Raw genomic sequence first — 72,089 nt, 5'->3', positions numbered from 1 at the left:
ATGTGTTAGATTATGATTTCTTTAAATGGCTGAGAAAAGAATTGTGCTGAATAGAATAACTATTTCTGTCTGTGTATCTTTTTTGTAACTTAAGGTTTTGCCTAGAGGGGTTCTCTATGTTTTGAATCTAATTACCCTGTAAGGTATCTACCATCCTGATTTTACAGGGGGGATTTCTTTATCTCTATTTACTTCTATTTTTATTAAAAGTCTTTTTGTAAGAAAACTGAATGCTTTTTTCATTGTTCTCAGATCCAAGGGTTTGGGTCTGTGGTCACCTATGCAAATTGGTGAGGCTTTTTATCCAACATTTCCCTGGAAAGGGGGGTGCAAGTGTTGGGAGGATTGTTCATTGTTCTTAAGATCCAAGGGTCTGGGTCTGTAGTCACCTAGGCAAATTGGTGAGGCTTTCTTAACAAACTTTGTCCAGGAAGTGGGGTGCAAGGTTTTGGGAAGTATTTTGGGGGGAAAGACGTGTCCAAACAGCTCTTCCCCAGTAACCAGTATTTGTTTGGTGGTGGTAGCGGCCAATCCAAGGACAAAGGGTGGAATATTTTGTACCTTGGGGAAGTTTTGACCTAAGCTGGTAAAGATAAGCTTAGGAGGTTTTTCATGCAGGTCCCCACATCTGTACCCTAGAGTTCAGAGTGGGGGAGGAACCTTGACAGAGGCCTGGAGAGGTTGAGTGGCTCGCCCAAGATCACTCAGTAGGTCATCAGCAGGGCCAAGATTCGAACATAAGAGACCCAGCCTTGTATTCAGTTCATTGCTTCCAGAAGGGATGGGTTCTTGGTTCCATTAGTCTGTGAGTTTCACATCACTTTTCTCCAACTGTATTAGCTTGCATTTTCCCCAAGATGAATTTCATTTGCTTTGCCTTGGCTCTATGTCAATGAAGCAGGAAAAGCCAAGTGACTGTGATCAGTCTGGCATGACTACCTAATGGTCACAGTGACCTTGATGCCGTTTCAGACTCAAATACACCAGGTCAACTCTGACAGCATAAAACGCTTTAGACATTTTGCTTAACTAATGAAAGCATTTTTTTTTAAAATTCTTGAACATGTGATAAAGCAGGATGAAAACTGGTAGATGATCCTGATGCTGAGCCCTTGGGAAAAAGCACTGCCGTGGCAAAGGAGGATCAGAAATGGCCAAAGATCTCATTTCAAACGTAGTTCACACTCTACCTGGGCAGAAACTCTTTGCACGTTGGGAGCTTTCAGGAGCTGGAAGAAAAAAAACAACCAGCTGCTGCTTCCTCAGCCTTTGCTCTCGGGCAATGTGAAGATCTTCCAGGCAGGTGACAATGGAGTTTGGGTGGCACTCTATCCAATGAAGGGCAAAACTCAAAATGTGCCCTTTGGTTTACACAAGTAACCTCAAGTCTGGATGCTTCTCCACTAATCTGGGATCTGCCAATACACAGTTTTGTGTGGCAAAAATGATCACATTCTCCTGGGGCAGCATTTTGAATTTGGCTAACTGCCCTATTTTCTCCCCATCACCAAAATTCAAGATTTTGCTTCCCATATTTAGATTTTCCCACAAAAACATGTTTTTTGCACCACTTAGATCAATGGTGGGGTCACCTTTTCAGGAGGCTACTTGGCCATTGATGTCCGTATGCACAAGATAAGTCACCTAGACCACCACCACATCCAGAATCACGTTGGGACAGCAGTGGTTCTCACCAAAACCATTTCTGCGCATCTCCGACCTAAGTCACCACAGCTTTCCTCCACTTATATAAAATCAAAGGAATACTGGCATAAAACTGGAGTAACACAGCCAGCTGTGAATCAGGATGATTTTTTCTAGCTCAAAAGTTCTTGTTCATCTAGTCCTCTCCTCCCCACAAAATGTGTCATCCTTGTTCCTGCATAGCCATGGGTGTCAGGGGCCTCTGAGTCTTAGAATAACCAGGAATCCTTTGTGTTGTCTGCAATGATGCTTCTTTTGAAGCACAATGCAAAGGAGCTTCAGTGCATTTTGGAGGCCGAAATGAGACCAGGGGTTGGGTGGGTTGGTGAATGGGGACTAGCAGGGAACACCAGATCCCCTTTTCACTCAGAGTACCTAGGATGGGACCTACCTTTTGTCATGAACATGAAGGGAAAGAAGTATATCAAGGACATATCTTAGAATTTAATTGAGGGGTCCACTTGCTGTTTCGAGCAGAAGGGGAGGGCAGTGGAAATTATCATTGGTTTTTACCTCAAATCAATGTGTCCAAACCAACTTTCATAGCTATCTCCCCTGATAGCTTTTTCCATTTCCTCTACCTGCAACACTCCCTCTGGAATGAGTGGTGGAAACAATCCTTCTAGGTCGTGAGAAAGGATCACACCTCTAAACATGTTGTTATTCCTGTTTTCCAGCTCCAAGAGCTCAGAAAAGCAGATGATTTAATAAAGCAAGTAGCAGACAACTAATCCAGCTCTCCTGGCAGACTTTCAGAAGGTACAAAGAATTTGTTATAGAGTTCTAATGTCAGAACTGCTACAGTAGACATTTTCCCAGCTGAGAATTTCTTGTTGTTCATAATACTTAAATCACTGCAGGTGCTGCAAATAGTCATCATCAGCTCATCAAAAAAATCCTCTATTGCATTTTTGTCCAGACTGATTACTCAGCTGTATTCTGCATACATTGCCCTTAGGCAGGTTTATGGGCAATTTATAATCTCTCATACATTATATAGATAGCTCTTTGAAGCAGGGATCATGTCTACCTCTGTGTTTGCACAGAGCCAAGCACAATTGACCATGATCCCGATCAGGGCCTCTGGGCACTGATAGTAAGATAATAATAATAAAAATATACACACACTCCCTACAGTACATAGCTTACTGAGTATATGAAGTCATAGGTACTATCTTACCCTCTAAAGTCAAGGGAACAGGGTTTTTGTTCCCAAGATTACACGAGTGGAACTAGTACATTTCAGATCTTTTCTCTATAGCCCCCAAGTCTATGAAATCACAGATGTAAGAGAGACAAAAGACTTATTGAGTCATCCAGCATATGCCCTGCCAATGCAAAATTGTTCCCTTCAGTACACTTACTAGTAGTTTTTCTTCTCAAACATTTAGGGCCATTATGGCTTTATTATTTTCACAATAATGATGTATTTTGTGGAATACATTTAAAAAACAAAACCTCCATGAAAATGTGAAATTTTGACTTTCTACCATTTTTTTGCTCACAATGCATGCATTAGAGAGAAGCCTGAAATACAAATATGATGAGCAATCCATCTCACTGAGGCCTTGTCTACACTTGCAGCAGTATGTAGAGTATGTTTAGCTACATGCCATAGTGAAAGGCAGACTGTGTCCACATTGCTGTGGGCAGCTGCACGTAGCAGTGAAAGGCTGCGGCAGCTGGGAAAGGCTCCCATTGGGAGCTACTGGAACCTTTCCTCGCTGCCTTTCCATTGCCAGAGCCTTTTGCCTCTGCTGGAGTCTTTAACTGAGGCAGGGAAAGGCTCCAGCAATGCGGAGGCCATGGGACACCATACTGCTAAAAACAGCAGTGTAGACAGGCAAGGCATGGCTTGGGTTTGTGGAGAGCCCCATGAGGTAAATACCCTAAGGTTCTGGTGTCACTTTATTCTATTTGCCTAAGCAGTCCCTCACCGTCTATACTGCTGTTTAGACATGTGCTAGTTGGACATGCAGTGTCTATACTGTACATGCTGCCGTAAGTGTTGACCTACCTTGCGACAAGAGTGGAGTGGGTGGAGAGGAGGCAGATGAAAGAAGGGTCTTGATTGAAGCCTGCTGTGCCTTCCCTTGGATTATTTCATGCTGAGCCTTACAGGCCACATTATTGAGTGTAATGTGGGAAGAAGGGAAAAGAAAACACAAGAATGTAGGAGAAAGGGGACCTGCCTTTCCTAAAGCAATAGCACTCTTTGCTTGGAGGAGGGATGGCTCCTTTCTTCTACACGTCTGTATTTTCTTTAACTTCCTCCTCTTTCTGCGCTAGGTGTTCTAGTCTGCAGGGCAGATCCCTTGTTTCAGTTGTTTGCTGAAGATTAAACCACTTATAAGGCAGGAAATTGTATAGTTAAAAAACTCAAGGACTTCCGAGAAAGGGAACCTCCTCTGGTTTCTCTGGATGGCTGGGAGGATAAGAAAGGAGTATTTGGTCCTCTCCCCACACTTCTGAATAAGTTCTCCTCAGGTCAGGTAGGTTCTGGATACCCTTCTTGACAGAGACAAACCTCTGGAGACAAACCTGACAGACTTTAAAGTAAGAGTATTTCAGAATAAAGAATTGTCCAGCTAAAGAGTGAATGAAAACTCTTGGGGCCAGATTTACCATTGCCCTAGAGATGCTTTGTATTCAGGTAGGCTGGCGTTAGAGCAGACATAATCCTCCCTCCTCCACCCCCCTGCCCTTGGGAATTTTCCCAAATGAAAAGGCCCATCCACATGTCAGGTGCAGAGGCAGTTCTGGGCCATCTCCACAGCAACCTGAGGCACAGGGGTTATTCTGAGATGCAGGCAGAGCAGAGAACGGTGCAGGTGGATCAGAGTGGAAGAGCATGTGTTTCAGGGGCAGACTTATGCCCCACTGATTCTGCACCCTGGCAATGTCCCATCAGGGGCAATGAAGCAATGGCACAAGTTACAACAGCCCTCAGAGCTGCACTCATCTGTGGCAGGTACTGCACCTGCCTCCATTAGTCTCCAAACAGAGAATGCACAGTCTGTTTCCCTTCTATCTCTCTGCCACTGCATCAATGCAAGGACTATACCACCTCTGCTTTCTTTCCGCCATTCTGTAAGGAAGCATTTCTAGTTTGGTTGATACTGGCCATGAAAATAAGTGATTATGACTGCAGTGGTGCCCCATTACATTTAGTATTTTGCTCTATGAGTACTGGCACTATTTTCTGTGGGAAGAAAATAATCTTAGGCCCTGGTCCTACAATCTGAGCTGCTGGCACAGAACCCCTGTGCCCTTAAGGTTCTGCATAAGGACAGGGTTGGCACTATCAGATAAAATAGCAGGGGCAGGGCTCAGATCACTAACGTGGGGATTGAGAAGAGACCAGAATACCAGTAACAAAACTACCAGCACTCGTGCCCATGCAAATGAGTGGGAATCGTGCTGGATATTATTACAAAGGATGAGTTTTTACAACATTTTTCTTGCTGTTGATTTTCCTGTGGTGATGAGGTACAAAGAGCCAAGTTATACATTGGATAAACAATAAAAAAATATATTTTAAAATAATTGACTGGACCTATGACATGTGACAAGAGTCCATCTTGATTAATCAAGGTCTAGAAATAAAGGTTAACCTTGCCGCATTGGTGCTGTGAGATTGTGGCTAATTCCCTAGTGAGAGTTATATACGATATCACAAGGCTACCTGAAAATCCTTCACTGGAGTCTGCCAAATTATTCAGAAACAATTCAGGGAGTTGAGCCAACCCAAGTATCTGCTGGTTTATGAGACTTATGGACCCTAAGGCATGTGCTTTGCTGCTATACACTGCAATGGATTGAGACTGGCTCTCTGCTATCTATATTTGTCATTATCCCCTTAGGAAGTGCTTTGGCAGGATTTTGTAATGAAAACTCTGCCCAGAGCACTCTTTGGCATGCAGTGAGCAGCCTTTAAATAGCACAGTGACATACTGCAATAATTACTGATATTAGCATTTTTCTTTGTATTGTATTCTATGTCACATTGTCTGCGTCACCTAATTTAGTCCATTGCACTGTGCATGTCATGAGTTCAAGAAAGAAGTGGTCCTACTCAAAAGCCAAAGTTCAGATCTGGATTCAGATTCAAACTCTTCTGGAGTTCAGGGGATTTTGGATCCAGGTTTTTGTTTCATCCATTATCAAAATACAGGCCAGTGCCAGGGTTAAGATCCCTTTCAGATCTGAACTTTACCAAAGTTTGGGGGTGTTTGAATATGACATTTTGTTTCGGACCCATCTCTAGTTCAAGGGTATTGATTGAGGTGCAAAAGAAATCAAATATAAAAAAGCCCAAACATAGAATAATTGCATCAAGACTCTGGATGTGATATGCTTTAAGGCTACATAAGAGTTTCCATTCAAACCCACTGTTTTCAGTTGTTCATAGCTTTCTGAAACGTTCACCAATTGGTCTAAAACTTTCTGGTGTCTGACAAAGGTATCTTTTTTTTTATTTTATTTTTTTTTATTTTAAAGTATAAGCTCATCTATTTTTCCGTGACAAGAACCTGGGGAGGAAATACAGCTCTCCAGCTAAAACTGCTGGGAGTTGAAAGGCTAAGATTGGGCTGGAAATAGGTCTAACTGTGGAGCAGTGTTCTTCCTTGTTCTAAGAGAAATTGGTTTTGATTTGGCTGCATACTTAGCCTTTGAAAACGACATACTGGGCATATGCTGTAGACTTTTCCCATTAACCCTTTAAATTATATGCCTAAACAAGAACTCTCTGCTCATTCCTGCATATCTATCATAGCTATAAGTAAGGACTTGATCCAAAGACCGTTGACATCAAAAGAAAGATTCCCATTGACTTCAATGGACTTTGAATCAAGTCCTAATCCTTCTGCCCCTTGAGTTGCTCCAAACTGACCAGTATCATGGTGCAAACATTTCAGGGAAACACAGTCATACAAGAGTCATGCAGTTGTGAAAGTCAGGACCCCAAACAGATATTAGTAACCACTTAACTACTGCTTTACAGGGGAAAGATAACACTATATGCATATTGTGAGAGACAGACAAGTTACAGCATGACGGCAATTGCTCATTTAGACTCATATTTCTTACCAGTGATTGTACTATCCTTAAAAAGGTAATTAAGGCCTACTAATATGCAATCTTTAATTTTCCAGTGTGTAGTCTGATTATTACATAACAATGTCTGATATACAATTTTTGCTTTTGCTAGTAATTTACAGTTCCGTAGTGTCATCCATCTGAGGTGCTCAAAGCACTTTCCCATCATTCATTTAGGCTCCAAATGCTCTGGTGAATTAGTTAGTATCACTCAAATTTCGCCTCTTTTGTAGAGATAAGGAAACTAAGACAGAAACTAATAGGGAGATAATTGTCCATCATCATACAGGAAGACCATGGCAGGGGCCTGGAACAGAATGCAAATGTGTGTCTTCATCACAAGACTTTCCCTTCCTTCTTTGCCACCCTTCTATTCTTTATAATAGGACAGAATTGGAAAAAAAAAAACAATCAAATCTAAAATAGTGAGACTAGAAGAAGAAATCTTACTGTGTAAGGTATGCTTAAAATGACTCAATCCCACACAAACGTGGTGCATTCTATCATATTTAGACCTGATTCAATTTTTGCTTCAGTGTGTGCTATTCAGTGAACTTTGGGTTCATCATTGGTTCATGAATCATTCTCATCATTGCAGTCATATTAACTGCAGACATATTCCGTATATGGCCATATTCGCTAAATAGTATGGACAAATAATATTCAGGCTATGGGTTGTTGGGAAAACATTCACTTAAATTATTAAAGGTCATATGATATTGTTCTTCTCCCTATTAGGATAAATAACTTTATTTATATTTGGAGCGAGGGGACTATCCAAGGGTCACTAGTTAGCAAAGAATAGTGAATAAGGAATAAGTCGTGGGCTGGTTTGTTTGCAAACATTTTCAATGACATCCTTCTGAATATTCACAAAGAACAAAGAGTATGACCCCATAAACAGCAGCAACCCACATTTGAGCAGTTTAATCGTAAATCTATTTGATGATTTTTTTTTCCATTGTACAGCTAGTTTGGATCATGTGCATTAGTGAACGTGCTCAGGAACACTTTAACATGTTATGATTCTATGGAAAAATGCTGTTCCAAGAAAGCGCCTGATGAAATATGGCAGACCTCCATTAAGTTGATCCTACACTTTTGTAGAGCCACAAAACATCTGTTAGCATATACCGATGCACATTTTCCAAGCATCATTCTCTAGCTTGTCATTAAAGCCACCCTGAGAGTACTACTTTGCCACAGAGCAATGCACTTACAGAGCAGTATCTGAATTCGTAACAGGACAGGAATCTGCCAAATATATCATCACCAGCAAAAAATGAAGTGGATATGTAGATTTTTTTTTTCCCACTCACCCTCTTTTAAACTAATTCCATGGCTTCCCTGACACTGGGCCAAGGCTATTTATGTTTGAAAGAGCTGCTCACTGGGCAATGAACACTAACTTCTCGGGAGATTTTTTTTTTTGTAAGCAATAATTAACCATGATCTTCCATTAACTGCCTGTACATACGTGGTGCATTAGCAATAACCATTTTTGATATAAATACCCAAATGCAATCAAGTGAGGCAAGACTTAAATATTAGAACCACAGGAGATGTTTTGCATGGCGACCTGTGTGACCCTGCTTGGCATTGTCAGTAACCTTGGGGATAATATTTTCAGTGGGCCAAATCATGAAGTCCTTACTCAGGAGGACTGTATCTTGACTCCAGTACTTGGTGTTGATGCCCGTTGACCTAATGTGAATGCTGCCTCAGTGAGAAGTCAGTAAAGTTGTGCCCTTATTATGGTTCTATGGTATACTGAAGTCTTCTGGTTGAAAACTCACTGCCAAATGTTTATGTTCTAGGCAAAGAGGACAGGTGAGTCACAACATCTTTCTCTCCTTTGATTTGCAAGACTCCTTCATTTGTCTGCTGGTCAAGGTAACTGCTGCTGTAAGTGAGTGCAACCCTACTGAAGTCAATGAGACCTGCTCACACCAGAGATGAATGTGGTCCAGTTTTAATATTTTGTAATGGTTGTTACTCAGGATCAAACCCGTCTGGCAGCTGTATTGACTGAATGTACTGAAGTGGTTGCAGGACAAACTGAGGATCAAAGTATGACACTGTCAACTGTCTAGCAAGGACTTTTCCTAGCATAACCTCAAGGCATGCATGTAGGGAGGCGGGATTTGGTGGCATAGTTCCTAAGTTGGTCACCTAAGTTTAAATATCATCTTAGGAAACCTCATTTGTTGAACTCATCCTAGTCCTTATTTGACAAAAAACTTTCATAATTCAGCATGACTGGTGGACTCTGCTGAAAACAGGGGATGTGATTGATCAAGACTCGAGGTATTAGCAAAGCTGAATGGAAATCCTGGAGGGATCTGTATCCAGCAGCAAGCCTCAGTCCTGACCTGCTAATTGACACAGCTATGCATAGAAGTTTGCAGAGCACCTGTCTGCATGGTACCAGGCCTTTTCCAGAGTGACTAGTCCTCCATTCTCCTGGGCATGTCATTTACTTATGAAAAAACAGACTGTGGAGTGGGCAAGATTATAGGCATCTAATTTCCATTTCACCTATCCGACCACTTCTTCAATGGTTAGGACTGGACTATGGGGCAGCCTTCTTGTGTCTCATACACAAGGACTGGATCTTTAAGCAGCTAGTACGTTGTTGTTCCTCATGGAGTGGACGGAAGCAGCAAATGACAGTTAGATGGAAGAGACTAGTTTCCGCCCTGTGAGCCAACATTGGCGTGAGAAAAATGTAATACTACTACTAATAATAATGGTTTTCACCAAGCATTCAGAGAGGTAACCCCCAGTCCTCCTCAGGAAAAGCAGTGCTAGGGGCTGAGATTTCATTGGCAGTGGCAATACACTACAGGGCCTTTATGAACAGTAGCTTCCCCTTTTCTGGTCAGTCCTGTTTATGAGCCTCTCTCTCTCTTTCTTTGTTTGGGACAGTGGCATGTAAAGTATGCGATCACACTGAGTTTCTGCATCTCAACTCCCTCAGCTGCTGCAAGAGTCATTCCATGTCAGGTTCACCATGTACACTGGTAGGGGAGGGTGATCAGATCAGAATCATGGAGAGGCACTAAGCTGATCTATAGACATAGCAACCTAACCTGCTTGCGTTTTTGTGTTGGTTAGATGAACAGGGTTTTCTAGATATGCTACATTTCATATTACATTGTTTTTCCACTACTGGGTTCAAGTTATACTGCTGTTCCCTACAAGCTCATAAAGCTCCCTTTAAAAGCTCATAAAATTTCACCTATATATGTTTATTGCCCTCAGTGTTTGACCTAAACTCATTTGGTTTTGCTATATTTACCGTTGGTGAACTTTACTCTCTCTCTCACTGTACAACCTTTTAAAAAAAATAAATAAAACAGTAAATTCTCCTTTCACTTGCCTTATTGAACTCTGCTTTCTTATGGAAACCAGAAAAATAACCAGAACCTTCTCCTGTCACTGGAAGCCTGGCCCCGATGGTAGAAATCTGGCTCATAAGCAGCGATGAGACAGCCTCAAAAGGTTCTGAGATTGGTTTTGGTGTCAGACGGGCATCCGAAAATGGAAGCTCCTCTGAAACTCCTGGTTCTGAAAAATAGGACTGGACTTCCTTTGGCCTTGTCTAGATTAGGAAAAGAAGTCTGACACAATGTTAGCCAACAAGCGGTCAGACATGATTTTGCCTCTAGTGCAGACAGAAGTTAACACCTGCTGATGGGAACGCTTGTTAGAATGTCATAAATTCCGTCTCCATTAAGGGCATTCTTTTTTCCCAATCTAGACAAGACTGGCAAAAATGCTTTTGATCTCTAGCATTTTGATTTCCTTTTGTGGCTGAAACATGAAGTGAAGAAACAATTTAGAAGCTCCAAAAATGTTTGGATTCATGTTTGGTTATAGAGATGACTGGATTTTTTTTTTTTATTTTTATATTTTTGCTGGAGGGAGATGGAATTTCGTTTAAGGTGGTGCTTACTTTTCCCTCTTCAACACTAGAGCACATATCTAGTGCAGTGATTCCCAACCGTTGCTATATCAACCAGTGCTGGCACTTCTGTTTTTGTGATTAATTTCCCCAGCTGTTTTAATGGTGAGTCTTTGTGCTGGGCTGTGATGAGCTAATACCGTGTGATAGCTTTTATTTAATTGGGAGTCATTGAATTGGCCAAGGATGCTCTTGTGAGTTTGAAAAAAACTCACTATGGGTTAGAGTACAAATGATTGAATGGGAAAAGGCAAGTCCTGACTGACATTAAAATAGTGCAATTTGTTGGAAACAGTATGTTGGAAACAAGAGGTGGGCTTCAACCAAACCCCCAGATCTGAACATCTCTGAAGCTCAGAGGTGGGTGTGGATTGAAATCTGAACTCAGCTCAGATTCTAATTTTGCAGGATTTATATGGGACCAAAGGAAAACCCCAAATTCCAACCACTCCTAAAACATGGGAAGTCTTAAATCCAGAGTCAGATCTGCATTTTGCAGCCTGGTTCTCTCTCCACTGGAAGCCATGGTCTTTCAAATTCCACCTTGAAATGTGCTGCTTCTTCAAAGCTCCTAAGCACTAACCTACCTCACATATTTTAAAGCAGGAGGGGGATAAAACATTCCTGTGGAACCTTCCTTTTATTTCCTCCTGTGTCTTATGTAGCAGACCATGCTTGAGGTAGCTTGTTAACTGAAGTCCCTTCTGCTCATTGACTGTTCCAAACATCCCATGATCCGCTTAGTAATTAGTTGAATTAACCCTGGTGCCTGGGCCAACAGCCCTGTATTCCCAGAAGTCTTTGTGCAGCTCCAGTATGAACACAGCAGCGCAAGCATTGTTTCACAGTAGTACCAGCGCTCACTCAAGATAGGCTCACTCAAGAGAAGTAATCTGAGTGCAGATAACTTGAATTAACTCTGCAAAGAAGACATACCGTAAGACCTGTACTACTTGAGCTTAAGGAGATCTCCTAGTAGTACTGCTAGGTCCCTCATCTCTTTAGACTGCAGAGAGAGCGAAAGAGAGAGAGAGAGAGAGCGTGCGCACCTGTGCTCTACAGTTGCATTACTGGTATCTTTGCCTTGTAAAGCACAGTAGTATTCCTTGAGTTGGAAAGACATTTTAGAAAATCTGATTCTAGTCTCTCCATTCACTTTGTTGTTCCATTCCTCCTCTCTTTATTCTCAGCTATTTTCCACTGGGGAATCATGTGAACGTGTAACAGTGGTGAAGCAGTTGCTTGGATAACCAGAGTTGCTTAGATACAAAAAGAAAAGAAGTACTTGTGGCACCTTAGAGACTAACAAATTTATTTGAGCATAAGCTTTCGTGAGCTACAGCCCACTTCATCGGACGCATTCAGTGGAAATGCATTCAGATACAAAAGTGCTCTTCCTTTCACTGTCTGAAATCACCTTTAGAGAACAAAAACCTTCTCTCCGCTCCTCTCAGTGGAAACTTCTTTGACAAGTTTAGGTTAATAAAATCTATGTGATAGATCACTTATCTGCCACATTCCTATTTCCTATGTACTTCCCTGTCTTCACAGCTTCCCTGGCTTAAGACTGATGATAGCCTCTAATGCTGCAGCAGCTCAAGAGTACTGCTTGGAGCATGTGCATATTGTTGCCAGTAATTAGGGCTGGGATCCTGTGATTTTCCTGAGGGGAAGGTCAGTGGCCATATGCTTACATGCAGGCAGCTTACTCACTTTGCAATATAGAAACAGAATTTAGGACCATAACATCAGAGAAATGTAGGGATCTCAAAACCTCACCTAGTCCTCCCAGCTGCACTGAGAAAGGATTAAATATACCTGTTCTAGACCACCCCCTAGAGATGTCTGTCATTCATTCCTGTTCCTTAGAACTCAGGTAGCGGCAGGAGCAAGAAAGGCCTTTAAAATACAGCTTACCCCTGGAACTGAATGGGGGACAGTTTCAAACTAATAATAGTCTTTTATCTGTAGAACACTTTGCAGCCTGAAGGGCCTCAAAGCACTTCACAGGCTCTATTCAAACAGTGAAACTAAAATACAGTCACCTCTGGGTTCGAGGATAGCACAGAGCCCCTGCACTGCACAATAGTGTGGACCAGGCCCGACGACAGGGGGAGAAAGGGAGCAATTGCCCAGGTGCCTGGGCAATTTAAAAGGGCCCCAGGGGCACCCGGCTGCCAGTGCCGCAGTAGTGGAGGCGGGAGCCCCAGGCCCTTTTAAATTGCCAGGGCGCGCTGCAGGGCTCCTAGGTGCGTGCAGGGTGTTACCGGCGGCAGCGAAGGCAGCCGGGCGGGCATGTGGAAGCCCTGGCTGTGCCCATTAACTGTTCTGCCCTGGGGCCCGGAATTGCTGTCAGTGGGCCTGGTGTGGGCTGTAGCAGAAAGAACGCCTATCATTATAAAACAGGTTTCAGAGTAGCAGCCGTGTTAGTCTGTATTCGCAAAAAGAAAAGGAGTACTTGTGGCACCTTAGAGACTAATAAATTTATTTGAGCATAAGCATATGCTCAAATAAATTTGTTAGTCTCCAAGGTGCCACATTATAAAACAGAGAGCGCTCTGAAGGGCTAAGTTCCCACGGTCTCTTTGGATGCTACTGGTGTAAACTTTGCTGGAGAGATGCAAGCAGTGTTATGTGAGAAGGGGCTGTGGCTAGAGCATGTCAGAAAGCTTTGGGAAAAAACTGTCCCTGATTTTTGTAGCAATTGTTCAAAATGCAGAGTGAAATCCTCTGGGGTAGTGACACACATGATTTCTATCTCCACAGGGCCCCTGTTCGAAAGAAAGGAGACTGGTATCGAGAAGAAACTGAATGTTGTGAGACTTGTGAGATGGCTGGTTTGAAGTTGCCCCGCTGTGGAAGCTGCAAAAAAGAAGGAAGTGCAGAGATGCCATTGCTCACCTCTGCTGGGAGTATCAGATCCACATGAACAGCAGCCACACGGACAAAAACAACGAGGAGTCAGGTGGCACCTTACAGACTAACAGATTTATTTGGGCATAAGCTTTCATGGGTAAAAACCCACTTCTTCAGGTGCCACCAGAATCCTCGTTGTTTTTGTGGATACAGACTAACACGGCTACCCCTCTGATACTTAGCCACATGGACATTAACTCAGCACCCCAGGAAGTGATGTGCCACAGAACAAAGTCACAGCAGATCGCTGCTCGTAGGGACAGGAGCGGGAACGGAGCTATGAGGAACATCAGCCTTTACCCAGGAGACAAAATTACTTCAAATTAATCCAGTAACACTTCCACATCTCCTCCCAGCACTTCTCACTGTGACACCCAGCCCAACTCCCCTCCCCCTCCGTGACACCCAGCCCCATCCCTGCCCCTTCCCATCCCTCTCATTGTGTTACTGACCCCCCACCCCCATCTCTCATCACCCTCACTATAACAGTGATGCCCCACCCCACCATTAGCCTTCCCTTCACTCGAACTAGTTTGTACCTTTCCTGCTTTTACACCTCATCTCCCCTTTTATTCCCTCACTATTTCTGCTCTGTGTCTTTCCCTTCTGTGGTCAGAAGGCTCCATAGCACTGAGCTCCGCTGAGCCCTTCTCTCTTGAATGCTGTCTACAGACAAACTGTATTGCATTATAGCTTAACAGGGTAGAGCTGCTGGAGACCTATTTGAATTCTGCACGTGTCCAATACCCACAGCATGGTGTTTCTTGCACTGCTCACTTTGCTTGTGACAGAGGCTTTTCATTTCAAGCAACTGATCGTTTAACACGTCATTAAATCCATCCCTGTATGAAAGGGGGACCGTTAAAACGCCGGGTCCTGAAAGCTGTGGTTAGTGACTGCTTCACAATGACATCTGATTTGGCTTCTTTTATTTTTCTTTCCCTTCCACTCCTTTCGTTTTCTGTCCCAAAGGGGGAAATGGGAGAAATGACCAAGAATGAATTCTAAGCAACAGGAAGTCATTTTCCAACTGGTGCTGTCACTGTAACACATGTTAAACTTTATAATAAACAGGCCAGCAGGAGAAAACAGGTTTCAGAGTAACAGCCGTGTTACTCTGTATTCACAAAAAGAAAAGGAGTAATTGTGGCACCTTAGAGACTAACCAATTTATTTGAGCATAAGCTTTCGTGAGCCACAGCTCACTTCATCGGATGCATACTGTGGAAAATACAGAAGATGTTTGTTTTTATACACACAAATCATGAAAAAATGGGTGTTTATCACTACAAAAGGTTTTCTCTCCCCCCACCCCACTCTCCTGCTGGTAGTAGCTTATGTAAAGTGATCACTCTCCTTACAATGTGTATGATAATCAAGGTGGGCCATTTCCAGCACAAATCCAGGTTTTCTCCCCTCCCCCCCCCCAAACAAACCCACTCTCCTGTTGGTAATAGCTTATCTAAAATGATCACTCTCCTTACAATGTGTATGATAATCAAGGTGGGCCATTTCCAGCACAAAGCCAGGGTTTAACAAGAACGTCTGAGGAAGGGGGCGGGGGTTAGGAAAACAAGGGGTTACCTTGCATAATGACTTAGCCACTCCCAGTCTCTATTCAAGCCTAAGTTAATTGTATCCAATTTGCAAATGAATTCCAATATGGACACAAATCAGATGTCAAGAATTATAACATTCATAAACCAGACGGAGAACACTTCAATCTCTCTGGTCACACGATTACAGACATGAAAGTTGCGATATTACAACAGAAAAACTTCAAATCCAGACTCCAGCAAGAGACTGCTGAATTGGAATTCATTTGCAAAAAAATACCCATTTTTTCATGATTTGTGTGTATAAAAACAAACATCTTCTGTATTTTCCACAGTATGCATCCGATGAAGTGAGCTGTAGCTCACGAAAGCTTATGCTCAAATAAATTGGTTAGTCTCTAAGGTGCCACAAGTACTCCTTTTCTTTTTTCAGGAGAAAACAGGCACCTTTCCCGAGCATGTTTCTAAAGCAGAGATGGGCCTAAACCAAAACCCCAGATCTCAGCATGCTAGAATGCTTGAAAGTGCTTGAAATCCAAACCCAGATCTGGATTTTTCTAATGTCCTCTATTGTTCCAAGGGGACTGAACCAAAACTCCAGGCCTAAACAGCCCCAAACTTTGGAGTGTTCGAAATCTAGATCTAAATACTGTGGCTTAGGGCCATCTCTGTTTAAAGTAAAAGATAAAGCCCTTCTCATTTGGTTCTGTTTTTTCTTGGTATCACACTATCCAACACTTGCAGACATAGATCAAGATAAAGAATAGCAGCTCATGCAGAAATCTCTCATGTTACCTTACGTGGTCTAGTTAGTTTGAAACTGGGTTAGCAGTTTTAGATTGCTAAGATAATAGGGTCAGCCACATCTTAACAGAAATTTTCTTTGTCAATCTCCTCCACTCACATTCGCGATCACATGGACCTACCCCCACCTATTTGCAATCATGGGAACACATGTTCCATTTCATTTTAATAAACCACTTTCCTTGCCATTTGTAATTGCATAACACATCTGTGGACAACTTCAACAATTGCATACGTGGAAAAGTAACAATGGAAAAGTGTTCATGTATTTTTATGGGTTTAGTGAATTGTGGGGGGGGTCATTTTTGGACACCCAACTAGAGAGATCTGAAAGGGGGCTGATTTTCAATGGATTCACTTTCTGGACATTGTCCCTTTAGGAGTGTGTTTGAATATAAACTCCAAAAAACTGAGGAAATCAAAATTTCTAGTCCCTTTTGTTTGTTTCATAAAGCAAACAGTGTTTGAAATACCTCAAAAAGAAAAGGAGTACTTGTGGCACCTTAGAGACTAACCAATTTATTTGAGCATAAGCTTTCGTGAGCTACAGGTATGCATCCGATGAAGTGAGCTATAGCTCACAAGAGCTTATGCTCAAATAAATTGGTTAGTCTCTAAGGTGCCACAAGTACTCCTTTTCTTTTTGCGAATACAGACTAACACGGCTGTTACTCTAAAATCTGAAATACCTCAGTTTTTGCCTCTTGTAAGAATAGAGTGGAAAAGAGTGATACTTCCACAACCACTATATGGTAATTCTTGTCAAATCTTAACTTTTTAAAGGTGACCCACAAAGGGGGGAAATATATTAGGCTTGTGCTACCCATTCCCTTTAAAAATTATTTACAATGAAGTCCTGCAAGTTTAATTTCGATTTTTTTCCGACTTTTTTTAAACTATCAAAAATTCAGATCTTGTCTATCAGCTCAGAAAGATTCTATGACAATTGCAGAACTAACAGAATGATGACATAAAAGAGCTAAACTAAGAAATTGGGAGGGGAAGTGATTTTTGTCACTTTTGTTTAAAACACTTTGGATTTTGTTTGGCGTAGTTAGGAACTTTTTGACTCAAATGCCTAATGAACATTTTTGGGGAAAGGACATCTTCGGCAAAGATTCAACTTACCTGTCCCTTCTATTGAAGTGCACGAATTCATAATAAACTTATAATAAGTCCAAAAGTGTTCCAGCAAAATCATGGAATGACGCACTTGATATTCCTAATATTTCTCAGGCTAAAAACAAGAAGGAAAGAAAAACACAAAAACATTTAGACCTTCTTTATAAATAATAAAGAAACACAAAAGGCCGCAAGTCCAGTCTTTAAAAAATAATCCTTTGCATGTCATCTTTAATGGCAGCCCCTAGATTTTGGCTATTTTTTTTCTCCCTTGGTTGCAAATGCAACAATGTTTTTTCTTATTTTTTTTCCAAGCTAACCAACTGTAGAAGTCTCTTCCTTTTTAGCAGACAGGTATTAATGACTGCGGATTTGGGGAGGAGAAGGGAAATCAAATATGTGGCTTACCGGAATGACAGTCAGTTCTGTTGCTGTGCACTCTGATGGGGTTATCATGCACTCACTCACTCACTCACTGAACATTGCCATGCCGCTGACATCCTACTGCCTCTATTAGTAATGGTTGTTGCCATGGCCACTGAATGATGAATCACTTTTTGAGTCTGTCGTATGAATCTCTCCCAACAAAGTTGGGCTCAGACCTGTAATGCTGGCTATTTTTAGCCACATGCTGCATAATGTAGGAGCTGATGAACATTCATGGGTCTTCATTAGTCAGCCATTTCCAGCTGAAAGGAGGTGGCGTTAATCCGGACCATGGTTAAATGAGAACAAAATGGGAGAGCTGGAGCTCTCAATAAGGCTGGGGACAGGAGCTCAATGAAGGTATCTGCTTGACGCACCTTCAATTCAATTCCACTGAATGCATCCGATGAAGTGAGCTGTAGCTCACAAAAGCTTATGCTCAAATAAATTGGTTAGTCTCTAAGGTGCCACAAGTACTCCTTTTCTTTTTGCGAATACAGACTAACACGGCTGTTACTCTGAAACCTTCAATTGAAGGGCTCAAGCTTGGTTCTGCTGAAATCAATGAGAGTTTCGCCACTGGCTTCAAGTAGACCAGGATTTAGCCCAATACAAAGGAAAGGAATCAGCTCCTTCAAACCATAGCGTCAAACCCCGTTAGGGCTGGGTCAACCCTACTCTTTGGAGATAGATAAACTGAGCCCCATGTAGTTTGGAGGTGGGTGTCTGTCTGTTTCCTGAGCCCTTACAAAACAAAGATATTTAAACCACCCAGGACACAACTTTTAAGAGTAGGGGGTTCTCTCCAACAGTTCCCCTCTCCACCTTTCCCTGTACCTTAGAGGTGGCTGCATTTCAACACCATTGTACGGTTGGGAAAGTGCTTTGGGTTCTGCTCTTGTCCACAAAGTTAGATGAATTTGAAGAATCTCTCCCCGCACTTCCCCCTTCTCCTGCCCAGTTTCCTGCCGATTTGGTCCCAGAGTGCAGGCTGTTTGCAGCTGTTCTTTTCCTTGTATGGCATTACATATGTGCATCATGACACAGCCTGATATCACAAAGCCAGACATGAACGTGAGGTGCTGGGAGTTGGTTGAGCCGGCTCCACTGTGACTGCTTTGGGCTGGGGGAAGGGGCGTAGGATTTCCCTGCTTCCACACGTCCTTCTCCTTGTTTTATGCTCGTGTTGTGCCTGATGTGCAAAATTCTGATCCAGACAGGGAGGCAGATCTTCAACGGGTGTAAATGATCATAGATTCATTTCAGTCAATGGAGCGCTAGACAGTTTACACAAGCTTAAGATCTGAGATCAAAAACACCTCACAGTTCAGGGGTTGGTATCGCCCGTAGACAACCAGCTACAAAATTCAGATCCAGATCTAGGTTCAGATTCTGAACATGCCCCAAAGGTCAGGCTTGTCTGGCTCTGAGGATAGCTCAGGGATATTTCCAGTTTATTTGTTGACACCTCTGGGAAATTTTCACAAATGGAAGATGGGAGCTGGGTTTCTGGTCTCACCCATGAAGCTGTCTCCTCCACCTACCAGAAGGGTGAGGTTCTGGCTCAGAAAACTCAGAAACATCAAATGTAATTTAAAAAACCCCAACAACTTTGTGTCTTGTAAATTTCAGTTTACACATGCTGAAAAATTTCTGCATCTAGGCAACTAAGCCGGACTGAGGACAGCTGTCTTTCTCTCTCACTTCAGCAGAGAGTGTAAAGGCAACACAATACAGGAGCGTGACTGTTTGGAGTGACAGTTCAGATCTGGATGCTCTGACCCAGCAAGGCAACATTTGCCATTTATGTAACTACTATACTCAGTCTAGAAATGTGGTTCCTGAAAACGATGCTGGTTATAGGTCACTCAGTACATACACGATGGCTCATCCTAAACCAGAGGAATGGGAGAATGTAATTATTTTGCTGATTTTCATAGTGAGGCACAGTTTGTGGGATATATATTCATGGCCCCTTCCCTGGCACCACAGGAAAAGAACCAGCCCCACCGCTCATTTTGGCTTTATGTTCCTGCCTGGCAAGGTGATGCCTCTGAAAGAGCATAAAGACAGTGGCCATTTAAGCAACTCACTCCCCCTCCGTGCCTCCTGGCCATCGTGCAGCATAGATACAGCAAAATGACATTTGTGTGGCCCCGAGACAGATGTGATATGTCCTGCTTTCCTCCTGCTGTACCACTACGGAAAGCAAGATCAGTAAGGAGTGGGGGGGGCCCCGTAGGGCACCTGTGGGGTTAAATAGCTACTGCGAGGTCTTTTCACAGGCTCTGCGTTTAAGAGCCCACATGGCTGGATTTTCTTCTGACCCATTGGAGGCCTGATCTTCAGCCGGTGTACATGAATGTAGCTCCATTGAAGCCAAAGGCCCCACACCAATTTACGCCAGCTGCAGAATTGGCCCTAGAAGTGATGTTGTCACAGGCACTTTGTCTTATTCAGTTTTTGCCAGTGGCTAAATCAAACCCAGGGGAGGCTTTAAATTAAGACATTCTCATTTAGATTGAAGGGAATTTGTGTGTAGGAATAAAGGAACCAGCATGTCGGATTACACCAGGGGTCCATGTCATCCAGTGTCCCAACTCTAGCAGTGGCCAGCCAGCATCAAATGTTTTAAAAGAGGGTGAAAGAACCCCTAAAGCAGGCAATTATGGAACAACCTGCCCGTAGGAGAAGTTTCCTCCTAATCCTAGCCCTGAGTGGTTGCTTTATGTGCTGAAGGATAAGTGTTTATAACCCCTTTCATGTTTTTGCTCTAAATAATGTAGCTGAAGCTGTATTCCTTCCTTACACTCCAACTCAGTGAGCCAGATTCAGAGGTAAGGTGTAAAGGGGGGGGTGTAAATTACATATTGAGGAGTTAAGTGTGAATCCCAAGCGAGTAAGGCAGTCAATCTAGTCTAAAGGAGTCTAAGGGCTTGTCTGTACGTGAAATGCTACAACAGCACGGGTGCAGCACTTCAGCATAGATACAATTTACACCGATGGGAGCGTTCTCCTGTTGGTTTAGTTAATCCATCTCCCCCAGAGGCAATAGCTAGTGAGATGGTAGAATTCTTCCATTGACCTACCAATGTCTACATGGGGTATTAGGTCAGTTTAACTATGTCGCTCAGGGGTGTGCATTTTGCACAGCTCCGAGTTGTACCAACCTAATTTTCTAGTGTAGACCAGGCCTAAGTCTAACAGGCATCTACATCAGAGTAACATACACATTCAGAGGGCTAGAAGAAAATGTAAGCCACACACCATCACAACTCTCTCTAGCTCCACTTAAGGTATTGCTGTCCCCACACCAAGCTCAGTCCTTGGCCTCTCTACTGAGGCTATCATGAATGGTGGCAATTAAATGGTCATTTCTGTGTTCTAGTAGGAACCCCACCGACAGCATCAAGATTATTTCATATGAGCCACTAACCAGCCACTATCAGGTGGTCCTGACTTCCAGCCATTAGCAGCAGGGCCAGATTCAAAACAATGACCTCCATGAGAAATGAGACTTTCTAGAGGTAATAATGTCCAGCTTCTACTGACACAGGCCAGGTGTAAATCAGTGGCCTACTAGTCAATAATGTTACAATATGTTATGTTCCCACTCCTGATGATCTGCAGTTGAACCAGTGATCTACAGGTGAAAGGCATTACAGCCCATAGCAATCCCTTGAGCCGTCTACTGTACTCCCCTTCAGCACTATATGTATGTGTGTGTGTCTACGTGCAGAAACCCAGCTCTGACTTGCATTTAACTGCACTGCAACTCAATTCCTGGGACCTCCTGGGCTCTGGCTAGGAATGTACACACAGCAAATGAGGGTCTAATAGCTGTATTCAGGGGGTTGACAAATTTGGAATGGAGCCTTCACTATTGCATGTTGGAAATGTTTGTTTATCTTCCTGCTTCCTCTCCCAAACAATTCTTCCCAGCTGGGGCATAAATAAAGGAACAATAGCTACATATTTTTATGATCTATCTGTGAATCACTGGTAACTAGTTTTTCCATTTTGTCACCCACATGCTTTCTTGTAAAGAGTGGGGTTTTTGTGTGTGGTTTTTTTAGAAAGAGACCTGTGATGGGGCAGAGTGGCCCCGCGCTGGTACTGCAGGGGTTAACCCTTCCTTCCTAGCAGAGGAAGCCATGCCCTGGAAGCTCTGCTGGACATGCTCCAGCTGGAGAACAGGTATAAAAGCCTGCGGAGCTGCTCAGTCTGGGCTGAATGCTGGAGGGGAAGGAGGCATGCTGCTAGCTCTTGAGGTGGAAGAGCCAGCCAGCGCACCAGGATACAGAGGCCAGCTAAGCTGGGATGCACCCTGATACCCAGACAGAGGACTGCCTGAAGTGGAGAGCCCAGTGTTTATGGTAGGATGTGACCCAGGGGAACTTCAGAGGCAAACAGTATCAGATGCTTGGCATGTTGTGGGTGGCTCCCCTGCTGAGCTGGTAGCAAGGGGAACTTGCCACTACCTGGGTTGGGACCTGGTGGAGAGGGTGGGCCTGGGCCCCCCTGCTGCACTGTGGGAATCCTATGGACTGTGGCTGCTAGGCTGCACTACTGCACTTGTGAGGGGATTGTATGTACTCTAGCCATTATGCTGCATTGCTCCCACATGGGGTGTGATTTGTATGGACCTTGGCCATTGGGCCACACTGCCCTAATGCTAGGGGGTGAGTTACCTGGACTCTGACCACTAGGCTGCACTGCCCTGCTTGCAAGGGGATCATATGGACTCTGGACATTAGGCTGCACTGTTCCCACATGGGGAGGGATTTATATGGACCCTTGCCATTGGGCCACATTGCCATGTTGCTTGGGGGTGAATTACCTGGACTCAGCCTGCTAGGCTGCACTACCCTGACCACGGGGTGATTGTGTGGCGTGAGGCCATTAGACTGCAACCGGCTGCCCACAGAGGCGGGCCTGTGAACTTGTGAGTGATAAGGTGTGGATGCCCCATCCAACCCCACCACAATAGGGTGGTGTGGAACCAGGCCTGCCACAAGACCCTATAAAGGAGTTTAAGCTGAAATAGACATTGCTTAAAAAGGTGTCTTAGTGATTAAGCAACAAAATGAGCCTGTTTTTCAGAAGTTGGGAGTGCCTAACAACTTCAATTGCAGTTGATGGGATGTCTGTGTGTTCAGTACCTCTGAAAAATCCACTTCAACAGGAATTTTTTAAATTACGTTCTAGCCATGGTATGCACACCTGGATTTTAAACCTCTCACAGTGCAGGGGCAGTTGGCCCTTGAGAGTGGGGGAGGGAGTGCTGCCTGTTATAAAGATTTGGGGGCACCTGTGCAATTCAGATCCAGGTTCTGATTTCTAGTACCCAAAGCCTGTGCGGTGATTGGATTTGGGATCCTATCCAACTCCAACTGAAGTCCATTGACTCAAGTGCAAGCTGGAATGTGCCCCATTCTGGTTCCAGCTCTGTGACTCCATTTTTTTCATAACTTCCTTTTTTAAATGTCAAATGGATTTTTGACAGCTGTTTTTTTCTCTTCCAGCACAGCATCCTCCAGCACATTACACACAGAAATTCAAGGGCTGTCAGAACCATATGTTTGGTGCAACAAGTGAGCTTTATGCTCACTAAGACCCACAAACTGATGATGCAAATCTGTAACCTAAATATAGTGTGCAGCAAAAAGTCCCTGTTCGAGCACACAATAAGAGACCTCAGGGGATGTCAGATGCAGTTACAGCACAACCACAGCACAGATGCACAGGAGCACAACCAAAGGCAAATAGAGAGCATGCAATGAGCTTTTTGGCCCAAATCTGTCTCACTCCCCCATCCTGAGAGATCTGAGCACCTTCATTAAAACCAAAAAGTCTCTAGCAAAGGCTGACAAGAATAAACATGTAGTAACTAGATCAGATCTTTTGTCCCTTACCTACGGGGAGGTCCAGAACAGAAGATGTAGCCCAGGGGAGTGGGCAAAGGGAGTTTTAAGCCACTTTTGTGCTTCCCAGGGTATGCCTACACTGAAATCAAAGGTGTGACTATCGCACGTATAGACATTCTCAAGCTAGCTTTGATCTAGCCAGCTCAAATAACAAGAGCAGTGACGCTACGGCAGCACAGGCTAGCTGCTGGAGTACATACCCAGGGTCCTGAGTGGGATTGTACAGCCCATGCTGCCACAGTTTCACTGATATTTTTATTTGAGCAAGCGAGTGCGGGTTATGTCTACATGTGCTGCAGTCACACCTCTGATTGCAGCGCGGACATACCCTCAGATTCCAGGCTGCTATTCGGTCCAAAACAATCCTGGACATAACCTAAAGCAGTCCCAGGGGTTGGTTTAGCTTAGAATAACCACCTCAGGGCTGCCTATGGGCTGCATTGTGGATCATAGTCCCCCACAGAACTGCATGCTATGGCCACTGCCCCTCTTGCCCCCAACAGATCCTGTAAACTGGGGCTTGCAAGGGAGAGGGTAGCATAAGGCCAGCGTTCCTGCACTGGAGGCTTTCCTCCCTGTCCCCTTGCAGATCATTTACAGACCTTACAAAGCAGGGTCTAGTGGCCAGAACCAGGAGCAGAATTGGCGCCCATAGGTTCCCTAGACATGAAAAGTAACTACACAGAAGCTAACTTAAGTAAGGTGGCCCTTGGGCTAGGGCTAGGTGGTCAGGGCTTCCCTTTGCAGATTTGAATCTACTGAGTTTGAGCCTCCAGGAAAACCGGCCAGGATGCTTTGCTGCCAAATCTTTGGAAACAAAACCAGTTCGGGTCCTGAACCACTTGAGAACTGAACCCATTAAGGGTATGTCTACACTGCAAATAAAAACCTGTGGGAGGACCGTGCCAGCTGATGTGGGCCAAGGGCCTCAGGCTAAGGGGCTGTTTGCAGTGTAAAGATTTGGGCTTGGGTGGGAGCCCAGGCTCTAGGACCCTGCAAGGTGGGAGGGTCCCAGAACCTGGGCTCCAGCCTGTGCCCAAAATCTAAACAGCAATTAATCAGCCCCTTAGCCCAAGTCCCACAAGCTGGCACAGGCCAGCAATGAGTTTTTTTTATTGCAGTGTAGACATAACCTAAGGTTCCAGATGCTTTAGCTGTGCCCCCTGGCAACACCTGACACAATCAATCCACTTTTATGCCTTTAAAATACTTGTAGAGACTAAAGGGTGGGATTGTCAAGAGCCACTAAGTGAGGGAGGTGTCTCAAGCGTACATTAAATATATGCGTATACATTTTATTTCATGAGACGAAAGCTTTGTGTACCCTGAACTGTTGACCTTCAATAGGAATCTGTAGGACAGCCTAAAGAGATGAGCTTTGGAGTCTTGCCACTTTCGACTATGTAGATGTCTTATACTCTAGTAATTGTTCGTTCTGCAGCTTACATTAACCATAAACATTTTCTTCTTTTAGTTTAATTTTAAAAAGTCTAATGTTTTAGTGTCTTAGATCAGAGGCTCAGTCATCTTGTCCTGACTTTTCATAGGCTTTGTCTAAACTTTAAAGTTTTGCTAGTTTAACTGCACAGTATAGTTAAAGCAGCAAAATCCCACTCGTGCTGATGCAGCTATTCCAGTATAGAAGTACAGGTTACACTGATTCAAGAAACCAGCATAATCCATACTCATGTAAACACTTTTATACTGATAGAACTGTATCTGTACTAGGGTTTTTACCTTTATAGTTATGTCAGCAAAAATCTGCTCCCTCTCCGCAACCAACACAGTGATGACCATAAAACTTTTAAGTGGAGACTAAGTCTTACACTTCCTAAGCGTGATCCTAAACATCCTTGTGGCTGCTGCAGCATTTGCTCACAGGGAAAAGTAACATCAGGGAAGGATTTAGGGTGGGATTGTCAAAAGTCTCAGTGAGTTGGGAGCACAAGTCCCATCAGCCTCATGACATATTTGCTGTGTTTAATGTGAGAAGGGTTTTGTCCTCTTTTTTTTTTTAAAAAGTCAGATTGTCCACTTTTCCCACCTCACTCCATCTTCCATGCCTTTGTATGTGCTTCTGTACTATCCCTCTTCCTATGCTACCTTGCTGCCAGGCTGGGCTTTCCTCTCCCACTGGTGGCTGACCACTCAGCTCTCCTCCTAAGTGGCAGCTACTGGCCAACATTAATGTATTAAGCCTCACACCAATCCTCGCAGGAAAGTCTTAGTGTCATTTTATACATAGGGAAAGCTGAGACGGGGGGGTTAAAACTTGTCCCACCTTGCACAGGAAGTCAGCAGAAGAGCTAGGAGTGGAACCCAGCTTTTGTGGCTGCTAGCCCTTGATCTTAACCCTCACAAACCTTGTTTGCTGCCAAGCTGACACTTTCAAGCACTCCTTATTCTCTAGTTTGTGTTCTTCCGCAATGTATTACTCACTCTTTAGTACTTTTGATGATTGTATATGGCTGTTGAAAGATTCATGCTTTATCATTTCCTCTCTTACAGGCAGGGACTGCTGGGCTCAGATTTGCGTGTCTCCCCCACATTCTACCCTCCTCCCCCAGTTCTCTGGCACATTCATATTTAATATGAATCATTCCTCTTTCAGGCTCCCACAGATAGAAATGTTTCCACAAAAATACTATTGGCTCTCAAAAAGTTCTGTTACTCATGTCTTTCTCATATTATCTAGCACGTTTCTCTAAGGAAGTCATTCGGCACTGCTTCCTAGGAATACATTTGTATGATCTTCAGAATGCAGTGCAGGGATGGGGGGAAGAATACAAGGGAAATGATTTGGGCAGAAACTATAGTAGACTTGATGCACTCATTTCCCAGCAGGTCAGACTTGGGAATTGACATTTTTGAAGACAAATATGTGGAGATGACCATGGGTGTGTAAAGTGGGGGAAGGTTATGAGTCTGTCTATATGCAGATGGGTTTAGCAATGTATGTAGGTGCATGTGTTTATATGTAATGTGTATGTACATGTCACATCTCTAGATTTGGCCACTCTCCCTATCTCTCAAGGTTTCTTTTCCCCCGACATACCACCCAATGCTGGGTAAGTGCATCTCCCTCACAAGAGACTGGTTACCCTTAAGGTGGGAGTGGGAAAAACATGACTGGATCAGCTATCCACGGCTTGGCTCAGACTTGTGCCTTTGTGAGCAATCCTATGTTGTTGTAGCACCTACTAGTTAATGGGAAAGGAGTGAACCCTCATAAATCCATTTTCACAGGTTCATGGCTTTCTGAAACATTCACCCTTAAGGCTGAAATTTTCCATTTTTGGTCTTTGCCTGGAGGTTGGTTTGTTGTTTTGGAAAGTTTGAGCGAACTCCCTTCGGCTGTTTGAGTAATTGGGGCTGGGGAATTACATTTTTACCATTACCAAAAATATAAAATTCCATCCTTAGGTATATTTTAAAAAACAAAATCCAAAGCAGGGCTACAGGGAAAAAAATGAGTGACATGTGAAACCTGGCCTGGAACTCATCCTCATTAAGGATGTTTGCTTTGCATACCCCTAATAGGAAAACTTTATTACAAAAAACCCCACCTAATTTAATTGGGCACCTAATTTAATTGGGGGGGGGGGGGGAATCATTCTGAGCAGAATTGGGTGAAATTTTCCAACAAACTTTTTTGGGGAGGGAAATGTTTTTTCTCCAAATTGTTTCAGTAAACTAAAAAGTTGACATTTTCAAAACATTTCCTTTAGAAATCTCCTGTAATTGAGCATTTTTTTTAAAAAAAATGCTCAATCTAAACCATGTGTTGTTGGACCTGAAACAATTTTTTTGATTCAGCAAAAAAATTTTTTAAATGAAATCATTTTCAGAATTGCCAGCAAACCAAAAAACTTCTTGTTTGCTCAGCTCTATTTCTGAGCATAATTCACTGGCCTAATTCAGGTGTATGGACAGTAATTATAACCACCTCCTACTTGCTCTCACCTAAGGATCTATTTTAATTCAGATGGTAGATCCTGAACACAGGTGCCAACTTTCCAAAGTGCAGGGGGAGGGGGATGCTCAGCCCCCACTCCACCCCTTACCCCATGGCCCCAGCCCTGCCCCACCTTTTCCTGCCCAGTTCTGCCTCCCTCCCCCTGAGCACTCCACTTCCTTGCTCCTCCCACCCAGAGCCTCCTGAATGCTACAAAACTGCTGATAGTGGTGGGCAGGAAGGGGAGGAGCTGATCTATGGGGCTTGCTGGTGGGCAGGATGTGCTATGGAGGGAGCCAATTGAGGGCTGCTGGTGGAGGCTCAGCACCCACCATTTTTCCCCTGTGGGTACTCTAGCCCTGGGGCACCCAGAGAGTATGGGCCTATGGTGCTGAAAATCCCTAGTTCAGCTCTTCCTGATGAGTGTAAGGCCTGGTCTACATGTGGGGGTGGGGGAGCGATCTAAGTTGCGCAGCTTCAGCTATGTGAATAATGTAGTTGAAGTCAACGCACTTAGATCTACTTACCACGGTGTCTTTGCTGCCGTAAGTCAACAGCTGATGCTCTCCTGTGACCTCCTCCTGTGCCTCTCACCCTGGTGGAGTACTGGAGTTGACAGAGCGCTCAGCGGTCGATTTATCGTGTCTAGACTCGATGCGATAAATCACCCCCCCCTCCCCTCCCCGGGATCAATCGCTGCCTGTTAATCCAGTGGGTAATGTAGACAAGCCCGTAGTGTTCATGAACAAGGTTTGTTACACAAGCATGCTCAGTGGACATCTGCTAAAGTTTCTTCAACAGAATAAAGCCTGCCCCTTTGGAACATCACTGCATATGCTTCCTGCCAGACCTGATTAAAGGGCAGAGACAGACAGAAGCTGCTGCTGGGACAATTTGCACAGAGATTATAAAAGTGTCTCCTGGCAACACAGCCAAATCCTCAATGGGGGAGATACCTTTATGTCAGGAACAGGTAGAAATTGGGGCATGGGGAAAAATTGCAGATCCCAGGATTTTAGTCTCTCTCTCCACACTTTCTGCATTTTATAGTAATCTGCAACATCTAAGCTTCCAATTTTAAAGGCCCCACGATCCTTTCAATTTATGCACACAGAAGAGGGAGTTCTACCTCTGCAGCATGGTCCCCTTGGCCCTGTGGAGCTGAAAGCCAGGAAATTTGATCCATATTCCCAATCCTCCCAAAGCTTTGGGAGTACAGCTGAGCAGGAAATAGTCCATTTGACACTGGACAAAACTGAGACCTTTTGAGATTATTTTATTTAAAAAAAAATAAAATAAAACCCACACCAGAGACACACTCCAGCATAGCTAATACCCAAGTGATTAGGGTACTCATCCAGGATCCACAATGTCCCACTCCAACTCAGATGTGACTATACTGGGATGGATATGGATCTCTCTCTCTTTCTCACCTGGATTAGAGAACCTCTCCAGGAAGAAGTTTCATTGTAACTGGTACATTCCCATAAAAAGTTTGAGCTGAATCAATGAATCACTATTTTCCTTTGAAAAACAGGGTTGGAAAATTCCTGTCCTTTTCAATTCAGGAGTATTCAGCTCTGGGCTTTGTCTAGGGCCCCCTCTAATATGAGAACATGCACAAACACAACCTCCACATACCCAGCCCTCACAGAGCCACGTCATACTTCTGTTAGCACGTCTCTGAAAGGGCTTCTGGCTAGGCAGCAGGTTTTGCAGCTGAGTGATGCAAATCCCACCCTCCTCTCATGCCCCAGGAGCGGAGAGCATTCTGCCTCCTCTGCCAAGCTCTCAGACCTGCTGGCTAGGAAAGCAAGAGCCTGAGTCTGGTCCCTCCTTGATATCCCACGAGTCATCCTTCCCTCCTTCTGCTGCTGCAGCAGCCCCTGAGCCAGCCTTGTAGAATGATGATTTACAGCCTCCTCCTCTGGCAAAACTCACCTTAGGAAACCTCATTCTGCTTAAAGAAAAGGAGTACTTGTGGCACCTTAGAGACTACCAATTTATTTGAGCATAAGCTTTCGTGAGCTACAGCTCACTTCATCGGATGCATACTGTGGAAAGTGTAGAAGATCTTATTATATACACACAAAGCATGAAAAAATACCTCCTCCCACCCCACTCTCCTGCTGGTAATAGCTTATCTAAAGTGACCACTCTCCTTACAATGTGTATGATGGAAATGGCCCAGCTTGATTATCATACACATTGTAAGGAGAGTGGTCACTTTAGATAAGCTATTACCAGCAGGAGAGTGGGGTGGGAGGAGGTATTTTTTCATGCTTTGTGTGTATATAATAAGATCTTCTACACTTTCCACAGTATGCATCCGATGAAGTGAGCTGTAGCTCACGAAAGCTTATGCTCAAATAAATTGGTAGTCTCTAAGGTGCCACAAGTACTCCTTTTCTTTTTGCGAATACAGACTAACACAGCTGTTACTCTGAAACCTCTCGTTCTGTTTGTTTCATTTAGACTTGCTGCTGCCTCTTTTATACCTTTTCCCCCCCCCCTTTAGCTTCTTGTTGAAGTCATAAAATAGTGGGTTCGCGGGTGCTATTATTTGAAGGAAGTTTTTTTTTTTTTAAAGACCTCACACACCTCTCATATTTTAAGTGCAGCTTCTTAGTGCGTGTCTGGGCCCCTACATGCCATCTTACCTGTTCGATCTACAGGACTGGGCCTTCTGGAGCCTGGGAGTTACATAGACAGAAGGGATCCTCGGGATATGGCTCTGCGGTCTCAATTTTGGGGAAGCATTTCATTCATTTCTGACTTTAAAAGGAAATCAGAGTTTGCCCCTTTTAAATTGCATCTAACCTTCCCCCATGTTCATTTTAGAAAGCACAGCACGTTTGATGTGATTTTAGATTTTGGGGGCCCAATTTTCAAAGCCAGGCATGCAAACACAAATGCACAATTGTGCACCTCTGCTGTGTGTGTGCAAATTACTGAGATAGCATGCACCTACTGGCTGTTGGTATGTGCAAATAGACAGCTATGGGCCTGGTCTTGTTCACTGTTACACCAGGGAAAATCCAGTCATTTCACTGATGGGAGTTTGGACTCTAGAATGATGTGACTGGATTAATACTGGTGTAGTATAAAAAAACCCTTGGGCCTATGGACCAGAGTCTCAGCTGCATGGCTTGAGTTAGTTATAGCACCTCAGGATCTGGTTCTGTGTGGTTTGTGCATGCAAATACCTGATTTGCTTTTCCTTAATCTTCAGGAACTTTCTGAAGCAGCCCATCAAATAGTACTAAAGAACAAAGAGTAAATAGCGTGGGACACAATTACCTTGTCTCTTGTGTTAATGTCAGTGATCTTTTGCTTGCGTCATGCCCTTTTTTATGCTGACAGTAGTTGGAGTGATTTTTAGTTTGTGGGTACAGTGGGTGTAATTACAGCTGCAAATCAAGAGCTCATTTTTACACGCTCAATGACTCTCACACATTTGTGAAAAATGAGGCCTGATGCATGCAGAGAGAGGTGGAAAAAACCTAGTGGCAAGAGAGCACCTAATTTGGAGGTACAATTGCCACCACTGTGTACACAAACAACAAATCACTCAACATAGCAGCAGGATAAAAAGCAGCATGACAGAAGCATGCGATTAATGGCAGTAAAACAATACGTAAGGTGATCATGAACAATCATTGTGTTCATTGTTGCTATTTGGTGGGTTACTGAACTGAGTACCTGAAGGTGAAGGTAAAGCAAAGCAAATATTTACATGCTGAGAAGGCCAGTTAGACACTTAGGGCCAAATTCCACTCTCAATACCATTCACAGTACCATTCCAATGAATATCGTGAAGTCACTCTGGCTTTATGCCAGTATTACTGAGAGCAGAACTTGTTTGTTTCTACTGTGTTTTCTGTAAGGTGCCTAAAACATTTAACAACCAACCTAAGACAAAGTGGTCATCATGATGTACCACTAAATACTTGTTGAGATTTTCTCCGAGTTTATCTCAAGATCCATTGTCTGCAATTATGTGAACAAGAAGACCATTTGTGGTTATGCTGCTAAAGTGAGGGTAACTAAATTCCATGCTTCAGGGTGTAAACTAGTTGTCTGCAGGGGTCAGGAAGGAAATTCCTCCCAACTCCTTTTCCCCATGTACAGTATGACATATATAATAAGATGCATGATGGGGTTTTGTTTTTTGTTGCCTTCCTTTGTAATATCAGATTAGATGAACTAATGTTTTGATCCTGTATGATAAATATGCTGTAATATATTTCTCCCCTGCTTTCTTAAAAGTGCTGACATTATTGATAACGAGACTGAGGCTGGCAGAGGACAAAGCTCTGTTTCCTAGTTAGGCCCCCAATATCTTTGCCTCAGGAGGTCTCTGTCCCAGCTTCCTAGGTTCCCTGTCCTATTCATTCTCTCTCTAGTAAGTCTGATTAAATACAAACAAAGGTGCAAATCCTCAAAGATTTTTAGGCTCCTAACTTCCCATAGCCCCAGAAGTTGCCTGGCATTCTTATTAGATAGGGATCATTCTACTTAGATCTTAGGCATTAGAGACCAAACCTTTAAGTCCTCATTTAGGTCAAACCCTCCTGGAGACAGCTTTCTAACATGCAACCTTAATGGGTCTCACTTAAGGTTAACTAGGCCAGCTGTCCTGTCTAACTGAGGGCTTGTCTACATTACCCGCTGGATCGATGGGCAGCGATCGATCCAGCGGGGGTCGATTTATCGTGTCTAGACTAGACACGATAAAATCGACCACCAAGCGCTCTCCCGTCGACTCTGGTACTCCACCGGAGCAAGAGGCGCAGGCGGATTTGATGGGGGAGTGTCAGCTGTCGACTCACCTCAGTGAAGACACCGCAGTGAGTAGATCTAAGTACATCGACTTCAGCTATGTTATTCACGTAGCTGAAGTTACGTAACTTAGATCGATCACCCCCCTCAGTGTAGACCAGGCCTGAGTCAGCAAAGCAGCTCAGCTTTTCTCCATCCTCATCTCCAGACAAAAAGGAAGCAACTCCCATCTACTCCGAGGGATTCACAAGACTTGACTAGGCTCCAGATTAAATATAAATCCCACCAATCAGACAGGAACAGCAGTGGGGTAATTGTGCATCTCCTACAGCAGCCACCTGTAAACCACCTCAGCACTTGTTTAAGGCTCATGGTGGTTTGCCACAGCATGGAAACTGGGTGAGCTGCTTCTGCTGACCCCCAAAAGAACTTGTACAGTCCCCTCCATATGTACATATGGATCCTCTTCAGCAAATAAAAGGGGGGGGCTTCTAATCCTGTAAGGCAATTCCAAGATCCCATTATCAGCATTTCTTGAACGGTCATGACTGAGTCTAAGACTGAGATGGTCAAAGATGCCTGAAATTCTTTCCTAAGCCTCGCCATTTCTGACCCTTCACAGATTTCTCCTGTGAACTCTTGAAAATGCAATTAAAATAAAATTAAAAAAAACCCACACAGCTCATGTCTGAAATCTCTGATTCAGCCAGTCTCTCTGTCTATAAAACATTCATTAATAAAGCCAGCCTTCTAGGACACTGATTCAATAGAGGCAACTGTCTGCCTCTATCCCAGTTCATCAAAAGTTCATTAGGTTTCTGCTCTGGGAGTGCAGTGTTTAATTCTGAGCTGAGCTCTTTTAGAAGTCAAGGGGACATCTCATTTAATGGTTTAATGCCCTTGACATTGCCATTTGCTAAGTTGACAGTGCAGTTCAGCAGCCCTCCACGCTCATTATGCTCCTCTATAGAGAGACTTATGCCAGACTCCCTACTGCTGCAAACTGGTATGACCTTATGAGAGTCCATGGAGCTCCTGCCAGCTGAGGATCTGGTCCTTTAGCTAACAGAAATAAAGCAATCAATCAAAGCCTCCTTTTGCATTGCTGCAGTGTTGTGGATTCCAGTGAGTACCTTGACCAGACATTTCAGCTTGGCTATCTGAGTGCATGTGTACATACACACACCCGCACCTGAAATTTGTACTCACTACCCCCATACCTAAAATATATCCATAATGAGCCATGCGAGATCTAACAGTTTCCGTGGGGATGATATTCTTCTTCACAATATGGCCTGAATTACTGCACGATACTGTACTCTTAGGGCTTTATCTAAAGCAAACTGAAGTCAAAGGGACTCTTTCCATTGACAGTGAGGGCTTTGGATGAGCCTTAAATCACTGCTGCATTCCACCTCAGAAGTTGCTAAACTTTACAATACTTTGGGATCATTTCAGCCCTCACTGAAACAGTATGAAGCCATGTTGGAAATTTATGATTATCACTAGAAATATTCAAACTTCGGCATTGGCTACATGTCACATGGAACCTAAGTCTTGTGGCAATGCAAAGATCATCTGCATAACTGAATCTTCACACATCAAGGAATTCTGGTTGGTCATTTGTGCGTACATTAAACAGCAAGGGTGATAGCACTGAGTCTTGGGGCAATCCATTCCACTTTTTCCATCAATTTTTTCCCACCATCCATCTCAACACAGAAATGTTGATTCTCAAACAGGAAGGAGGAGTCCTGGATTATCTTGCTATTTCTCTGAATTCTTGCCAGTTTCAGTAGAAGTGCACAATGGTTCACCATGTCATAAGCAGCTGACAGATCAAAAAAACACAGCCCCTGCAACTTTGTAGGTTTTGAAACCATCTTTGATGTACTGAGTTAGGTTTACAACTTAGTCACAGCATAAACATCTTGGAGGGAAACCAGCTCAGTCATCAGTCAGCTGCCTGTCTGCTAATGGCGCTGTTCTACCCATTATCATGTATGCACATTGCTTGTAAGCAGAGTAGAGTAAAGATATTGGTCAGAAACTCTTTGCAGAGTTAGGGCTTTATGTGGTTTGAGTAGTGCAACCACTTGGGCCTGTCTCAACAGCCTCGGTATCAACTCTTGCATGGATGCAGTGTGAAGTCAAGCAGCCACTTTTGTGCTCTTGTCCTGAAGTGTAATAATAGTTCATTAGATATACCATCAAGTCTGACTGCCTTTCCACAAAGCCCATTGCCAAATCTGCCCACATATCTATTCAAGGGACACCATCATAGGATCTAATCACATCAGCCACACCATCAGAGGCTTGTTCACCTGCACATCTACCAATGTGATATATGCCATCATGTGCCAGCAATGCCCCTCTGCCACGTACATTGGCTAAACCGGACAGTCTCTACACAAAAGAATAAATGGACACAGATCAGAAGTCAAGAATTATAATGTTCAAAAACCAGTCGGAGAACACTTCAACCTCCCTGGTCACTCAATTACAGACCTGAAAGTCGCAATACTCCAACAAAAAAACTTCAGAAACAGACTCCAATGAGAGAGCGCAGAATTGGAATTAATTTGCAAACTGGACACCATTAAATTAAGCTTGAATAAAGACTGGGAATGGATGGGGTCATTACACAAAGTAAAAACTATTTCCCTGTGCTAATTTTTCCTCTACTGTTACTCACACCTTCTTGTCAACTGTTGGAAATGGGCCATCCTGATTATCACTACAAAAGTTTTTTTTTTTCTCCTGCTGAAGTTGCGTAACTTAGATCGATCCCACCGTAATTGATTAGTCTAGTTATAGTTGGCATGGCAACACCCATTTTTTCATGTTCTCTGTGTGTGTATATATATATATCTTCCTACTGTATTTTCCATTGCATGCATCTGATGAGGTGGGTTTTAGCTCACAAAAGCTTATGCCCAAATAAATTTGTTAGTCTCTAAGAAAAGGAGTACTTGTGGCACCTTAGAGACTAACAAATTTATTTGAGCATAAGCTTTCATGAGCTACAGCTCACTTCATTGGATGCATCTAACAAATATATTTGAGCAAAAGCTTTCATGATGAAGTGAGCTGTAGCTCATGAAAGCTTATGCTCAAATAAATTTGTTAGTCTCTAAGGTGCCACAAGTACTCCTTTTTTTCTTGCGGATACAGACTAACACGGCTGCTACTCTGAAATTAGTCTCTAAGGTGCCACAAGTACTCCTCATTCTTTAGATAAGTGAGATGTTTTCAAGTTGGCAGGGTTGATGAAATATCTCCAAAATACTTAAGGAACTGGCTGAAGAGATATCTGAGCCATTAGCAATTATCTTTGAGAACTCGTGGAGGATGGGAGAGATCCCAGAGGACTGGAAAAGGGTGAATATAGTAACTCTATAAAAAGAGGAATAAGGACAACCCAGGGAATTGCAGACCAGTCAGCTTAACTTCTCCACCTGGAAAGATAATGGAGCAAATAATCAAACAATCAATTTGTAAGCACCTAGAAGATAAGGCGATAAGTACAGTCAACATGGATTAGTCAAATCATGTCAAACCAACCTAATATTCTTCTTTAACAGCATAACAAGCCTTATGGATGGGGGAAAGCAGTAGATGTCATATCTTGACTTTAGTTAGACTTTTGATACTGTCTTATATAACCTTCTCATAAACAAACTAGAGAAATACAGCCTGCGTGAACCTACTATAATGTGGGTGCAGAACTGGCTGGAAAAGTGTACTCAGAGTCATCATTGATTGCTCACAATCAAGCTGGAAGGGTATATTGAGTGGGGTTCTGCAGAGATCTGTCCTGGTTCCGCTTCTGTTCAATATCTTCATAAATGGTTGGAATAACGGCATAGAGAATACATAAAGTTTGCATACGATACCATGCTGGAAGGAGTTGCAAGTGCTTTGGAGGATAAGATTAAAATTAAAAATGATCTGAACAAACTGGCAAAATGATCTGAAGTACATAGGATGAAATTCAATAGGACAAATGCAAAGTACTCCACTTAAAAAAGAATAATCAATTGCACATATACAAAATGGGAAAGGACTGCCTAGGACAGAATAGGCAGAAAAGGATCTGGGCATTATAGTTGATCACAAACTAAATATGAGTCAGCAATGTAACACTGTTGTGAAAAAAGCAATCATCATTCTGGGATGTATTAGCAGGAGTGTTGTAAGCAAGATGCAAGAAGTAATTCTTCCAATTCACTCAGCACTGATAAGGCTTCAGCTGGAATATTCGCAAAAAGAAAAGGAGTACTTGGGGCACCTTAGAGACTAACCAATTTATTTGAGCATGAGCTTTCGTGAGCTACAGCTCACTTCGTCGGATGCATACTGTGGAAATTGCAGAAGACATTATTATATACACAGACACCATGAAACAATACCTCCTCCCACCCCACTCTCCTGCTGGTAATAGCTTATCTAAAGTGATCATCAAGATGGGCCATTTCCAGCACAAATCCAGGTTTTCTCACCCTCCGCCCCCCCACAGACAAACTCACTCTCTTGCTGGTAATAGCCCATCCAAAGTGACCACTCTCTTCACAATGTGTATGATAATCAAGGTGGGCCATTTCCTGCAGGAATCCAGGTTCTCTCACCCCCTCACCCCCCTCCAAAAACCACACACACACAAACTCACTCTCCTGCTGGTAGTAGCCTATCCAAAGTGACCACTCTCCTTACAACGTGCATGAAAATCAAGGTGGGCCATTTCCAGCACAAATCCAGGTTTTTTAACCCCCCTCCCCCACAAACACACTCTCCTGCTGGCAATAGCTCATCCAAACTAACCACTCTCCCCACAATGTGCATGACAATCAAGGTGGGCCACTTCCAAGTTTAACCAGAAGGCGGGGGGGGGGTAAGAAAAAACAAGGGGAAATAGGCTACCTTGCATAATGACTTGGCCACTCCCAGTCTCTATTTAAGCCTAAATTAATAGTATCCAATTTGCAAATGAATTCCAATTCAGCAGTTTCTCGCTGGACTCTGGATTTGAAGTTTTTTTTGTTGTAAGATAGCGACCTTCATGTCTCTGATTGCGTGACCAGAGAGATTGAAGTGTTCTCCGACAGGCTTATGAATGTTATAATTCTTGACATCTGATTTGTGTCCATTTATTCTTTTACATAGAGACTGTCCAGTTTGACCAATGTACATGGCAGAGGGGCATTGCTGGCACATGACGGCATATATCACATTGGTGGATGTGCAGGTGAACGAGCCTCTGATAGTGTGGCTGATGTTATTAGGTCCTGTGATGGTGTCCCCTGTATGGGGGTGGGGGGGTGAGAAAACCTGTATTTGTGCTGGAAATGGCCCACCTTGATTTTCATGCACGTTGTAAGGAGAGTGATCACTTTGGATAGGCTACTACCAGCAGGAGAGTGAGTTTGTGTGTGTGGTTTTTGGAGGGGGGTGAGGGGGTGAGAGAACCTGGATTCCTGCAGGAAATGGCCCACCTTGATTATCATACACATTGTGAAGAGAGTGGTCACTTTGGATGGGCTATTACCAGCAAGAGAGTGAGTTTGTCTGTGGGGGGGCGGAGGGTGAGAACCTGGAATTGTGCTGGAAATGGCCCGTCTTGATGATCACTTTAGATAAGCTATTACCAGCAGGAGAGTGGGGTGGGAGGAGGTATTGTTTCATGGTGTCTGTGTATATAATAATGTCTTCTGCAATTTCCACAGTATGCATCCGATGAAGTGAGCTGTAGCTCACGAATGATCATGCTCAAATAAATTGGTTAGTCTCTTAGGTGCCACAAGTACTCCTTTTCTTTTCGCGAATACAGACTAACATGGCTGTTACTCTGAAAGCTGGAATATTGTATCCAGTTCTGGGCACCAGACTTCAGGAAGGATGTGGACAAATTGGAAAAAGTCCAGAGGAGAGTAACAAAAATGATTAAAGGTCTAGGAAACATGACCTATGAGGAAGGATTGGAAAAAATGGGTGTTTTTAGTCTGGAGAAGAGAAAACTAAGGGGTGACATGAGGACAACCTTCAAGTATGTAAAAGGTTGTTATAAAGAGGAGGGTAATTAATTGTTTTTCGTATCTACTAAGGAAAGGACAAGAAGCAATGGTCTTAAACTGCGGCAAGGGTGGTTTCAGTTGGACATTAGGAAAGACTTTTTCTGTCAGGGTAGTTAAGCACTGGAACAAATTGCCTAGGGAGGTTGTGGAATATCCATAATTGGAGGTTTTTAAGAGCAGGTTAGACAAACACCTGTCAGGGATGGTCCAGATAATAGATAGTCCTGCCTCAGTGCAGGGAACTGGACTAGATGACCTATCGAAGTCCCTTCTACTCCTATATGTCTGTAAGTGACAACATCAGGTCTTGGTTGCAGTTTTGAAGTGATAAGCTAGAGGATGATGACCTAAGTCTTGTGATGCCGTTTCTGTTACATGCAGGGGCAGGAGCTGGGGAGGGAAGGAAGGAGGGACAGGAGTAGAAGAGTTTTTAATCACTAGAGAGTACTCCCCTACAGAATCTGGAACTGAACCAAGGATTCCTGAGCCTCAATTATCCTTGTTGTCAGCAAACATGTATATGAAACCCACTAGCAAAGTGCCCCCATGCTCCTCTAGGGGCAGGTTCACATAGATAACAGCCTTCTACTGCTACCAAAAACTCTGTTATTTCAAATAGTAGAGGACTGTGCTGTGTATCTGAAGATCCCAACTTGCTGATGACCCAAATGGAAGACCGATGTGGTTCCATGTAATGGAATTTTTGTTTTTTTAGATATGTACATTTTCAGAAAACCTGGGAAATTAAATGATAAAAAAGCAAAGTTAAAAGAACATTAAAGTTGCAAAATCAAGCACTCAAAAGATAGGAAATGCTGGAATAAAAGTTGTCTATGTAGCCTCCTAAAACTGTAGCTTACAAGCCTGTTGCACCCCAAGTCACACAGAAAATATGCATGAATTATACTATATATAGTGTGTGTGTGTGTGTGTGTGTATATATATATATATATATATATATATATATATATACACATACATACACATTCCCATTCCCAAAAGGGCTAAAAGTCAGCCTTGCTGGCTTCTTTACCCAGTTACTTCTTGAATCAAAAGCATCATGGCTCCATAGTTCGTCTCCCCACTCCCCTATGCACAAGTTGGTACCTAGTGTTTTATTCAGCCAGTATTAATCAAGGTATCTCCTAGCGTACCGTAGCTTGTAGGTGCTCACCATGGCAGTGCAGCATCCTTGTAGTGAACACAGGCACTTACCTGGTCTTTTTTACTCTTGTGTGAAGAAGCAACATGAGCCAAATATTGAATGAGCTTCTTGGTGTTCTCTGTCTTACCAGCTCCCGATTCACTTCTGCAAAGACAGAGCCTGGGATTCATTCATTCTAATTTCACATAAATAATGCTTCTTATGAACCTTGGGACCTTCATAATAACTCTAGCCCATTATGGATTATAGAAGGGGGATCAGTAAGAGGAAGTGTATAGCAACCAGCCTGGTTTTTCTGCTTTTTCACTAAAGCCTTTCCTATCTTTGAGTGGGTTTGCATGCTTTGGACTGGGTGCCAAAGCTGGAATGGGATCAGTTCACGCTTGAAAGATCAGAAAGGTGAACTTTTGTTTTCTCTAGTGCAAAAAAAAAAAGGGCTTAGGCTGAAACAGGAGGAAGGTGGGTTAAAGTCTGATAGGAAGCTGTGAATAGATGGTTTTTATTTTAAATGTTCCATCCATCCCTTCTCTGTTCTTAACTTTCCTCCCTTGTAAATGTCTCCCATACCAGACAAGTCCATACATCATCATCCACCTTGAAATGCCACGTGAGGCCTGGCTGTGAGGGGCTCCTGCTGCTCAGGTCACCAAGTACAAAGCCTACAACTTGATCCCTAAGGTAACATTATCCTCTTCTGTTTAATACCATTAAGCAAAACCACTTGTGTTTGTCCACTTAAGTAACCAGAGAATGTATTCTGGCAAAGTTACAGGATATCCAGTTCCAGCGAGGCTCTGTTTAGACAGTAGGGTAACTGGTCCCCATGAAAAAATCCATGTGCCAAAAAAAAAAGAAAAGAAAAAGTGCTGCTGTACCCATTTGGGTTGGGATTTTCTCCGCTTGTTAAGCAGGGTTGGTCTCGATCAGCACTTGGAAGAGAGACCATAGAGGGCCTGTAAGAAGTGTCAGGAGTGACTCAGCAACCAGAATCAGTACTCGCTGAACCAACATAGTGCATGTGTGGGCCACACTTTGCTACTGCAGGTGCAGCCTTTGGAAGGGGGTATAAAACCAAACGACACTTCAGATTCTGCCCCACGCATCTGAATTTCCACCGCAACGCTGACCCTTCAAAGTGATGTGCCCGGTAGGCAGGGCAGCACTTGAATGTGGTTGCCTTCTGACACAAAGCCTGCAGTGGAGGGCAGCAGCTGGAGGGACAAAGCAATGCAACAAATGGTGGATTTTGGCTTGGGGGATGTTTTGGACATTTCAGATTTTAATGGGTTTTTTTATATACTTTTTACCAAAAGGGGGGACTAAGCACCAAGCTGAATACATTGCTCTTTCCCCCAGCGTACCTGGAGTGTGGGGGGAGGGAGTGCAGAGAGAAGCTCTTTACAACAAAAGGGCCACTTTTTGCCCTCAGATTGGGACGGGGCGGGGGGTGGAATCAACTTTTTGATAGACTATATTTAGTAGCAGCACTTGCAGGGTGAGACTGAATTTGAAACTTTATGGTGCCGAATATAGTACAGACATGTGGTAGGTGACAGCCCTGCCTTATAGACCTTGTAATCTAAATAGACAAGATAGAAGAGGTGAGAATGGAATCATTAGTATCCCCCTTTTACAGATGGAGAACGGAGACATGGAGAGATTAAGAACCTTTGAGGAACTGGGCCTCAAATGACTTGCCCAAGTTCACTCAGTAAATCTGTGTTAAAGCTGGGAATGCAGCCAAGATCTCATGAGTACCAAGCTTGTGCCTCAACCACAAGATTGTTCTTCCAAAGGAGAGTTTCCTTGTTAAAATGACTCTTTTCCCGAGGATACTAGGATCCCAGGTAAAAATCTTCAAAAGTCCTGAAGTAACTTAGGGCCTAACTCCCGTTTTCGAAAATGACATAGGTGTGCAGGAGCCTAGGTCTTGTTGAAAGTCAGCGGGAAAGCCTACACACGGTGGGGTTGTTTGGTTTTTTTGCTTAACATGTAGTTTTTTTAAGAGTCCAACAAAGGGAACTTTTCCTCACAGCTCGGGTAATGCTACCTCAAACTGAGAGACTATTTGGCAATTGCTCTAAAATGGGGAGAAAACTGATGAATCACAGAAAGGTAAGGCTGGAAGGGACCTTGAGAAGAAGTCATCCAGTTCATCCCCCCTGCGCTGTGGCAGGACCGAGTAAACCTAGACCCTCCCTGACAGGTGTTTGTTCAACTTGTTTTTAACAGCTTCTAATGATGGGGACTCCACGACGTTCCTCAGAAGCCTATTCCAGAGCTTAACTACCTGTACAGCTAGCAAGTTTTTCCTAATATCTAACCTAAATGGTAGGGCCAGATTTCTAAAAGGCATTTAGGCTCCTAAAGATGCAGTTAGGTGCCTAGTAGGATTTTCTGAAGTGCCTACAGTTAGGCGCCTAGGTAGTTTTCACAATCCCGCTAGGCACTTAACTGCATCTTTAGGAGCCTAAATACCTTTCAATGTCTGCCCCTTAATGACTTAATAGGAACAGCAACACATTTAAAAAACAATTCATCAACAGACAAATGGTTGGCTTGGCAGCAGTGACTTGAGCGCAGACTGAAGCCCCTCAAGGCTGCAAGTTGTCAGCACCAGGAATTCTAGTTCTAATTAGTTGACCCAATGGCAGTTTGAAGTAGAAAGTTACTTCTGAAGAAACTCATACTCAGTCTTTTAATTCTGTCACTTACCAGCGTCATATTTCAAAAATTCCCTTGAACCCAGAGAGTCAGTATTATATCAAGTTAGCTTTTACCAGTAAAGCATTAGACTGGCTTAAAATGATCTTACAGCAGTGAAGGGGATGGTGGGGAAAAGCATCCACAAGTGCCTCTGCTGTTTGTTCATACGCTTTCTTGCTCTCTTTTCCCCAGACATTCACACAGGTGTATTGTGCTTTCATGGACTTCTGGAGAGTGGCTTCAGAGATGGATCCTGAGCTGGTAAGTCAACAAAACTTCATTGAAGTCAATGACGCTACTTGATTTACATCAGCTGAGGATCTGTCCCTCTGTTCATAAGAACATGGGTGCCTGCTCACAAATGAGAATATTCATGCTAGACATGTTTACTTTAGGCCATTCAACTTGGGAACAGAAACCATGCCATGTGACTTAGTTAGCCAATCACCGAGCTCCAATACTGGACATCGAATACTGCATGTATCACTTGCTATGACTACTTCTTGAAAAATCCAATAGGATGAAACCTGTTTGTAAAAATTATAGGAACAATGAAATTGTGATCAGCTTGTGGAGAGTTGAAATACAAAAGAGGGCTGAATCCAAGGTATACAGGGCTGATCCAACCAGCTGTCATTATGACAATGTACTTACCAGTCCAAACATGCATCTTCAATCTAGACAAGCTTCATTTGTGATTAAAAAAATACCAGCAAAGAAAAAAGTATTAAGGACCTGATTGTGATCTCATTTACACAAGCTTTGGGGGGGGCACCACTATTGGGGTCAGAGGAATTACATTAGTGTAAGAGCAGAGTCAGAAATAAGTTCCCCATGAGAGAGAGAGAGCACCATGTACAACTCACTCTAAAATACACTTTTATCTTGAGTTGCCTCCAAGGCACTGTCCCTGCAGGCGACTAGAGAACTCCTCTACATTTCAGAGTGCAGTATATAGAAATAAAATCACAACATAGCTGCATTATACTTACATAACTACTGAGTTGCAACAACCTTTTGTGGGGTACTTTGGCATTTCTGTTTGCAAGCCTGGCAACAACTTGAAAGTGCAGAGGAGAATGAAAATGTAAGAAAACAACCTTTAGAAAGGAGTTGTTTGAACCTCAACTAAGAGCACTAAATATATTCTCATTCTGGGTGATGATTCAGGTTGGCTCAGATTTTGGCCCAATCTGTGGCAAAAATCCTATTGATTTCAATGGGAGCCTTGCCTGTGAAAGGACTGCAGAATCAGGCCCTTTATTGTGCATCCCTCATTCCAGCATTATAGTCAATAACTGATGCCTGCTAAATGTTGCAGAAGGTTAACAGAGAATCTATTTCCTGCCACTGATAGAGTTGCTTGTGCATCCCAATAGCCACCTCCAGCACATAGTGTGTCTGAAACTTATGGTGTATCACAGTCAAGTTAACAATAAATATATAGTACAAAAACCTGGGGAGATCTTCCAAAGGGTACCCAGGTGCATCAGGGAAAGCTTTTTGAAAAAGACACAGAAATAGGAAGGCAACAATGATCAATTCAAGAAGTCGCCACATGTATAATATTCCCTTGATAAGGTGAGAGATTAGTGATGGATGAACCTCAAGAAGTTTGAAACTTTGAATCAGCAGCCAACAGTTGAATACTTATTCCAATCTTTTGAATCTTGACAACTGGCCTGGAGGTTGTACAAGAAGGGGCTTTTCTTGGGAGATTGCTGCTCCTTCTTCCTTCCACTTGGGCTGGAAATACCACAGGGACAGCATCTCTCTCCCAATCTATTAGAACTACCACTTCAGGCCCCCCGCACAATTGGCATTATCTAATGCATTCCCTTATTGATTCAAGGGACGTGGACAATGACCTCTGGTGCAGGTCTAAGGCACCATTGTGGGGTGGTGAATGTGGAAAGTTCCACTGTCATGGCATATTCTGTACCTGACTCACAAACAGAGGATTTCAGTCTTCAGCAAGGACAATCTAGCACCTCTCATTTAATAAAGAAAGCTGATAATCTAACGGAGGCTACAGGCTCAGACCCCAGCAACTACTGAAAACAGGTTTGAAATTCCAGTCTCTGAAACAATACTTGTAAGTTTGCCATGGCAAACTTGGTATAACATATGTAAAATTAGGTACACTGAACATATCAAAAACACTCAGGTTAAAAAATAGTCAATTGTATTGCATCTCATGGAGCTGGGCCCTTGTGCATTTCTCTTCTTCAGAGCCAATAGCACTATTTAACATGCAACCTGGTCACTTAACATTTGCAAAAATGTTCTCTCTCCCTTTCCTCTTAACTAAATGAGTCAGATTTGTTGTTTGCTCAACCTCTAAATCCTCTTGTGCAAAGATCAGAAACACGCAGGCAGCATATCAATCACAGCAGCCACAACTGGAAAGCACAGTGCTGTCTTTTTCTCTTCGAACAACTGATGTATCAATTCAACATCATGTTGGACAGCTCTTGTGTGTGGATGGTAATGGAAGTTATGCTAACCTTAATCTTCAATACCGGGCTATTACAAGACTCAGTCACCATGTGAATTCAGGAAGACAGGAGTCTTATTTCACTCGTTTTCAGATTGATAGTGAATTTAGGGGCTAGGGAAAGGTGCCAGACTGACAGCCCAGCCTCTGACCACTGAATAGGGAGAGGGCCTGTGATGGGTTGGACCCCTTGGGAAGCCACCTGAGGTGCTGAGATACCATTGAGTCTTCCTATTCTGCCAGTATGGGCCCACTTTAACCTGTCTTGCTGAGCCAGGCTCTTAAAAGCTCCTCTAACACACGGACAGGCAGGGCAACACCCAGCTGCAGATCAGCTCTGGGAGGACTCAGCTTAAGGGCTTTGCTCCAGCACTCAGATGTCCACCTCCCTTGGAGTGCAGACCTAAAGATATACTATGAAATTCACTCCCTCCCTCAAAGTGGAGAGAGGTATGCACACTTCTTGTCCGCTCCCACTCCCCCTGTTAGAAATTACAGAAACTGGGTTTAATAACAAACAAAACAAATTTTATTAACTAAAAAAGGCAGATTGTAAGTGGTAAAAGGGGTAACAAACAGAACAAAGCAGATTACTAAACAAATGAAATCAAACATGCAAACTAAGATAGTTTCATTAAAAAAATTGGTTACAAATAGTATTTCTCTCCCTAGATATCGTTGCAGGCAGTTTGCAAAGTTTCTGTGGTTCAGAATTCCAGTTATATTCCTTTTCAGACTGGACCCCGTCTCAGTCTTGACTCCCCCCTTGCCTTCCATTTTGCAGTCTTTCTTCTTGGGCAGACAGGCCATGGAGAGGAAAAGTCTTGTTTGCCTTCCTCACCACCCTTAAATAGGGATTTACATAAGGTGGGAATCCTTTGTTTCCCAAACTTGACTCCCCCTTCCCTTACAGTGGAAAGTTACAAGAAGTTCCAGGTAATGTTTTAGTATCAGGTGACAGGACCACCTGACCCTGTAGTATCACAGCGTCCATGAGTCAGTGGCAGTATGGAGCGTCCACAGGAAGGCCAAGCTTTTCACAGCTCAGTGTCCTCACTGATGGGCCATCCGCTCTGTCTGGCTTTTCCACTGTTGTACCTGAAGTGTTAGCAGTGGGCGCCTCCCAAAGTAGCATAGTTGAAATACAGATACATAGTCAATATTCCTAACTTCAGATACAGAAATGATACAGGCATACAAATTGGATAATCACATTCAGTAAATCATAACCTTGCCAATGATATTTCACACGAGCCATCTTGCATACAGTACATCTCAGTTATGTCATATTGATATCATAAGCATATTTTCATAAAGAATATGGAATGACATGTCAGAGGCCAATGTAAGTTTACTCCACGCTGCCGCAGTGTTCTTCTGTAGCAACTAGTTCTGGGGTTGAAAGAGGAATTTAGTCTCCATATATACAATACTGTCCTTGAATTCTCTGCTATCCTTGAATTCCTTCCAACAAGGTCACTGACTGGTGCCAACAACTTAGATGCTTGTCCAGAAGAAAGTGGACTATAAAGATCAACTCACTTTCCTGTCAGTTAATGAGGACTCTTGGTCATATTCCAGCCTCATTGGTTTTGAGCCAGCAACTTCAAGAGGCAATGATCCTTAGCTTTTCTTTGGATCTGTGTAGGTTTAATATTATTGATATTAAGTCAATCTTGCAATTTTTTACATTACAATAATGGAAGGCATGATTTCTTAGAGTAGTTTTACTACTTTTTCACTTCTATAGTCCATTTTCATTCAAGTCTGGAAGAATTTCATAAACCATTAATGATGCCCTTGGAAGGAGGTAGTTTCTCCATTGTACAAAAGGAGAAACTGAGGCACAGAATGTGTGACCCACATGGGAATAGAACTCAGGAGTCCCAATTCCCAGTGTTCTTAAGATGCAGTGACAGTGAGAGCTTACAGAGCTGCTTTTTTGAGGTTTGCCTGTTTCACCCATTATTGCTTTGTTACACATGCCAGGCGATGGGTATAATCAATAGTAAGCAGGCAGCATATTAATTATCCTTTACAAAATGCAAATGTGACTGTATTAATAATCTGTGCAAATCAGGCAACCGTATCGTGTAACCTTTAATTACTCACACAGCTCATCCCATTCCTTTCTGTTCGAGTTTGCTTTACTTTTTATTATCTCGCTGGGTTGTCATTCCCTGGAACCTTGCAAAGTAAAATGCTTAGTGCAGCTTTGAATGAGCCACGTCTGCCTGAAAGCCCTGCACCTATTCAAAAGCTATTATATTTATCTCTCCCCATTGTGCCATCCAGTCGAGAAAGCAAGTGCACATCTCAAAAGCACATGGAAGGATGTAAGCATCAATGTATGCGTGTGTGGAGTGGCTTCTCAGAAAACACATTGCATTCAAAGAGCCATTTGTATGGAACCATCTATATTATAATGATGACAGAAGAGACTAACAGCTGCTATTCACATTGCATGAGGCCAGAATCTGCAAAGCAGTTAAGTACGTGCATACAGCACTTCGGAAGAGCTGGTTGAAAAAAGTTTCAATAGGAACGATTTTCCAGTGAAAAAATGGCCATTTGGCAAAAGCAAATTTTCTTTGAAAAAAATTCAGTTTTGAAAATAAAACACACTTGATTTTCTCCTGGGAATATCAAAATGACAGCTCTCGGCTGCCTGCCTTTCCGTCAGTATAATTGACAAATGCTTGCCTGGAAGGCCCTTCAGATTGCGCACCCCGACTCTGGGTCTCTCAGCCCCCCACCAGTTGCAAGGTTGGAGAATCCCTGCCTCCCCACCAGCTTCAGGGACAGAGAGGAAAAGGTGTGGGGGCAGGCAGGGAGACTCGGTACCTGGGCTCAGTGCCTCTCCACCCTGGCTAGAGCTGGAGGGGAGGTGAAGTGACCTGGTGTGTTCCCTTGTGAAACTGACAACTGCCTTCTAGCAGGAAAGCTGAAAAAAGTCCGTTTGGGTTTTCCTGAAGAGGGATTTTGCTTGAAAACCCATCCCATGAAAAATGTCATGTTTTTGACTTTTCATCCTGGATCAGGACAAACTTTTTTTTTTTTTTAAGTGAGAATCATCACAGGAAGGGATTTCAGTTTTCCAGCAAGCTCCACATGTAAGCACAATTTTCTTTTGATTTGAGTTAAGCATTCACTTAAAATAAAGCATGTGCTTAATGGCTTTGCTGAAATGGGGCCATAGGCCCTGATCCAACACCAATGAAATCAATCAAAGTTTTGCCATTGACTTCAATAGGAGCAGGATGAAGACCTTAGGCCAGGTTTTTAAAGCTATTTAGGCATTGACAGGCAATGGGATTTAGGCTCATAAGTGCCTAAATCACTTTAGAGAATGAGACTTAGGCATTGCAATGCTGAGAGCAGCAATGCCTCAATACTTTTAAAAATGTGGGCCTTAGTATTTTGCTGGAAGGTGCTCTGTTACACAGTGATAGATGTTATGTAAGAACCTGAATAGACAAAGTTAAGGGGAAAGAGTTGTGTGTTTCTTTCCACCTGCATATTGTCTACAACACTGTCAATAACACACACCAGTGCTCCATAAGGTATCTCCAACAGATACCAAAAAGCATTGTGTACCTGACCTTCATCAAATGTGTGCTCAATGCAACACCTTAACAGTGATCGCATACTCACTTCTATCAATTGTACCAACAGATCAACACACCTGGCACACATTCCATGCGTTCAGGATGTTAGGGCATGTCTACACTACAATCTTAAGTCGACCTATGTTAGGTTGATTTATAGCCACCGCATCCTCACGAGGAGCACTTCTGCGGACTGAAGAGAGGCAGTGTGTGTGTGGGTGAGGAGGAGGGAGGGCTGAGAGCCAGGGCTCTCAGCTCTGCCCAGCTCCTGCCCCCCTCAGGGTTTCTCGCCTCCCCACTCACTCCAGCAGGAACAGTGGGGCAGCTGCCCAGGGCTTCTCGCCTCCTGGAAGCTGCAAGATGCTGCAAGCAGGACCGGCTCTAAGCACCAGCAAAGCAAGCATATGCTTGGGGTGGCACAGTTCCAGGGGTGACATTCCGGCCATCTTTTTTTTTTTTTGGCTTGGGCAACTGCGCTCTCGGAGCTTGGGGTGGCAAAAAACCTAGAGCTGGCCCTGGCTGCAAGTGGAGAGCCCAAGTGGCAGCCCAACTTGGAGCAGAGACCAGGAAGCAGCCCGGCTGGGGAGCTGGGAGCCAGCTTTCTTGTCAATTTATGTCAACAGCCATAAGGAACGCAGTGTCTACAGAGACACTGCATCACCCTAACTACACTGACATAAGCCCTAGGCCTCTTGTGGAGGTGGAGTTATTATATCAGTGTAGCAGGGCACTTACATCGGCGTGAGCAAGGCTATGGACACTGAGGCTATGCCTACACTTGCGGAGTTTGTGCGCTGTCAGTTTCACAGGTGATAGGGAACCGGTGAAAGAAAAGCACCGGTTTGTGTACTCACTTACTTCCACAGGCGTCAGAGACTGTTTACATTTGCAGCACTTCCACCGCTGATGAGCGCAGCGCACGGAGGGCAGCTATCCCACAGTGCAGCTCTCTCCATTGTGACGACAGGTCTTGTGGGAAGGGGGGGTGTCCAAGCGGGGGATCATTTGCTCCATGGAGCAGCCATGGTCACTTGGCCAGATGAGTACTTGCAAACAAAACAGGAAAGGGAGTTTCAAAGTTCCCAGAGCTTTACGGGGGGAGCGTGGACGTCTGTTTACCTGGCATCAGAGCAGCAGAGCTGCTGGCCAGAGTGGTCACCTTAGGCACTGTGGGATATCCTCCGGAGGCTAAAAGCTGTTTACACAGGAAGAATGTGGCTCCCCTTGCACATCACCGCAAAAGGATCTTCGGTTAAGAGCTGTACGCCTCTCGTGGAGGTGGTTTTCTGTTGGTGGTGAAACTTCTGAGTTTCACCGCAAAAAGTCATTGGCAAGTGTAGACGCTCCCACGGTTTTTGCGCAAAAAAGAGACTTTTTGCCCTTTAAATGACAAGTGTAGATGTGCCCTGACATAGGTTGACATAAGTTCCCTTATGTCAACCTCACGCTGTAGCGTAGACCAAGCTTTATTTTGCCTTAATGCTGCTGATGTGACTGTCAAGGTTTTGCCTTTTATTTTCTCTGTCTCAATGCATTTTTGTAAATCAAATCACCACGAAAAACTCAAATAGTGCTCACAGTTGGTGTTCTCTATTTAGGTTTTTGCCATCTCAGTGAGATTTCCACAAAATAAAGGTTTAAAGCTCCTGTTAAAGACAGAACTCTGTAATGCAACTTTAACGACAGTGCAGCCACCTAATAGAATAAAATAGCTCCATGGAGAAATTTTAAAATATCAGATTATGCCTGGCTCTAGCCTGGGTCCATGGGGGGAGGAGGGGAAACGGACAAGGATTCTTCCTTCTCCACAATATTCGCACCGCCTTAATCAAGGCTCCGACATAATTCCATAGCATCTTTCTTGAATTTCTGCCCCCATTCCAGTCACTTTTTGGGTATTTCTTTAGTACATATGCCATAGATTATACAGAAAAATAAAAGCTGGTTAAATAGTTATAGGGCATTTTAAAAATGCCGTATCAGTGGCTGTCAGTTTATTGATTATATGCCAGTGTAACTCCAGTGATTTCAACAGAATTACTCCTGGTTTACACCTCTGCAAGATCAGAATCAGGCCTATTACTTTGTTTTCTTAAGCATTTGTGAGGCTACCTGCAGGTTTTTTTCCAGAACTTTTTAAATGCAATTAGTTCTTCTAAAGTCCCTCCTGGGGATTGTTTGGTTAAATAACAACTTACTGTTACTTTGCTTTACAAGATTAGAGATTCATTTCTGTATGTTAAATTAATGCTTCAAAGTAAATGAAGTCAGTTGTGGAATAAAGATTTCTACTTCCTAAAAGGTCAGAGATATTAGGGTTTATGGGGACAGATTATCAAACCTGGAAATGTAAGAATTGCCACACTGGCTCAGATGAGCGGTCCACCTATTTCAGTACCTGTCTCTGACACTGGCCAATTCCAGATGCTTCAGAGGAAGAAACCTTGTTGAAGGCAGTTCTGGCTAACTTTCCCCCAAATTGCCAGTAATTAAGGTTTGCTTATGCCCCACAGTTTAAGGATTTATACCCCTTTGAAAGCTCTTAAAATATTTACTGCTATAACTCTGGTTGTTCTTATTACTCATAAATATTTAATCCTTTTTGGAATCCTGCTTGGCTCACTCTTGCGGCAATGAGTTCCACATACTAACCATGCATGGGGTGAAAAGATATTTCCTTTTATTAGTTTGAATTGACCACCTTTCAATTTCCTTGTAAGTCACCTTGTTCTTGAGACAGGGAGAACAAATGCTCCCAATGTGCCTTCTCTCTATTTTGCATGCTTTTATCAAGACCCCTCTTATTTATCTCCACTCTAAGGTAAACAGTACCAATCTTTCCATCTCTGTTCATATGAGTTTTATCATATCCCTCATCATTCTTGTCAGCCATGTCTGAACGCCTCTATTTCTATTATTATTATTTTTTTTTTTTTTGAAGAACACACCTAGTAGTGTGGCCAAGGCCAGAGGCAAGGAAAGGGGAGTGTGGAAAGTGTGTACTTCCCCTGAGGAGAGCATCACGTTGCTTAATGCACTCCTGGAAGGTGCTCGCATACTACGGTGATGAGGGTGTATAAGGATCTAAATAGAATAATGCTAAGTTTTGACGAATACAGGCACCATGGGGGTATAACTAAGGGCAATGGGATGAAACTGAGCAAAGAGATTTTTGGCTCAATGTATAAAATCATGGAGGAGTTCAGAACCCTAGCTCAGAGAAAGAGGGGTGGTAACCAGTAAATGGAGTCACTTAAACTAGCCTGGACAGACTGAGAATACAGCCTAGAGAACCAATCTGCATGGGTTCCTGGGGACTGACTGCTTGATTTAAGGGGACAGTGTCAGATTAACCATGTTTAGTACAATACAAAATAAGGAAACAATTTTTGCTGACTATATTACAAACACCACCTTGGGTAGTTACAGCTGAAGATCTTTAAAATATATTATTCCACGACTTAAAATGAACATAGGGGAAACTGGTTGTGTTTGCTGTTGAGGGAAAGAGACTTGCTCTGAATGACTGCTCTGTCCTCCTAATCATCATTTTCCACTGCACCAATCTTTGTGTCATCTGCAGATTTTATCAGCAGTGATTTTATATTTACTTCCAGATCCCTGATGAAAATGCTGACCCGTGTTGGGCCTAGTACTGATCCCTGCAGAACTCCACAGGCAACCTCCCAATTAATGATAATTCCCCCTTTTTTCTTTCTTTCTTTTTTTTTTTGGGGGGGGGGGGAAGACTGTCAGGTAGTCAGCTCTTAATCCATTAACATGTGCCCTGCTGATAATGTATACAGTTAATATTCAATCATAATTACAGGAATCAAATTGTTACATACAAATCATAGACACTAAAGATGGAAAGGGTCTGTTAAAAGGAGATGTTAATTTGTGGCAAAATATAAGTTTTGTAAAAATAAACTTTTCCTGAACTTACTACAACAGAAAGGTTTCCAGGGTGTCCTTTTAAAGTTTCAACTGGCTTTTTTAGTAATTAGTCTCTTACTCTACTTTTTCATGCTCTCTGTATGTATATATATATATATATATATCTTCTTACTAGATGTTCCATTCTATGCATCCAATGAAGTGGGCTGTAGCCCACGAAAGCTTATGCTCAAATAAATTTGTTAGTCTCTAAGGTGCCACAAGTCCTCCTATCCCTTCAAGGGTTAGCATCCCCAACAGGGGGACATTCTGCCAAGGTCTCATCCTGCTCCCATTTAAGCCCGGGGGAGAGTCCCATTCACTTCAGTGGGAGCGGGATCAAGTCTCTAGGGTACAGGAGCTGGAATGCAATTATGGAAAAATAGTGGTGGAGTCTCCCTCTTTTAATGTCTTCAAATCGCGACTGGATGCTTTTCTGGAAGTTACACTTAGTAAAATATAAATTATTGGGCTCAATACAAGAATGACTGGATGAAAAGTAATGGGTTTAGATATACAGGGGAGACTGAATGACCTAATGGCCCCTTCTGGCCATAAACTATGAAACCATGAATAATTCTAGTTACTTACAAAATTAAAATGACTCATCTAAGCTTATATTATCAGTCAACCCCCCCCCACCCCCCCAAAACCCAACTTTTTTTAAAGACAAACCATTTCTTCAGATCTGCAGTGCTAGAAACTACTGACTTGAAACTAAAGGAGATCAGTCTTTAAAAGGAAAGATATTTATAATGTTTCAGAAACTAAGAAATGTTACTTCTATTCACTAAAATATGGGAGGAACCCTGTGTGTGATTTCTTCTCATTACTCTGAGCCCTGGTGTGTAAAGATGGCCCCCAAACAAAAGTCAGGATCTGAACATGTCTGAACGGTGGGGGTAGGGGTTGAAGTTTGCAGCATGGGTCCGTCTCTGACCCTTAAGTTTGACCCCTAGAAATGTCCAGTGATATTCACAGTGCATAGACATAATAATCAAACTGCAGGGAGCCTGCTAGTTACTCACTCAAAGCCAATCGCCATACGCACCCCAGGAAAACAAAAGGTGTAGGAGTATAGGCCCACGTTAGACATGAGTGAACTATCGGAGATTAGCATGAGCAATAGGTCAAAAGAAGTGACCAAAAAATGAATTCCTGAGGGGAAAAAAAGGATGGTTTATGTGAAACTTGTAGAGACCCTTTGGTATAGCAGTGTTGTCATATTTGGGAAATAAAGAAAACATGGTTACTTGGGCCCCAGGTTCAGTAAATAATTGGTTAGAAATGCTTAGTCCAGTCTTTGGGAAAAAATATGGCTAAGAGAGCAGAGTGTAGCTCTAAATGGCTTCAGCTGGCTTTAGCTAAGGTCCAAGAATCAGCAATGACACCACTTGCTTGTTATAGCCTATAAAAAAAGCGAGGGTTTCTCGGGGTTCTTTATCAGAGCTTTTCCTTACCTCTCTGGAGTCATGCCGCGATGGGGAGGCATCTCCCAGGCCTGAACCTGTTGAGAGAATTCAGCCAATGCTTATAACTGCATTGTTGCTAGGCTACAGAATAAAAAGGTGTTTATGCTTACATTGACATTTTGGGTGTGACCAACACCACATGGAATTTTGCAGTAATAAAAGAATGCTTGTGTGGAAACAAAGAGTCATCATAGTAAATCTGAATCAACTTCTTGAGAATTACTTCCAACAAAAGGTCTGTTTAAAGAGGGTTTTCTTTACAAAAAGTGCAGTTGTCTAGTGTTTACAGCCAGGGATGGAGGGTCGAGGTTTGTAGGTTCAACCACTGGCTGGCTCTGCATCCCTGGACAGCTCATTTAAACTTTCTATGCTTCAAATTTACCCATCTGTAGTATCATAACACTGTTTGCCTACTTCACAGGATCCTGAAAGGTTTAATTAAGGTGTTATTAAAGTTCTTGGAGAACACTTCAATCTCTTTGGTCACTCGATTACAGACCTAAAAGTGGCAATTTTTCAACAAAAAAAACTTCAGAAAGAGACTCCAACGAGAGACTGCTGAATTGGAATTAATTTGCAAACTGGACACAATTAATTTAGGCTTGAATAAAGACTGGGAGTGGATGTGTCATTACACAAAGTAAAACTATTTCCCCATGTTTATTCCCCACTCCCGCCCTCCTGTTCCTCACATGTTCTTGTCAACTGCTGGAAATGGCCCACCTTGATTATCACTACAAAAGGCTCCCCCCCCTTGCTGGTAATAGCTCACCTTACCTGATCACTCTTGTTACAGCGTGTATGGTAACACCCATTGTTTCATATTCTCTGTGTATATACAATCTCCCCACTGTATTTTCTACTGCATGCATCCGAGGAAGTGGGCTGTAGCTCACGAAAGCTTATGCTCAAATAAATTTGTTAGCCTCTAATGTGCCACAAGTACTCCTTTTCTTTTTGCGGCTTTAACACAGCTGCTACTCTGAAACAGATTAATACAGTGATTAGTTAGATTTGTGGGCTGTATCATCATAATTAATTCCATAAACTAGCTGATAACTCACCATTGTGATCATAGGCCTGCATGTACGTGAGCTTTGAAAGATGAAATCTCATGCATCCTCTTGCCCTTTATTCACTTAGCAAGAGGAATCTAATGCTCAGAATAGCAGTGGCACCTTTCATTTTGCATGTAATTAAGTGAATTATTAACTTCTGGCACTGTAAATATGGTATTAAGTATTCTGTAGTGTTGCTCTGTGCTGTTAAACAGCTCCTGGGTTTGAACCCAGAGGTGGCTGCATTTCAGCAGCAAGCAAAGTGATCTCTCCCTCCTGTTTGTATATTAGTCCAAACGGCCCATATGAATGTAAAATACTTATTCTTATTTTTTTCCCATTACAGTAAGTGCAGGAAGCAGGATAGAAAATTCACACCACAGCTCTTGCTGCTGTAGGGAAGAGCAAAGCACAGTTCCAAACCAGAGCAGATGAACTTCTTCTCCTTCTTTTAGTTTTAGGGCATTAAAATCCTTCCTTGCTTTTTATCAGTTTCTGATATAGTATTTATTGCAGCTTCCCTCAGAAGAAATACCAGTCCAGTGGCAAAGCTACTGCCTAGAGAGAGCTGAGCTTCCAAGGTAGTGCTAATTAGTCCCCGTCTGAGAAATCTGGTTAAAGCAAGTGAGCAGGTGTCGCTGAAAATTGGAAATAATCTGTACAAACATGTTCTTTTCCTATGTGACGGCTACACTAATTACACCTCACTGGGTCACCATTCCTTTCTACATAATCGCTCTCTGCTGAGCATGCACACTGCCTCGCATAAACATCACCAGTGGAAACACTGTCACACTTGGGGGCAGCAATGGATTAACTCATTTCTATTGCCATGGGCTGAGACCTAACCCACTCCACCTAAGGGCCGCAAGTAAAGTTAGCCTCCACCCCTTTAGTCAGCATAGGATACTGGCAGCAAATAGATAAATGGAGTACATTCAAGAAGGCCTGGATATTGAAGTCAAAACTAGGGAGCAGCTCTAAAATACATGACCGAGACACACAGAAAATTTTTTTCTATTAAACTCTATATAGCCCTTTTCTCTCTTTTGACCAATGTTGTCCTGATCCTTGGCCAGGACAGAACATAGTTGAATACATCACTGCTTGGAGGCCAGTCCCATAGTCCCTAAGCAATGCAAGAAAGGTTACAACAATGTGAAAAACGCACCCGGGGAGCTTCCACCCAGAGGGGAGGGGATAGCTCAGTGGTTTGAGCATTGGCCTGCTAAACCCAGGGTTGTGAGTTCAATCCTTGAGGGGACCATTTAGGGATCTGGGGCAAAAAAAAAAAAAATTGGGGACTGGTCCTGCTTTGAGCAGGGGGTTGGACTAGATGATCTCCTGAGGTCCCTTCCAACTCTGATATTCTATGATTCACTACCACATTATAACCTCTCTACCCTCATTTAGGTTCAGCCCTATGTCAATGTAGGAATGGTTTATTCATGCGATATTCTATATTCCATGTACATCGCCTCTAATCAAAGCATTATAACCTCTCAGAAAACAAAGGATCCCCTAGAGTGAATTTGTAATTAACATATTAAAAGGGATTGATTCCACCAAAGGTTTTAGAGGTAATCATGGGGGCTTATTACCTTTTATGCAAGGTGTTTGTGTTCAGAGCTTGACAGGCACAATGGACTCATGCCTTTGACTTGATCAAAGGATTAATTTTAAGGATGAATACAGAGGAATACAATTTGGGCAAGTGGAAAGACATCATTCAGCATAAACTGGTAACAGAAGCAGGAAATCAGGTGTGCATTTATTTGGATGTGAGTAACAGACAGAAGTGAGGGGGTTGACTTGCCTCACCCCATACACCAGTTTTATACAAGCATAACTCCTGATTTACATCCACAGAAGTGTGAGAAGAAGCAGGCCCAACACTTCTAACAGGAAGATGTGACGGTAGATCTGGACAGAGAGATGAAGTGGTCACCCAGGCTATATTCTGCACTAGGATTACACCTGTAGATCCGAAGCCCAGGATCATCTCAAAGGGAAGAGGTTTCTATATGTTGAAGAAGATTTATATTCACGCAGATTGTGCCAGATTTAGAGATGATGCAAGAGGACATGAGTCTGGGGCTAGGAGAGTCTAAGTTGTTGTAACATGCCCACATAGTGGCCCAAAAAGAGCTCCACCAGATTAGACAACTCTAAATTTGGATCATCCTCTCAGGAGCTACTCGCTTTGCCATAACTCTGCTGGGGGTCAGAATCAGTAGGTTTGGATAAACATGAAAACCTTTGGGTGGTTAGCTGAACTGAATCTGTGCTCTTTTCACAGTCAGCCCATTGCTATCTGCTACATGCCCTGCTACTTTAAACTCAACTCCATCAGACCACAAAGTGCTTGTAAATTTCAGCCACAAGCCAGTGGGTGTCTGTAAATGCAACAAAAACATACAAGTATAAAAGTAAAGGGAGGAAATCCAACATCAGTTCAAAGATGCATGAAGAGTGATGTCCTCCCCCATCCAAAAGTCCTAGGATGGCAGTCCCATAGCAACCCTTTAGGATACGGCATCACACATAAGGTTTGGATGGGGTCTCAAATCTCTTTTTCGGTGACTTCCTGGGAAGGTTCTAGCTGCGTTTTAGCCCAGAACTATAGAACAGCTTATGAATCCAAACAACCCATCTATGTAGAATAGCATTCATGAACCCAGCCCCTGATTGGCATGACCCTCCAGTCTTGAACCTGTGTCTCCAGGCACAGCAAGGCTTTAGCCCTCTACTTGGCAGCCTGCTGACGTTCACCTACCTGGGAACCTACGAAGCCCAGTCCCAGTTTGAGGCTCCACCCCTACAGTCCTATTGGCGGAGTCCCAGAGCAGCTGACTAGATGGCTGACCCTACTTAAGCCAGGAGCAGAACCAGGAAGCTATCTGAATGACTGGGCTCCACCCTGTTCTGGACTGCATGCCCTATGCACCCTGCTCCTTGATTTCCTGGCATTCTGACTTGGCGTGACTCCCAGCATCTGTTTTGTTGTTCTGACCTCCAGGCTGTCTCCAGACTCTGCCCTCCTGGTATCCTGACCCAGCGGACTCCTAAACTCTTGTCTTGTGACCATGGACACTCAGTCTGGCCGCCTACAACCCAGCTGTGACACTGATGAGGCTAACACAACTATTTCTTGCTTATTCCCAACCCTACTCTTTACAAAATGCTTTTTGGGTTATTGTTAGCATTACATTAGCCCTTAGAGGCTTCAACTGAGATCATTCTGCCAGACCCTGAACACATACAGAGCAAAAGGGTACCTGCCCTGCAGAACTAACAATCTAAATAGACAAGACAAGGGGAGGGAGAGAAAACAGATGCACTAAGAGGTGAAGTGAACCTAGCTGTCCTGGTCACCAGTCCAGTGTCCTAACCACTGGCCCATACTTCCTCCCTTTTGGAGAGTTTTACCTTGCTAATCATAACAATTCATTAGTAGTTTTCACCTCAGCCTCCTTCACAACCTCATCAGCAGCATGTGCCACCTTGGTGCGATTACTAGCAACACCACGTTTAAGGGGGATTTACATTACCAAGGATTTATACCATCATAGATGGGAAGCACACGCAGGTTCCTTTCTTCATATTTTAGCCATGTGCCAAGAGACAGGATTCCTCGCTTCTAGGCTCACCTCTATCTCTGACTCACTGTGTGATCTGGAGCAAATGAAAATTTTTGTGCCTCAGGTTACCCATTTTAAGATGGGGATAATAGTCTCCCTGGAGTGTTTGAGTCTTTTATAAAGCACTGAGGAAGCTCTTCAAAAACCTTTGGATGAAGGGTGCTATAAGAATTCGAAGTGCTGTTGTTATATCTGGCGGGGGCGGGGGTGGAATTTACAAGTATAAGTTTCTAAAGTGTCCAGCATTGTCTTTTCCAGGTCCAAACAGCAAAGGTTCAGTTTCCTGCTATCTATGATTCTCCTGATTCGATCCAGGCAGTGAACCACTAGGTATACTCTTCTCAATGTCAAAAGTATGCCAGCATGTTTTGAAAGAGTTTCAATGTTCTGCTTTTCAAATTGACACTTGCTTCTAACCTTTTTTTTAATCAGGATGAAGAGGCACCTGTGCCCTAGAATGCATTCTTGCCATGGAGACAGTCTGGTAGTTCCATCTGGTTATATATAGGATAATAAATGGGGACAGATGCAATGGCTGAAGTTATGATAAATCAATTGAGGGATCTAAATAATCTAGTGACAGCCAGAGCAGTAAAGTTGGACCTGGCATATTTCAGCCCAAAGGTGAAACACAGATTGAGGCAGCCTGGGGCTCTAGCAGGTTTGGGAAACCCAGAAAAGTTCCTTAATATACGGATGATGGAATTCAAGAAGATTTGTCCTGATGGCAGCATCAGTAACAATGGCACCTGGACAGGTTTTATACAGCTATAAATAGGACGTCATATGCCTCATTTGCTTTCTGGGGGTGAACAGAGGACAATGCAGCTCAAGGCGTCACCCTTAAGGACAGGGCTTTTGCTAGTGACACTACCCTCTAAATTTACAGCAATGGCTATAGTGCATATGAGCCTACGCACTAGCGAGGGACTTGAACCTACAGCTGTCTAGCCCCAAAATGGAAGATTTGTCCTGTGAGCCATAGACCCTGTACACAAAGCAGTCACTGTATTTGCATGTTACTAATGAAAGTGTACACTGGTGTTTTAATGGAGATTTAAGATCGTAGGAAGCCTCAGAAAGCCCTCACCCTTAATTATCAAAATGCCTGCTCTCTGTTGCTGTTTGCCTTTCTACAGTTGCCCTTAAATGCCCATCTGAAAGCAGTAGACAAGTGTGCGTGCTCCATGATGCAGCTGTGCCCTTGCAGTTGGTCAGTGCTTTCGTTGTCCCAGCAGCTGCTGGGAGTCACGCTGGAGCGTGGGCTGCAAATATGGAGAAGAAAGAAAATCCTTCAGCAAACAGAAGTCCTTTGTAAAGCTGAGTTCACACATACTGTCCTGCAAACGCATCTAGCGAAAAAGCCAGTTACAGCTCATATGGCTAGAGCTATTACGAGGTGAGAATCAAACTGTTGATTTAGTGGCAGACGCATAACTTGGGCTGGTATTTAAGCTACTGCCATGAATTATATCCCTGTATGAAGCTTGTATCAAATCATATTTTCCTACTCTGTGAGCTAGTCACCTGTTGACCAATTGCTCCGGCAGTTGTTCATTGTTGTCTCCAGAGGGAAATAACTAAAGCTGACACACCATTTCTCTCCCTAGCTAACACAGGAAAGAGCCCACACTGTGCCTGACTCCTAACGTGATCGCTAAGCCCGGACCCTGAGTCCATTGGAGTCTATCTAGATAGATCTTTTAGGTGTTTAGCTGCTGCCCATTACTATAGTACCTGACCTGAGCACCTCACAATCTTTAGTGTATCTGAGGCAGGGCAGTGCTATTAGCCCCATTTTACAGGCAGGGAACTGAGGCACAGAGGGTCGAAGTCCCAGTTTTAGGCTCCACTACGATCCACAGAACTCCTGCCTAACACTGTAGGTGCCCAAACTCCCTCGGCACCTACGTTTCTGCCTCTGAGTATGCATATTGCTGCGACCCTCTAAGCATCCAGCTGCCTATCTCCCACCTAAGCCCCAGTAATATCCACGTCTGGGAAGACAGGCGTTCATCTGCCTAAATTGCATGCAGGGCCCCTGTGCGCACCTACCAGATTGGGTCCCATCTCTAATCCGGCTGGAGGGTGGCCAGCTCCAGGAGTTGAGTCTTTAAGAAACACACCAATTATGGCAGGACTCACAATCAAATCATGTGAGTTGGCAGCACTGTGAAGGCCAGTCCAAGGCCTAGGCACCACGTAAGTCCTGCTTAAGCCCTGAGGGTTTAGATGGGGCCTACGTCTCGTGCCACAGGGAAATTTCACCCCGGGGGATTAAAAAGAACCCACTGCCTCCACAGGCAGCGACTGTGACACCATCACATAGCATGCTTCTCCAGAGGCATTTTCCCTTGTAAAATGGGATACTGCTCTTAACTGTGAGGCTTAATTAGCTCATCTTCACGCTTGGGACTGCGTAAGCGAAGTGTCCAGTTCAGAGTCAGCAAGTCTTAAGTGAACAGTTGGGTTCGGCTTGGGAAAAGCTCAAGGGTCTAACTCTGTTTTTGCTGCTGCTGCAGCAGGAGAAAAAGTGTAATTGCGCATATACTTTCTGGTCTAACCTCTGCCTAGCCGTTTAATTCTGCAACTGCTTAGGTTTGCCGCATATCGATGGGGTACACTGAAGCCTAAAGGAGAGAACTCTGAAAAGTGGGTAAGACCCTGTGCTGGATTTGTGCTAGGTCCACTTGGATTAAGCCCCAGCAGTTTAAGAAGCTCCCTTACTTCCTTTCATAACAGGTCCAAATAAAATAAAAGCAAGCCACACACACCCACTCCTGTTCTGCCACGTTCCAGCTGTGAAGAAATGTGCTTTTCTCTGATGCTGTTTCAGCTTGCAGAGAAGTGTTGCTAACATATTCACCCGCTGACAGAACAGACTTGCTGGATAGTTTATGGCACCTTCTGTACTCTCATCTCAGAGTTATAAAACAATCTCTGCTGTAGCTACTGTGAAATGTTTGGCTAGTACAACCACATCCAAAAGTATCCAGCAGGGGAAAAAAAAAACAAACCCCACAATGCTATTGAAAGACACACACAGATCAGGAAGTATATTATAGATCTTGGTTTGAGGAAGGGAAATTAAATACCCAGACCCCTACTCATTATATGCCCCCATATATATTTGTCTGATCCATTTATTATCTGAGTCCAGTGTAATTCACAGTGGGACATGCTCTGGTCTTCACCATGAAAAAGTCACACAAGACTCCATTGCTAGTTTACTGCTAGGTTTCTCTGATTTGGCAGTAGTACAATTTTCTTTTTAAATCAGACTGGAAGCTGTGGGGCACAGTAAGCATAGCCTTTTGCTATATTTATAGCATCCTGCTGTCAGAAGGGAGGCAATTCATTCACAGGCTGGTCTTCAAGATGATGGTATAGAGAATGCATTGTTTTGAATGGGTTGCCTTTACTAAAGGTATATTTCACGTGTGCATTTCCAAGGCACTCGGTTTTATTCCTCAAAGAATTTAAAAGCAGCTGTGGGAAGGACACGCCATACATGGAAAGATAGATATGAAAGGGAAAACGTTACAACATTCCAGTACTGATCAGGGACATCTCTTCGGGAAGCCCACATTCCGAGAGGGGCCAGATTCTCAGCCTATCATACAGATGCAGGGACATTGGAACAGTTTTTATAGTGGGGGTGCTGAGAGACATTGAACTAAACTGTAAACCCTGTATATAAGGGAAACCATTTCAAGCCAGGGGGTGCTGCAGTACCCCCCACACCCCTAGTTCCAGCGCCTATGTACAGCTGCTTTGTGCTGCTTAGCACAGGTGCTGGAACTAGGGATGCTGGAGATGCTGCCGCAGCCCCTTTCTTGATGTGGTTTCCATTATATACAGGTATCAGAGGGGTAGCTGTGTTAGTCTGGATCTGTAAAAGCGGCAAAGAGTCCTGTGGCACCTTATAGACTAACAGACGTATTGGAGCATAGTTTTTCTTGGGTGATTACCCACTTCATCAGATGCATGTAGTGGAAATTTCCAGAGGCAGGTATAAATATGCAAGCAAGAATCAGGCTAGGGATAACGAGGTTAGTTCAATCAGGGAGGATGAGGCCCTCTTCTAGCAGTTGAGGTGTGAACACCAAGGGAGGAGAAACTGTTTTTGTAGTTGGCTAGCCATTCACAGTCTTTGTTAAATCCTGAGCTGATGGTGTCAAATTTGCAAATGAACAGAAGCTCAGCAGTTTCTCTTTGAAGTCTGGTCCTGAAGTTTTTTTGCTGCAGGACGGCTACTTTTAAATCTGCTATTGTGTGTTTGAAGTGTTCTCCTACAGGTTTTTGTATATTGCCATTCCTAATATCTGAATTGTGTCCATTTATCCTTTTAAGTAGGGACTGTCCAGTTTGGCCAATGTACATAGCAGAGGGGCATTGCTGGCACATGATGGCGTAGATTACATTGGTGGATGTGCAGGTGAATGAACCGGTGATGGTGTGGCTGATCTGGTTAGATCCTGTGATGGTGTCACTGGTGTAGATATGTGGGCAGAGTTGGCATCAAGGTTTGTTGCATGGATTGGTTCCTGAGTTAGAGTTACTATGGTGCGGTGTGTCGTTGCTGGTGAGAATATGCTTAAGGTTGGCTGGTTGCCTGTGGGCAAGGCCTGGCCCGTCTCCCAAGGCCTGTGAAAGTGAGGGATCGTTGTCCAGGATGGGTTGTAGATCACTGATGATGCGTTGGAGAGGTTTTAGCTGAGGACTGTATGTGATGGCCAGTGGAGTTCTGTTGGTTTCTTTCTTGGGCTTGTCTCAGAGCAGGAGGCTTCTGGGTACATGTCTGGCTCTGTTCATCTGTTTCCTTATTTCCTCATGCGGGTATCATAGTTTTGAGAATGCTTGGTGAAGATCTTGTAGATGTTTGTCTCTGTCTGAGGGGTTGGAGCAAATGCGGTTGTTAACGTGACCGTCACTTATTTGCACCATGGTGTCTAGGAAGTGGACCTCCCGTGTAGATTGGTCCAGGCTGAGTTGATGGTGGGGTGGAAGCTGTTGAAATCGTGGCGGAATTCTTCCAGGGTTTCCTTCCCTTGGGTCCAGATGATGAAGATGTCATCAATGTAGCGTAGGTAGAGAACGGGGGGGTGAGTGGACGAGAGCTGAGGAAGCGTTGTTCCAGCTCAGGATTAAACAAAGACTATGAACGGCTAGCCAACTACAAAAGCAGTTTCTCCTCCCTTGGTGTACACAACTCAACTACTAGAAGAGGGTCTCATCCTCCCTGATTGAGCTAACCTCATTATCCCTAGCCTGATTCATGCTTGCATATTTGAAATGCCTCTGGAAATTTCTACTGCATGCATCTGACAAAGTGGGTATTCATCCACAAAAGCTTACGCTCCAGGACGTCTGTTAGTCTATGAGGTGCCACAGGACTCTTTGCCGCTATTATGTACAGGGTTTACAGTTTGGTTCAATGGCTCTCAGCGCCCCCACAATGCAAATTGTTCCAGTGCCCCTGCTGCTCAGGCAGTGTGAAGCTGGAGCAGAAGAATCCATAGGGGACGTACAACATGATTTCTGTTAGGCCCCCTATGTGTGGGTGGGTGGCAATGTGGGAAGGAACGTGCCTCTACACTCTGGCAATCCCTATGGAACTGTTCCAGCCAGTGAACCTTTGGCAACTCTAAATTATGCTAGGTCCCAAGATGGACTCGAGGTGACCCCAGGACTGGGAAGGCAGAAAACCTCTTACTGGGCAGGGCTGTTCAGCTGCACATGGGGTTCTGACCCACCCACAGGTTCTCTTTTTTTAAATTATGTTTAGGTCCTGTCCACACTGGGACCAGAATGGTGCTAGTTTCAAACTGGGTTGAAAACTCTTGATGCTAGTGGGGCTTTAGTACCGCTTTCCTTCCTCCAGGCGGGATTGCGCTATTAAAGCATGGCATGATAAATTGCTCAGAGGGAGAACCTGGAGCACACTTTGGCTAGCACAGATCACAGGCAAGATAGCCCATCTTCACACTGGTCAGGGAAATCATACTAATAGCCACCTAGGAAACACACAGACCGCACCCTGGGGATGACTCTGCTCTCTCTCTCTCCTTTCCATCACACGGCAAAAGCCCCATCTGCCAGATCTCTCAATACCTAGCTGAGACCATCACCTTGATGAACTGCAACTGGCTAAAGCTTAAAGCCAGCAAGACTGAGGGGTTGTAAGACGAGGTGCAGACTTGGAAGGAACTGGTCTCCTCAGTAACCTCCCCTATTATCAAGGGCATCGGCCTCAGACTGTCAAATCAACCTGCAGTCTTGAGGCTCTTTGGGACTCAGTGCTACTGGATGCCCACAAAGCCAACCTGGGGGAAGGAAGCTTAGTAATCATTGCCATCATTTTTATAGGAGCTTAACCCAAATGGAGGAGCTCCTTCTGCTTGTTCAATGCATCCAACTCAAACTGCAGGGCTTTGCAGAACGAGCTTTTATTAATAGCCTGCCTGTCCCAAGCTTCTATTTTCCCGGTTCTCACGAGTTATTTTTTCTGCACAGCTTCCCATAATCAGTCAATTTTGGGAGCTGATTAGACCAACTGGTGGGATAAATCCCCACAGATGAAAATAAAACAAATAAACAAAAAACAACCCAAAAATGTTTCTATAAAAAGTTTAGAACGTGTGCAGTGCATTGTGGGACGAAATCTGACCGAGCACGTAGATTTTTCCCTTGCTGAGAAAAAGCTCAGTTACACGGGGCTTTTAAAAACAAGTTTGCTGAATGGTACCTCAGCAGTTGTCTACAGAGCAGATTGAGATTGGTTGAGAGATAACTACTAGGTCCTGGGCCACGTTAAGCCCAGTTTGCCTAAAGGGCCAGCCAGCCTGAGACAAGACCCCAATCACATGGAGTATCTTCCTTTCCTGTGGGGAAGTCCTCTGCCAGCGTGTGTCACAGGGACAGGCTTAGTAATTGGTGCACTATAGGACTCCAGTGGAGAGAGATTATTTTTGAGCACTGGCGATGTGATCGGTGCTACGCACACAAGATTACAATCTAATTCAAAAGACAGACATGTATGTACTTGGTGATGGTGCAAGCTCAAAGCAGTAGTGACATCTGGGAGAGATCACCAATGAAAGACTTTACAGAAGATTTGCCTCCTTTACTCTTTGTCTTGCTTCCTTGCAAGCAAGGCCTAAAAACACATGCAGTGATGCATGGAATGGCATGAAATTTTGAGCATATGACCTGAGTTCCCAGGAAGGCGCAGATCCTTGTAAATCCAGCAATTTATACACAAGCACACATAGAGTGAAGATACACTTTAAAAAATTCAAACATCTATATTGTTTATACATGCACACATGTACCTAAAATATACCCATCCAAATAGATAAACGACGTCCATGAACATAATTGTACACACATGTATGTGGTGCATATAATCAAACCTCTGTGTAAGGTATCATGTTATGATATTATACATATCATATTACACCCAAAAACAACATTAAAAATATTATTGAGGTTATGAAGTCAAGCACTCAAAAGTTAGGAGATGCAAGAATTAAGGTAACCCGTGCAACCTTAATTTGGCCCCCTTGTGTGTATGTTTATGAGACAGTCTTTAATTACATGATTGCATATGAATTTTTCCACTGGACCCCGCCTTATTGAGTGCACTGTACATGTAATGAGCAGCTATTCAATATTTTGTTTTCTCCTTATTGTTCAACGTGTGGCCAAATGCCTTGTTTACTACTCACCATTCAACCCCGCTCTGAAGACAGAATTATTAATTTCCTCATAGGCTTTTCTATAATGCTCACAATTATAGTGTCTGATTGCTTCACAAACAGTAATGGGTTTATCTTCACAACACCTCTGTGAAGTGAGAGGGTGGTATTACCCTCATATTGCAGGTAGGAAACTGAGGCACAGAGAGATTAAGGTCAAAATTACCCACTAATTTGAGGTGCCTCATTTCAGTCACCTAGCACTTTATATGTTCAAAGTACGGCTCCCATTAATTTCAGTTGCAGCTGTGAGTGCTCAGCACTTCTTAAAATAAAACCCCACGGTTGCAAGTTGGGCACCCAGAAAATGAGGAACACGCAATTAGCGATGACCTGGGAAAAGTTTGGTTTAACCACAAAGAACTCTATGGCAGAGGCAGGGATAGAATCCAATTCGACACAGTGGTATTCAACTGTCTAAAAACCATCCTCTCTCTTTCTGCAGTCCCCCTGTCTCATTCACTCAAACAACGCCCCATCCAACTTTTGCAGCAAAGGTGGCAGGGGTCCCTGCACACCATGGTCCGCTTCACTATGCAACCATGCTTCATCCCCAGAGCAGATCCATCCCGTGCAATGAATGAGTAGGGTCCTGTGGAAAAAACAGAATGGCTATGGCTACACTAGAGAACTTACAGCGATACAGCTGCACTGATGTAGCTATGCTGCTGTAAGCTCTCTAGTGTAGCCACTCTAAGCTGACAGGAGAGAGCTCTCCCATCGACTTAATTAATCCACGCCCAATGAGTGGTGGTAGCTATATTGGTGGGAGAAGCTCTTCCACAGATATTGGGCTGTCCACACCGGTGCTTAGGTCGGTGTAACTTATGTCACTCAGTGAGGTGGCTTATTCTTAAAGAGCCAGTGTCACCCTGTGACAGCCCACATTACCTCACAATCTTTAATGGATTCAGTCCTTGCAACAGGCCTGTGAGGGAAAGCAGTGCTATCTCCATTTTAGAGATAGGGAACGGAGGCACAGCGTAGATTATGTGACTTGCCCAAGGTCACACGGGAAGTGTGTGTCTGAATTGGGAACTGAACCCAGGTGTCTTGAATCCCAGTCCAGTGTCCTAATCACTAGCTCTTCCTTCTTCCCTCCCCAATATACATGGTAATACTTCATATATCATATGTTTGTGGACAGATTATTTTTATTTTAGCAATGCAGAGGATAACATGCCTGGCCAGGGCTGGAACACCCATATGGCTAAAGACACGAAAGATACATATGTGGGTGTAAGAGAGAGATGTGATATATGATCACATACTAAGGAGATGTCCTGAAGGGATAGAGAACTTGAAAATTTTCCACTCATTGTCTTTCATGTCTCTAGCTGTATGACTGTTCCAGCCATGGCCAGGCATGTTGTCCTCTGCATTGCTAAGATAAAAATAAATCTTTTCATAAACACACTGCTGTAGTCTCCTGTGGCCGAAGACGACTCCTAATAGAATCACTTGTAGGCTTTCAGAATACAATTTCCCATTTATCTGACAGTGGAAAGTCAGTTCCAGGCAGTTGTTTTTTCTCTCTGAGGCTTTGAAGTCTCCAGAGTTTAACTGTTTGAAAAGATTGCTTAATGAATACATTTTGTGGACATGGATCACCAATACAGAGGCATTATGAAGCTGCTTGTTTTCATGAGTTATTCAGAGACAAGCAAGTTAGCCCTGGCTTTCTCAGAATTAATCAGCATCTCAACAGAACATTTGTTCCTAGGTGCCCCCCTCTCCCTCCCCCCACACCTGCTGCCAATACCACCACCCACCATTGCATGTTTCATGGACTTGCTGATTGCCATGTGTATTCTGGCCAAGCTGACATTGCCCCTGTCACCAGAGGACAAATAAAGAGGTGCTCTGAGCAACGAGGCCCAATGGAATGAGGAAAGAATAGAGCGCATCCCATGATGGGTCTGAACTTTGAACTCCTTCAATAATTACTGTGTCTGGTGGCCAGCTTCAGGAAGAAACTTGTACGCACAGTTTTGTTGGGGAGTATTTGTTATTTTTTAATGTGGTCCCATTCCACCTTGCACTGTATTGAGAAAACAAAGGTGTTCAGTGGATCAGGGCCAATCAGAGCAAACCTGTGCTACTGCAACACAGTGTTACCTTTGGCAAACAAATTCGTATTGCCTACCTGCCCAGGCTTGCCCTCAACCACACACAGCTCTGCTGCCAAGGGAGAGCTGGAGAGAGAGGGGATGGTATGACATTCATCTCCAACCACCACTGCTCAAAGTGCAAAGGGGGGAAAAATGAAAGCCATTCAACCTAAAGTTCCCTCTTTATCTGCAGAGCAAATCCAGGGCAGGCTCTGGCAGTGCAAGCTATGAGCAGGATGGGGACAAGTAGGCCTCTGTCCTACCTACCCAGCTGGGAAGGGGGTTGAATCTCCATGCCATTCAGCTCCTGGGCTTATGGCAGAGACTGGTAATTACACTGGTGATGCGGACAGGCCTTGTTTGGGAACCAGGCTGCATGACATGGCCAGCACCGAAGGCTGCAGAGGAACAGGGATTGGGTTTTGTATGTTTGGGCACTGATTCTGGTTGGGGAAGATCCGATCATAGTAAATAATAGTAATCTACTCCCCTCGCTCCCTGCCTACGAGCAGTGGACAATTGGGAAGCATAATGTTAGCTCTACACCACTTAGTTTGCTTGTGTGTGACCCAGATACATTGCTTTGGACTTTACCAGACCCATTCATGTTGTTTTGAACATCAGCTCTTCAGAGCTAGGCCGCTGGTCTGCAGTTAACGCCATTTACCAAGTGCAGCGAGTTCTGCGTAAACAAAGAGAAACTTGTTTTTAATGCAAGCAGTGTCTGATCTGATTGACAGCCCACTGCTCCAGAGGAGCCTGGAGAATTTAAAACGTGGGAGTTTTGTAAACCAGGCTGTTAAGAAACTGGATCGCTATTTCTGTCCAAGGTTTAGGGCTGTGTTACATAAGACTAAAAATGCGAGAATAAAAAGTTAAAAAAACTTGTTATTTTTCTAAGACCACATTAAACTGTCGTGTCCTTTGCCCTCTGTTTCCTTTTCCATCATTGGCAATTGCCAAGGTTTTTATGTGCACTAAAGACAACAAGTCTTCTCCTTTATAGCTAGCTGCCTCTTCGCCTCTCTCTTTAACCATTGAGACACTGCAATCCAGAGCTTGTGACACCACTGTCACCACTTCCATCATGATGAAATGTAATGTTGCCAACCCTAGAGGCAGAGGGGGTGGTGACTGAATTAGTCATAAAGGAGGAGAATAAGGATTACTGCCACTCACCGTAAAACAGAAACACACCCAGAGCCCACTAGAGCCTTCCTTGGCGGGACAGGTGAAGAGCCCCAAACTGATTGTCATGAAGTCTTCTCAGTGTGACATTGCAACAAGGTGATATTGTGTCCTCATGTAACACTCTTGAGGATAGCTGTACTGTTTCTTTAAAATTGTACCAGGAAGCCAGGAGAGGGCGGAGCTGAGGGAAGGATCTAAGCAAATGGGGAGGAAAGCAAGGTAGCTTGAGATATAATACTGTTTTCTTTATTCTCATAAAATTCCTTGTACAGTGTTTAAAGAAAGTGACCTTTTCTGTGATCCTTTATCATTGTCTCGTAGCAGCAATTAGAGATGCTCTCACATGTAATAAATACCAAAATGAGAATAAGAATAAGCAAGAGAGCAAATAATTCCCAACCAACAAACTATTTGACAAAATTTATCCCTATCTTCTGCATGAGAATATCCATGAGGAGATCACCATTTCTTCAAAATAATTTGTTACTCAAATCAGTTGGGTGAATATCTGTTTGAATTAAAACAGACGAAATACGGACTGACTATTCGAAATTGGAGCTATGGTCCTTAGTTCTGATTGGTCAGATAAACCACATGGTCTTGTTTCTGTTCCCTCAGTGTATAAATATACGAGTGTAATAGCTGTCTTCATGGGCCACACACTGGAGGTGAAACAGGGAAAAGCATGAGCTGCTACAGCTTGAGCTAAACAAGCAACATGCCCTACTTGGGGCTGTACCAGACTCATCATCTGTGAATCGATGCAGAGAGGGGTCAGCAACTCACACTTTCCATTCGGTTACACAAGCACTTCTGGTGAGAATACTGAAATTAGTTTTTAATTTCACTTTCCACCACCATTTGTGCTAGTAAAGCTCATTGGCAGGCGAGGCCTCACTCAATTCCATTGAGGATTTAACCGAATGCTTGCAAGTAAGCATTGTCAGCATTATGTAGGCGGCATGGCGGGGTGAATCGTACCCTACAAACATGAATCAGTCCTCACCACATCCTTGTGAGGTGAGTAAATGTTGTCATTCCCATTCTGAGGGAGTTACAACAGAGGGGTGAAGTGACTTGCTCCAGGCCATAAAGCAAGAGTGGAAAATCCAGGATTGGAACTAGGGGGGGGTTCAGTCTTGCAAAGCCCTTTCTGTGCAGAACATCCTGTGACTCCAAAGTGACCTCCACACACATGTGTCTCAGGACTGGCTCCATGCTCAGCCCAGTAGACCACCCTGCCTCTCTCAGGGGCCCTGTAGCAGTCGGGACTCACCCCTGCAGCGCCTCCTGCTGGTCATCCTTGGGAATTAGCTCTTCCAGCTCCCAGAGCACCCTCTGCAGGCCAGTGTCTCGCTTGCCGCTGGTCCCCATGTCCCTCCCAGACCACGGTGCCCCTTTACCTGGGGTGCTGTCCCCTGCAGTACCCCCCACAGATCTGGGTCTCCCCCTCCCAGGGGAACCCTCACCCACTATCCCCACCTCACCTCAGTATATGGCTACTGCCCAGTCACCATCTAGCTGGGGCAGACTGCAGTATATAAGCCAGTCATCACAGGCAAGTGGGGTTTGTACCTGCTGCCTCTGCCTACCCCTTGGGCTGCCCTCTGCAACCCCAGTACCTATTTGGCCTTCTACTAGGCCTGCAGCCTGGGGGTTTCCAGGCTGGAGCTCCCCAGCTCCTCTGGCCTTCCCCCAGCCCTGCTCTACCTCTGGTACACTCCCCAGCAGCCAGGCCCATCCCCACAGCTAGAGGAGACTCTCTTTGCTTCTGGCCCACTGCCCTCTTATAAGGGCCAGCTGGGCCATGATTGCACTGCTACAGCTGTGGCTGCTTTCCCCATCAGCCCAGCTTTTCTCTGGCACAGCCCTCTCCTGGCTGCTTTAAGCCCTTCCAGGCAGGAGTGGGGTGACCACTCCGCTACAAGCCCGTAAGAGCTTGCAGGGAATCTTTGTCCAAAATTCCAACTGAACCTCTAAGGCATAATCCTCTCCATTCTTCCCACTTCCTGCCAGTCTCCACTGCTGGCTCCCGTTCCCCACCATTCCCTGGCCACCCTTTCTGGGAGGAGAGTAGAGGGGCATCATGCAGCACAAGCTCCTGGGCACCTGGACGAGCTCCAGAAAGCCCATGCAGGAGTGTAAGTGCTTCTTTTCTCTTAGTTCTCTGTGTTGGCATATAGTCCAAGTCCAAGAGAGGAAAGATGGTCCCTGGTTTGAGTGCAACCCGGAGACATGTTCAGTTCCCTGCTCCACAGCAGACTCTGCCTGAGACCTTGAGCAAGTCACTTGGCCTCTCCATGCCTAAATTCTCCATCTGTAACAAAGGGATAACAGTACTGCCCTGCCTCACAGGAGTGTTGTGCAAATAGATGCATTAAATATTGTGAGATGACCAGATACTACAGTAATATGGCCCGTGTATAAGGTACAACTACGTCACAATCTAGCCTTGTGAGTCTACATGGGCCAAAGAAACTTAGGACTGAGTAATCATTGCATAAGGACTGTGGGCCCTGTATCTTTTCAGTGCTTGGAAATGAACCTACGAACTTTTTGAGGTTTGCCCAGCATAAGTTAAAAACTTCAAAAAGTTAAAATGATACTTGCTAAT

At 43.8% G+C, this 72,089-nt stretch overlaps 1 long non-coding RNA gene across 3 annotated transcripts; it reads left to right on the top strand.

The window, feature by feature from the left end:
* The first annotated feature begins 21,822 nt into the window (after positions 1 to 21,822).
* LOC114022363 lies at positions 21,823 to 52,157 on the top strand. Of its 3 annotated transcripts, none has more exons than XR_006289783.1 (5): positions 21,824 to 21,971; positions 40,066 to 40,173; positions 41,132 to 41,342; positions 42,406 to 42,462; positions 51,924 to 52,157. It is a non-coding gene; the product is annotated as an uncharacterized LOC114022363 (long non-coding RNA). The 3 variants fall into 3 exon arrangements; XR_006289782.1 differs by lacking the exon at positions 51,924 to 52,157 and adding an exon at positions 42,597 to 42,928; XR_003566475.3 differs by lacking the exon at positions 51,924 to 52,157 and having other exon boundaries at positions 21,823 to 21,971; positions 42,406 to 42,928.
* The last annotated feature ends 19,932 nt before the right edge of the window (positions 52,158 to 72,089 follow it).

The sequence above is a fragment of the Chelonia mydas genome, chromosome 3, assembly GCF_015237465.2.
Source record: "Chelonia mydas isolate rCheMyd1 chromosome 3, rCheMyd1.pri.v2, whole genome shotgun sequence".
Classification (NCBI taxonomy): Eukaryota; Metazoa; Chordata; order Testudines; family Cheloniidae; genus Chelonia; species Chelonia mydas.
This window is presented reverse-complemented; position numbering and strand designations above follow the sequence as displayed.